Source organism: Bufo gargarizans, chromosome 5 (assembly GCF_014858855.1).
Source record: "Bufo gargarizans isolate SCDJY-AF-19 chromosome 5, ASM1485885v1, whole genome shotgun sequence".
Lineage (NCBI taxonomy): Eukaryota > Metazoa > Chordata > Amphibia > Anura > Bufonidae > Bufo > Bufo gargarizans.
Window position 1 is genome coordinate 274,252,884 of NC_058084.1, and position 72,089 is coordinate 274,324,972.

The window sequence follows — 72,089 nt, forward strand, 5'->3', positions numbered from 1 at the left end:
AGAGACAAAAATTGTCCAGGTACAATGCTTACGTTCATTTTCTATCAACCACCTATTGTTATTTATGTGTTCAGTTATGCAAATAAGTATTTATATCCATTTACAACTGATAACTAAGTTCAGTGGTGTCGAACAGATGGGACGAATGCTAGAGGTGGCACTCAGAGCCCTCTCTGTGGGCCGCATACCCTTGAAAAGGTCTAAGGCGTACTAATCGGCTTTAGACATTTCCTACCATACAGCTTCGCAGGCACACTATTAACAGCACAGTCAGCATATTGAATGTAGGCAGCTGTTACAGCAAAATGATAATTGTGTGGAAGACAGACTATACTGGCATTCTGGTACAATGGTAACGTTGGAAATTTGCAATAAATAATTTAGTTTGTTTTCTCTTCTGCCTAAAAGTTCTCCAGCACGGATTTAGTTAATGCTGGGACACGTAGCGGATTATCCCTTTAAAATATATACATACTCACAGCGAGATACAGATATATGATGTAAACCCTTAGTCAATGTCAAAACAGTTGACTTGGTCCACCTTATTTTAATAACCCTGCAACAGTACCTTGCAAACCAATACCTCCCGCTACCTCATCCTAGATAATAACATACTCAACTGTAAACCATCTGAAAGACTTCATTCATAGTTACATCTAACACCAAATCATGTGAAATCAAACATAGGGGTAATCATTATGCCATCCAGATCCCACCATAGATTAATTTGTGTAACATTACCTTTTTTCTTTTTTGCTTTGCATGTTTATCTTGGTATTTTTGAAAAATTTGGTCATTACAGGGGTGCCTCTTCCAAAAGTGCGCGCTAAGCGCTCTAACAAGAAGGTGGTGGTGGAAGAGAAGGCGATGACGGAGGATGAGGAGCAGGAAGAGGAGCAGGCAGGACCATCAGGGCATCAGGCCCATAGCCCACCGGAGGCAGATGATGTCCAGGAGGATGAGGAGGAGGAGGTTGGGAGGAAGAAGACGAGGTGGTGACCACCCCCCATGTGGAGACATTTAAAAAATGTCTCCACACACATACAGGTGTCAGTTTAGTCTTCACCACAGGCAGATTTGATTCAAGAAAACAATTATAAACAAGTTCAACCTCTAATTGTTATTCAGACTTCAGATATTACATAACCTAAAGTCCCCCACTTTGCGTTTGCTCCAAGCAGTGTAACAAATATTAGTATATCACCACTCTTTAGGGTCTGTCAAAGACCATGCTCATTTCTCTGCAGGTTCAGTTTTCACATCTCTCGTCCACACTTGAAAAGAACAGCATTTTCAATCCAAACTTTATTTAAAAGGCTTGATGGAGTGCAGGAGTGACCTGTGCCTCTATATCTGTCTGGGCACTCAGTCCAAAAACACAGACCCTAATTAATTTCACGCAAAGTTTTTTTTTTTCTTTTACAGCTAGCTGATGTTACTGGTGTACTGATTTCCGCAAAGTATCTGAATGAGGCATACTGTTTAATATTAGATGTAACAAGCATCCAAAATATAAAATTTTAGACTAAAAAATAAAATGCACAAAACCATATATATTTTTTTTTTTTTAAATTAATTTTTTATTATTTTCAACATATAAAAATACAAACGAACATGAACAAGATAATTGATCATGCAGCAAAAAAATATGCTCGCACATTTAGTACACAGTTCTCATTTCATATACAAAGCATCTGTGACCCCACCCTATCCCTCCCCCCCTCCCCCCCACCCGTGGTTGTCTTGGTGGTTTCTATAGAGAGTTTGAGTTCGTGATCTCATATCGGGGATTTGGGTTTTCCAGATTTAAACTCTTCCTACCTTTCAAACTATTAAGTTTCCTATTTCGTTTTCTTGCAGGCATATTCGTATCTCTGCACCCTCTCACATAACTTCTTCCACTCTTCAATATTTGGTGGTCTATCCGCCCCCCACTCTCTGGCCACCACAACCCGCGCCAGCATTAGACCCTTTTCCCATTTACTTTCACTTTTTCTATCCAAACCAATTTCCTTAATGTAGCCCAGCACCGCCGTTGAGATCTCCAGTGGCACACTACACCCGGTTACTCCAGTAAGCTCCTGGAATACCCGGGTCCAATAAACCTGCATTCGAGGACAGTGCCAGATCACATGAATGAAATCTGCATTGTACATTCTACACTTCCAACATCTGGAATCGTTGGTTTTATACATCCTGCTCACCACCCAGGGAGTTATATAGGTTCGATGGAGAATGAAAAACTGTATCAGCCGAAAATTACTCGATATAGTGCACCTCTTTATACTTTTATAAATAACACCCCAATCTAAAGTATTAGACTCCACTTCCTGTGCCCATTTACTCTCACTTTTAAATTTGATCACCCCACCTAACCCCTTCTTGATTTTTTTATATATCTGTGAAATTGATATTTTAGTCCCATTACGATAATAACAGAATTCTACAAATTCTGAATATTTTGTGATTAAATATTCTTTATTTTTAGTTGACTCAAATGCATGTTTTAATCGGTAATATCTAAATCGTGTAAGGGTGTCTACCTCTATACTAAGCCCAATTTCTTCTAGTGTCTTCATCTTTCCTTCCACCTCAATCTGTGAAATAAACTTTATACCATTTCTTTCCCAAAATAAATAATCATCTAACCTCTGAAACTCACCTAAATGTATATTTCCCCATATAGGGGTAATCCTTGATGAGTAGTTTATACCCAATAATTTCTTAACTTTAACCCATATTAAATATATCATATTGCTAATTGGGCACCTCCTGCCCTTTATTTTTAACATCCCTGTCTCTAAGACACTAACCATGTTATAATGTGTACCTTCCCGCTTATCCAGCAGAAAACGTCGCAGTCTGTCATCTTCCGTCATTAACCATTGCAGCTGGGATGCGTAGTAATAGCCACGAAAACAGGGAACGGACAGACCACCATCTTCTTCATCTAACCATAAATATTTTTGTTTCAGCCTTACCCTTTTTCTCCCCCATATGAGATCATTTATCAATCCCTCCAGTACATTAAAAAAATGATCGTCTATCCATATCGGACAAGAGGAGAGAACATATAGAATCTGCGGTAACACAACCATCTTAACAATAGCAATTCGATCTGCCTGACGAATCAATAACCTTTGCCATGTGCTTATTTTATTTTTAACCTTTTTAATCAGTGGGGTGATATTAAATTCTATATATTCCTGAATCCTGGAACTGATTTTTATTCCGAAATAATCAAATGTTTCTGTGGGTTTCAAAGTTTTGATATTTATATCCTTCCGCGTTATTTCATATCCGATTGGGAGCAGAACAGACTTTGTCCAGTTGACCCTAAAGCCAGAAATCTGTCCAAACTGTTCTACTATCCCCATCAGATATGGGACTATCGACACGTCTCCTTCCAGAAAAAACAGAATGTCGTCCGCATATAAACATATTTTGTCTGATGCACCCCTTCCCCCAAACCCCCTGATTTTGTCATCTGCTCTTATCTTACACGCCAATGGTTCAACAAATAAGGCAAACAGCAGTGGGGAAAGTGGGCACCCCTGTCTAGTTCCCCTCTGTAGCATTACCGAGTCGGATATCTGACCGTTAATTTTAACCCTCACTTTCGAATGACGATAAAGCACCTGTACCCAGCTAATAAATTTTTCCCCTAAGTTCAGTTTGTGCATTATCTTCCAGAGATAGGCCCACTCCACCCTGTCAAACGCTTTTTCCGCGTCCAAGGACAGGATGGAATGGGCACCCTCCCCGCTCATCTGGATGTTCAACAGGGTCCGGCGAATATTAGTTTGGGCCTGACGTTTTGGAACAAACCCTGATTGATCTGGGTGTATTATTTTTTCTATAACTCTTTTCAAACGATTTGCCAATAATTTGGCACATATTTTAAAATCAGTGTTGAGAAGAGAGATGGGGCGATACGACTCCACCTTGCTCTCATCCTTCCCCTTCTTCCCTATCAGGGTTATTACAGCCTCCGATAGAGAGGCCGGGAGTTCACCCCTATCCATTGATTCATTGAGAACCTGCAGGAAGACTGGGAGGATAACCTTTCCATATCTTCTATATATCTCAAAGGGGAGGCCATCCAACCCGGGACTAGAATTCCCCTGTATAGATTTCAAAGTTTCCCATAATTCCTCCAATTTAATAGGGCCATTCAACAATTCCCTCTCCTCCCCGGAGAGTCTAGGGAGCGACACTCCCTCCAGAAACAGTTCAATATCTCCGGACCCCCCCACTCCCTCCGAGGAGTAGAGGTCCTTGTAGTAATTAACAAATTCCTTCTCCATTTCTCCCAGATTGGATGTCATCCCCCCATCTCTCCTCTCAACACTCTTGATTCTACAGCCCCCCTTTTGATTCTGTATAAGTGAGGACAACAGTCTCCCAGATTTCCCCGACTCCCTGAAATATCGTGCCCCCTCAAAAAACACTTTTTGTTGTGCCTTATCCATCAGATAGTCTTTTAATAAAGTCTTAGCCTCTTCTAACTGGCCCACCATTTCGGGGAGGTTTTTTACCTGGAGAGTCTCCTCTATTTCCTTTATAGTCTCTTCCAACTCTTTCTCCTTTTTAGCAAATTCCCTTTTTAACCCCTTTATTTTGCCAACAAGGATGCCCCGTAGGTATGCTTTAAATGCATCCCATACATACCCTATTTGTGTAGATCCCAAGTTAATTTTCCAATACTCCGAAATGTCTTCCATAATACTTTCATCCTTGTCTAGTAGATTCAGCCAGTGCGGATTTAACCGAAACTCTCGACTTTTTAACCCTGCATTCGTTTTCAATGCCAGGCTAATTGGCGAGTGATCAGAGATACTATTAGCCTCATACCTCATTCTTGCTATCTGCTATACCAGTTCCGGACTGGCTAATGACATGTCTATTCTTGACATTATTTTACTCCCGCGGCTGAAACATGAATACACTCGCTTGTCTTCGTATAGATACCTCCACACATCTATTAATAACAATTCCTGGGATATTCTTTTAAGGAGTGTTGGTTGACTTGTGTCATATTTATCATTTGGGAGCACTGAATATCTATCCAACCTACTGTTCATGACATTGTTAAAATCTCCCATAATAAGTATGGGGCATTTACCTCGAGAGTCAGCAAATTCCACCAAACGGTGAATTACGCATGGGGAGAAAGGCGGTGGTATATACACAAAGGCCAAAATACAGACTATCCCATTCCATTGACAATGTAAAAAAACATATTTACCCCTATCGTCTATCTTCTGATCAAGTGGGAGGAAGTCTACTTTATGATGGATATATACACTAACTCCACATGAGTAGGTAGAGAAACATGAATGATACTGGTACTTCGCCCATTTCTTCATAAATAAATTTGTCTTATCCTTTGTATTGTGTGTCTCCAATAATCCCACGATTGCCGGGAGATGTCTAGTGACCAAGTCAAAAACCATAACCCTCTTAATCCTGTCTCCCAGACCTCGTACATTCCATGTCACAATCCTACTCATGTGTACCTCCCACCTGTGATATCATATTTTCCCCCTCTCTCCCCACTAGACCCGCCAAGACAACCAGCCCACGCTTCACCCACCCACCTCCCCCTCCCATACTCCCCCCCCCTCTACCCCCAACTGATCGGCGAGATCGAAGATCCCCCCCACCTCTTACACTATACCCCTTCCCTCCCCCCTCACCTCCCCCCCCCTCGCGTGTTTCACCTTAATTCATAATCCTATTCCCTTGGCATCCAACCATTCCACCGCTTCCTCTGGGGAGCCAAAAAAGCTAACTTGTTCGCGATATATTACACGCAGCTTAGTAGGATATATCAATGAGTATTGTATCTGTGCAGCTGCTAACCTTTTTTTTACTTCTTTAAACTCACGTCTTTTTGCCTGTGTTGCCCTAGAGTAATCTGGGTAAAGCTCTATATTTGTTCCATTATACTCTATAGTTTGCATTTTCCTTTTAGTCCTCATTATTGCATCTCTATCCTTGGAACATAGGATTCTGGCTAGAATTGCCCTAGGCGGGCTCCCTTTCGGAGGCGGTTTCCCTGGTATCCTATGTGCTCTCTCCACTAGGAACCATGGAGAGAAAATCTCTTTATCAAAACTATCTCGCAGCCACTGCTGAATAAATCCCGTTGTATCCTCTCCTTCCACACCCTCTGGGAATCCCACTAATCTGATATTCGTTCTGCGTGACATATCCTCCATTACAGTAATTCTATCTACCAAGATTTTCTTTTCCCAGTCTATACCTTCAACTCTTTTCTTTATTCCTTCCATATCCTTTTTCATTCCACCTGAGGAAATCTGAAGCTCTTTCACCTTTTCCCTGACTTTGTTCATCTCTTCTTTAATAAGGGAGAGGTCCACCTGTGCTGATGCGATCTTTAAGGTCAGTTCCTCTAGACTGTGATTGGACTGTTTTACTGCCCCCAATATTTCAACCAGTTTCCTATCCACTGAGTTTATTCTTTCTTCCATCCCCTCTCCGCTATCTGTCCCCCTATCCACCCCCATGCCTTTATCCGAGATCTGTACGTCACCAACTTCTCTCTGACTTTCCTTGTTTCCCCGAAGCGTACCTCTACTCTTTGGGGGGGATTTGAGGAATTTTTCTAAACCTGTCATCGTATTATTTCCCTTTCCTCCTCCCGGCGAGGATGTACCCACTGATTTTCTATTATATGTTTTGGGTGGCATAATTACAACACAGTACCCCAGAGCTATACCCAGAACCTGAAACAACAAACAGAATAAACAAAAAAATGGACAATCAAAGAGTGCCGTGGGTTCACCCCCCCAAAAAAGAAAAAAAAATAAATAAATAAGTAAGAGGGAAAACCCAGTTAGTTCTCTCTCCTTTTTCCTTCCAATCCAGATGACACTTCTCCGTTATCAGTCCAACTCATCAACCGAACCAAAAATGTCCATTCCTATTTAACCTCCTTCCCAACTCTGATAGTGCAAAAAGCGCTCTCACTCCCGCGGTGAGAGGAAGGGCAAAAAAAAAGAGTAGATCAAACTTATAAGCCAAGATGCAACTGCTGAGTCCCGAAGTACAGTCCGAAATCCTCCCAGTACAGTACAGAGTCCCACTCAATGGTGCTGTGGATGAGATTGAGTACAAACAAATGACACAGCCCCCAGCCCGTTTTCGGTCGAATATACTACTTCTTTAGCTTCTTTAACCGCGGTACTCAGTTCTTCAGATATGCATACCCCACCGTTTTTGTGTGGACTTAAGGGCTGCACCACTTTACGGCTAATGAAGAACCTCACAGGTTCACCTTGTACTCCTGCAATGCTGCGGTGCTGCTTAACCACTTAACCCCTTCTTCTCCAACTCAGATCCGCAGCGGTATACCACCAGGGGTTACCCTCTAGCACTGCAACTCTGACCCCCCTGCAGGTACCCCATACAACTCAATGACTTCGGCACCTATATGGCCAGTTCTCCACATACACAGCCGTAGATCACCAACATAACACTTGATACGAGCCTGTAAAGCCTGTAGAGAGGCGCCTCCGACCGTCTCACGTCCAGATCCTCGCTCCAGCAGGGGGGGGGGGGGGGGGAAGCAGCACCGGTCTTCTCATTTCATTTCATGGGAAGCGGGGAGATCACTGCATATCGCCGCTCACGCTGCTCACTGCATGTCGCCGCTCACGTCCTGTCCGACCGCGGCTGTATCAGGCATCTCACCACCAGGCATGGCTCCAGGGCGCCCTCTGGGAGAACACCACGGTAAGGCTCTGCTCCGCTCCTGCTCGGACGCTCAGACGCCGCTACCCATCACACACGAGGGGGGAGGGAGGAGGGGAGGGAGCGCAGCACGTCCTCACGTCATGCCGCTACGGAGTCTGATTTAGTCTATGCACAAAACCATATTAATATTTAACTAAAAAATGGTGTAAAAACTATGAAACTGTCAACGAACGTACAACACACAACAGTAATATAAAACATGAACACTATAGTAATTAATCTACACAAAAAGCATCAACTTAACTACTAAGTCCATAACCCTAAAGTCTAAAAAACTATTATTAATCCTAACTAAACCAATATATAATGGATTAACATAGTATATAAGGCCGAAAAGACATCTGTCCATTCAGTTCGGGCTGTCATCCTGCAAGTTGATCCAGAGGAAGGCAAAAAAAAAAACTGAGGTAGAAGCCAATTTTCACCACTTTAGGGGAATAAAAAATTATTTCCCAACTCCAATCGGGCAATAGCAATAATTCCCTGGATCAACGACCCCTCTCTAGTAGCTATAGCCTGTGATATTATTACACTCCAGAAATACATCCAGGCCCCTCTTGAATTATTTTATTGTACTCACCATCACCACCTCCTCAGGCAGAGGGTTCCATAATCTCACTGCTCTTACCGTAAAGAATCCTTTTCTATGTTTGTGTACAAACCTTCTTTCCTCCAGACGCAGAGGATGCCCCCTCGTCACAGTCAGTCCTGGGGATAAACACATGATGGGATAGATCTCTGTACTGACCCCTGATATATTTATACATCATAATTAGATCTCCCCTCAGTCGTCTTTTTTCTAAAGTGAATAACCCTAATTTTGATAATCTTTCAGGGTACTGTAGTTGCCCCATTCCAGTTATTACTTTAGTTGCCCTCCTCTGGGCCCTCTCCAGCTCTGTATGTCTGCCTTGTTCACTGGAGCCCAGAACTGGACACAGTACTCCATGTGTGGTCTGATTGGCGATTTGTAAAATGGTAGGACTATGTTCTCATCACGGGCATCTATGCCCCTTTTGATGCAACCCATTATCTTATTGGCCTTGGCAGCAGCTGCCGGACACTAGTTTATGCAGCTTAGTTTGCTGTTTATTAAAATTCCCAGATCCTTTTCCATGTCAGTGTTACTGAGTGTTTTACCATCTAGTATGTACGGGTGACTTACATTATTCCTTCCTATGTGTATAACCTTACATTTGTCAGTGTTAAACCTCATCTGCCACTTATCTGCCCAAGCCTCCAATCTATCCAGATCCCTCTGTAGTAGTATACTGTCCTCTGTAGTGTGTGTGTGTGTGTGTGTATGTATGTGTATGTATATGTATGTATGTATATGTATGTGTATATATATATATATATATATATATACTGTCCTCTTCAGTGTAAATTACTTTACACAGTTTATTTTCATCTGCAAAAATTGATTACTGTGCAAGCCTTCTACAAGATCATTAATAAATATATTGAAGAGAATAGGGCCCAATACTGATCCCTGAGGTACCCCACTAGTGACAGTGACCGAATCTGAGTGTGTACCGTTAATAACCACCCTCTGTTTTCTATTATTCAGCCAGTTACTTACCCACATACAGACGTTTTCTCCCAATCCGAGCATTCTCATTTTATATACTAACCTTCAAATTCTTTGGAGAAATTCAGATATACAACATCCATTGATTCGCCGCTGTCAAGTCTAGAACTTGCCTCCTCATACAAAACTGATTACATTAGTTTGACATGACCGATCCCTCATGAAGCCATGCTGATATGGCGCTATTTGCTTATTTCCGTTGAGATGCTCTAAGATAGGATCTCTCAGAAAACCTTCAAACAGTTTACCCACAACAGATGTTAAACTTACCGGCCTATAGTTTCCAGGCTCTGTTTTTGGACCCTTTTTTAATATTGGCACCACATTTGCTATGTGCCAATCCTGTGGGACATTCCCTGTCAGTATAGAGTCTGCAAATATCAGAAATAAGGGTCTGGCTATGACATTACTTTGTTCCCTTAGGATACGGGGGTGTATGCCAACCGGTCCTGGAGATTTGTCTATTTTAATCTTTTTATTATTATTATTATTATTATTTATTATTTAAGCGCCATTCATTCCATAGCGCTGTACATATGATAAGGGGTGCACATACATAATACAGACAATTGCACTAATCATAAACAAAATGAGTTACAAACTGGTACAGAAGGAGAGAGGGCCCTGCCCGTGAGGGCTTACAATCTACATGGTATGGGAGAAGGACACAGTAGGTGCGGGTTAAGTTGGTCATGGCAGTATAGAGGCAGCAGGGTCACTGGTTGTAGGCTTGTCTGAAGAGGTGGGTTTTCAGGTTTCTTTTGAAGGATTCCACTGTAGGTGAGAGTCTGATATGTTGGGGTAGCGAGTTCCAGAGTATGGGGGATGCACGGGAGAAATCCTGGAGTCGATTGTGGGAAGAGGCAATAAGAGGAGAGGAGAGAAGGAGGTCTTGTGAGGATCGGAGAGTGCGTGTGGGGGTGTATTGGGAAATTAGCTCAGAGATGTAGGGAGGGGACAGGTTATGGACGGCCTTGTATGTATTTGTAAGTACTTTGAAGTGAATTCGTTGGGCAATGGGGAGCCAGTGAAGGGATTGGCAAAGGGGAGAGGCAGAGGAATAATAGGGTGAGAGGTGGATTAGTCGGGCAGCAGAGTTGAGGATAGATTGGAGGGGTGCGAGAGTGCTAGAAGGAAGGCCACAGAGGAGAATGTTGCAGTAGTCTAGGCGGGAGATAATGAGGGCATGTACAAGTATTTTCGCAGATTCAAAGTTAAGGAAAGCGCGGATGCGGGAGATGTTTTTGAGTTGGAGACGGCAGGTGGTGGAAAGGGCTTGGATGTGCGGTCGGAAGGAAAGGGCAGAATCCAAGATCACTCCAAGGCAGCGGGCTTTGTTGACTGGGGATAATGTGCAGCCATTGATCGTGATAGATAGGTCTGTTGGGGGGGTTGAACAAGATGGGGGAAAGATTATGAATTCTGTCTTATCCATGTTAAGTTTAAGAAAGCGAGAGGCGAAGAAGAATGATATAGAAGATAGACATTGTGGGATTCTAGATAGTAAGGTGGTGATGTCTGGACCAGAGAGGTAGATTAGTGTGTCATCAGCGTAGGAGTGATACTGAAAGCCATAGGACTCTATGAGCTGTCCCAGGCCAAAAGTGTAGATAGAGAAGAGCAGGGGTCCTAGGACAGAGCCTTGCGGGACACCAACAGAGAGGGAATGAGACGAGGAGGTGGTGCGGGAGTGGGAGACGCTGAATGTCCGGTCTGTGAGGTATGATGTGATCCAGGAGAGGGCCAGGTCAGTGATGCCAAGAGATGAGAGAGTTTGCAACAGAAGGGAGTGGTCAACAGTGTCGAAGGCAGAGGACAGGTCAAGGAGAAGGAGGACAGACTATTGTTTCTTGGTTTTGGCTGTGAGTAGGTCATTGGTGACTTTGGTAAGGGCAGTCTCGGTCGAGTGGTGGAGTCGGAAGCCAGATTGTAGGCGGTCAAAGAGGGAGCAGGAGGAGAGGTGGGAGGACAGTTCTGAATGGACATGTTGTTCAAGTAGCTTTGAGGCATACGGAAGAAGTGATATGGGGCGATAACTGGACAAGGAAGATGGATCAAGTGAAGGTTTTTTGAGGATGGGTGTAATGGTAGCATGTTTAAAAGCAGAGGGGAAGACACCAGAGTTTTGTGATAGGTTGAAGAGATGAGTTAGGGCTGGGATAAACACTGCAGTGAGGTTAGGGATGAGGTGGGATGGGATTGGGTCAAGTGCACAGGTGGTCAGATGAGATTTGGAGAGTAGAGTGGAGAGTTTACCTTCTGTAATGGTAGAGAAGTGGGTTTTGGGAGAAGAGGACCGAGCAGTTGTGTAGAGGTTCTGTGGGGACTGTGTAGTAAAGCTTTCTCTGATGTGGACTATCTTTTGTTTGAAATATTTGGCAAAGTCCTCAGCTGAGAAGAGAGGAGAGGGTGGGGGCGCTGGGAGACGGAGAAGGGAATTAAAAGTGCTAAAAAGTTGTTTAGGGCTGTGGGACAGGGAAGATATAAGAGATGAGAAGTAAGCCTGTTTTGCATCAGCGAGTGAGGATTTGAATATGAGGAGGGTTTGCTTGTATGCGGTGAAATGATCTTTAGAATGGGATTTCTTCCATTGCCGCTCAGCAGCCCTGGAAGCTTGTCTGAGTTTTTTGGTCAGGTTGGTGTGCCAGGGTTGTCTGTTGATTTTCCGGATTTTGTTGTGTGTGAGGGGGGCAACAGTGTCCAGAGCTGTACTTAATGTGGTGTTATATAGGGTGGTAGCAGCTTCTGGGTCTTGGAGGCAACAGATGGTAGAGAGTGGGAGAAGAGAGTCAGAAAGCAAGCAAAAGTCAAGCTGTTTGAGGTTCCTGCGGGGGTGTGCTAGTGTGTGGACTGGGGGAGCTGCAGAAGAGACCAATGAAGAGAAGGTGAGTAGATTGTGGTCGGATAGGGGGAGAGGCAAATTAGAAAGGTTAGATAGGGAGCAGAGGCGGGAAAAGATCAGATCCAGAGTGTGACCATCTCCTGTGGGTGGGAGCTGAAGACCACTGATAAGCCGAAGGAGGAAGAGAGCGACAGGAGTTTAGAGGCGGCCGAGTGGCATGTGTCAATAGGGATGTTGAAGTCACCCATGATGATAGTGGGGATGTCGGCAGAAAGAAAGTGTAGTAGCCAGGTGTTAAAGTGGTCAAGAAATATGGTGGCTGGGCCTGGGGGGCGGTAAATGACTGCTACTTGAAGGTTGGAGGGAGAGTAGATGCGAACAGAGTGTACTTCAAATGAAGTGAGCGTAATGGAGGGTGGCAGTGGAGTTGGGCTGTAGGAGCAGGTGTCTGATAGGAGAAGACCAACTCCTCCACCATGTTTGCAGCCAGGGCGGGGGGTGTGAGTGAATTGAAATCCACTATAAGAGAGTGCAGCAGGGGAGGTGGTGTCTGAGGGTGTCAGCCATGTCTCTGTGAGACCCAGAAAGGAAAGGTTTTGAGAGATGAACAGTTCATGGATGTATGACAGTTTGTTACAGACGGAGCGCGCGTTCCTCTTGCAGGAGCATTATGGAACTAAAGGCACAGGGGTCAGAGGAATGGTTATTAGGTTTAAGGGGTTGTAGAAATTTGTAGACGGAGATTTGTAGTGGGACATGGAGGTGATAATGGGGATTTGCTGAGGGGGTCCTGGATTTGGAGAGATATCACCAGCAGTAAGGAGAAGCAGAGAAAGTGTTAATAGATGAGAATAGGAGATGGAATGAGGTGTCTGTGTGTGTTTGGGAAGGAAGTGTTTTATGTTGGCAAACAGGTTTGTGCAAGCGGTCAGATGAGAAGGTAAGATGGACGAAGAGATGAATAGTTCCTTGCTGGGTGAATGGATGTGGGGGTATTTCAGGAGGTTATGGACAAGTAGGAGGAGTACGAGGAAAAATTTAAACATTGTTTGCATTGACTATGTCTGTTAATACCTGTGGTCCCCTTCTGGTCCAATTCTGGTATAATTCAGTCTGTGCACTTAAAGAGTTGCACTTGAGAGATGTTGCATGTGGAAAGACCAAGGTCTGAAAAGACCTAAGACCTTAGATCTTTTTAAGTCGCTGATGTACTTCTTCCTGGGTCAGACAGGACTTTATCTGCTTTATACACCAAACAATGATTGTCTTTTAAAGTAGATTTAAAATTTATATTTCCTTTACTTTTACAGCAATAAACAACTTAATTAAAGAGATGAAAAATGTGCAGCTGGAGCAGTGTGAAAGGATGAAAAAGTTGAGGGCGCAGCAGATGAGGGATGAGCTGACCCTAGCAGAGGAGGCCAACCAAAAGGCCCTGGATGGACTGCTCCAAAAGCTCCAAAAAATAAAAAAAATTGCCTTTAATTTTTTTCATTAGTTTTTTGGGGCTTCAGTTATTTATGTTCTTAATATATTTTTTTTATTTAAAGATTGTTTTATAAAACTTTATTCTATAAAATTTGTTGTGTTTTGTTTTATTGTAACCAATGTGGTTACAGTACGGACAATTTAGTCTGGGCCAAAGTAATAATTCATTATCATTACATACAGCAGCCGCCGTTACATGGAAACAGGGTAATAGACATGGCGCCGCTTATGGTCGCACCACTTATTCACTATGACTATTTTCTTGTGCCGGTGGTCATGTGTGTGCTACAATTCAAGCCAAATACTGTGGACTGTGGCGCTCTTAGCAGCGCGCGTGACGGGACCAGGTCCAATCATCGACCTTGTACAACATGCATGCATGTAATCCAAAACTATTAAAATACAAGTATTTGTACTTAATGTGATCATGTCATCAAAAAAATAAATTATGGCTATAAATGGAAAAAAAAATATTTTAGGTTACCGTTATAACATTACATTGTATTTAAATTGCATGTGTGTGAGGTATGAGCAATGGGGTATTGGCCAATGGTCATCTAAGGAGAGGTGTACCTGTGTAGTGAGGTGACAGTACGGTATGGGGTGTAGAGCTGGTTCTTCTCTATGTGGTGCACCCTGGGTTATGGTAAATGAACCAGCGAATACTGAAATACTGGAGGTCAATCATTACTTCTCATAAACTGTGTCTGAGTGAGGAGGTGGGGGGGATGTGATGGAGGGGGGTTTAAGGGAGAGGGGGGTTGGTGTGGGTTTAAGAGCGTGGGATATACAGTGTGTAGCACGTAAATAGAGGTGCGATGTGCATATGAGAGACATTTGTCTGCTATCCATACATACATGTTACAGACATTGTAGTGTGATGTAACCACTTCAATTTGTGCCATAATCATTTACCGCTTCACACCCAATGACGTAGCTATACTTCATCCAGCAGAATAATTAAACATAGATCAATCCTTATGCGGGCGCCGTTGCCACCTGCTTTGTGTGGCTGCATAAACCCACGGCTAATGTCTGTGACCGTCAGTAATACCGATGGTGGACATTTAACCCATAAGATGTAGTGGTCACTTGTTAACTATAACAATACAAGCAATACGAATATTTTAGCAATAGTGTTGAATTCGAAATGCAACAAATTTTTATTGCATTGCAATTCCAGCTTTGGAGATTTTGCTATAGGTGGTATTGGTAGAATTAACTAATAAAACAAATATAGTACTGTATGTCAGAATAGTGCATCATAAAAGTTGGATTCACAATTTGGTTAATAATAATAGCAAATATTATCACATTGTGATGAAAAATTAGCACTGCTAGATTCAATGTGCGTGGGGCGTCATCCATGTGCGTGGGGCGCCCTGACGTCACACTGGAGCGCCCCGGGAGCCGCACGGACGGTAAGTATGCTGCGGATCCGGCCTTGCGGCAAGTCTTCAGGATTTTTGGCCGGAGCAAAAAGCGCAGCATGCTGCGGTATTTTCTCCAGCCAAAAAACGTTCCGTTTAAACTGAAGACATCCTGATGCATCCTGAACGGATTTCACTCCATTCAGAATGCATTAGGATAAAACTGATCAGGATTCTTCCGGCATAGAGACCCGACGACGGAACTCTATGCCGGAAGAAAAGAACGCAGGTGTGAAAGAGCCCTAATTCTAGACCCATTCCATTAGAGACCCAGCAGCAGCATCAAGTTGAAATCGCAATGCGATTAATATAACTCGAAATAATCGCATGGCGATTTCAACTTAGTACTGCTATATTTAATATTCGTTCATTTTAGCCTAATATGGAATATAGCAGTGCTAAGTTGAAATCGCAATTCGATTTAATTCAAGTTATAATAATCGATTTGCGATTTCAACTTGGACCTGGTTAACTATGGTTGGCTTGGTAGAATTAGCGAATATGACAAATGTATTCGTCATATTGCACAAAACGAAGATAACAAAGTATTCTGCATCTTCGTTTTAGCTACCTATTCATCAACTTCGCTAATTCTAGCAATCATATAGGAAAGTTTACTATAGAGACAGCTAAGTTTAATTCACTATGCGATTATATTACTTTGCTTTTTTTTTATTTATAAATAGAATAATTATAATACCTGATAATTATTATAATTCTATTTTTTTTAAAAAAAGCAAAGTAATATAATCGCATAGTGAATTAAACTTGGCTGTCTCTATAGTAAACTTTCCTATGATTGCTAGAATTAGCGAAGTTGATGAATAGGTAGCTAAAATGAAGATGGAGAATACTTTGTTATCTTCATTTTGTGGAATATGATGACTACATTCGTCATATTCGCTAATTCTACCGAGCCAACCATAGTAAACTAGGTCCAAGTTGAAATAGATTATTATAAATCGAATTGCGATTTCAACGTAATTCTCAAATCCGACAGTACATTCTAGCATATGGAGACGTTCCCATGGTGATGGGGACGCTCCATGAGCACGGAAGTCGGCAGAAGCGGCAACGGGCACTGACTGGAGCAGCCAGGAAGCCAGGAATCCTAAGGACAGGTAAGAACAACTTTAGGGAAGTGGGAAAGAAACAAATATAATAATAATTAAAAAAAACAATGAATATTCAAAAAATCTAATTTATAGCACTATATTAAAAATATTAGCCAAGTGCCGATATTCGCTGAAGATATTCGATATTCGCGCTCAACACTACTTGAGACCGGGACTTCTACTTGTCTCCTCCTGGACTGCAATGGCATCAGGATTATTGTTGTTCTATCCTACGGTTCCACTCCATGCCCCTTTTCTCACTTCCTTGTATTATGAAACACTAGTTCTGAATTTGTAGTCCCTTCACTAGTAGCTGCTGTTTTCCCGACGCTCAACATCTACTGGGGACTCGGCGTGAAGGACTGTCATGTTTGCCCCTATGTTTGGGCTTTTTACGCTGGGTTGGACGACTCCGTTTGAGTCCACACCCCACCCTACTGCACCCACCTATTTTTCTCAGGCCTACTTAGGCTTAGTTCTATATTGTTTTGTATGTTTTCAGCTTAATGATTTTTTTCCTTTTTTTTGGTCTTTGTTCATATCAGGGGAATTGCTCATATTGCTTTGTTGTATAGGTGGCGGCTTGAGGTGGCACTCCTGAGGCGGCTCGCACGGGCAAACTCTGCTCTTTCTACATACTTCTTGTCATCCTACCATGTGTCAGTTACTATCACACAACGTAAGAGGACTTAACTCCCCCAGAAAGCGTAAGTCTGCTTTTTCCACATATATCAAGCATACACTCGATGTGATCTGCCTTCAGGAGTCCCACTTCACACCCACTTCCCACCCTAAATACTTCCATCCACAATATACTATACGCCTTTCTATTCCTCCACTTATGTTTCTAAAAGCAGAGGGGCTATCGTGCTACTGCGTAACTCCTTCCCCTTTACACCCTTACGCTCCATAATAGACCCAAACGGGAGATATGTAATTATCATGGGCACTTACAGAGAAGAAACCCTATGTATTGTAAAAGTGTACGCTCCCACAGAGGATCCTATTGCTTTTTTTGTATCTATGCACTCTATTATTGCACCCCTCACCTTTCACAAACTATTGTGGTGACTTTAATTTTGTACCCAACCAAGTACTTGACCGTTCCACCCCCCCGGCTCAAACACGTCCATCGACCCACAACGTCAAAATTAAACAAGTGATGGAATCCCTGTCTTTGGCTGACACCTGGAGAGAGCACAACGGCCCCCAGAGGGGATATACTTATTATTCCCCTTCCCATTAATTATACACCCGAATTGATCTAATCTTAGCTTCCTCCTCTTGCCTTCCCTCTCTAGCTTACTCCAGACATGTTGTGTCCCCTTTATCGGACCATGACATGGTCATAGCTGATTTTGTACTAGTCAATAGCTCCAATTTCCCTTTCACTCGGCGCCTGAACGAATCATTGCTGACCCTGCCGGTTGTGTTTACTAAGTTACTAGACGAACTTAAACATTTTTTCTTGATAAATAACACTCCGGACATTGATCCTATGACCCTGTGGCTGTCTCACAAGGTTTTCATGCGGGGGAAAACTCATTCAGGTTGCCTCAAGACTCAAAAAAGATACATCTTTAGCCCAGGTTACGCTAGAGTCTAAATTGGCTAATTTGGTGAGAGCCCATCAGCAATCCCCGACCCTATATTTATTGAAAGAAATAAAAGACACTAAATCTCAATTGAATGCACTACTCTCACACAATACAGAAAAGGCCCTCCGCTGGATATCCTCTTATTATTACAAGTACGCCAATAAGCCAGATAAGATGCTGGCTCGCCAACTCAAGGCCACGCAGAGAATTAATCAAGTCTACCAAATCCGTACGCGATCCGGTAGAACCACCACTCACCCAGACATCATATATAACACGTTTCAATCCTTCTACAAACATTTATACTCTGTACAAAATGACGACCCTAACCTCAAGACAGTTGACTTCCTCTCCTCTACTCCCCTCCCAAGGGTCTCCTCTGCAGCACTAGAGGAGCTCAATAGTCCTATCACGACGGAAGAGGTGACTTACTCAATCAAAACCCTGAAACTGGGAAAGGCCCCAGGCCCCGATAGCTATACAGCACTTTACTTTAAGAAATTTGCCGATCAGCTAACCCTCTTCATTACCCAATGCTGTAATCATTTGCTACAGGGCTCCACACCCCCACCCGAGTTTCTACTGGCCAAAATCACGGTGATCCCCAAACCGCATAAAGATCCTCTCCTGCCCTCCAACTATAGAACCATCTCACTCCTGAATCTAGATAATAAGCTATTCACCTCTATCCTAGCGCGTAGACTTAATAGAATTCTCCCCGACCCGATACACAAAGATCAGGTTGGCTTTATTCCCAGCAGGGAAGCCCCGGATAACATAAGGAGGGACTTGGGCCTAGTTCATGAGGCGAACAGGACTGCAACTCCAGTAGCCTTATTAGCGCTGGATTTAGAGTAGGCCTTCAACACTGTATCCTGGGCCTATCTCTGGCGGACTCTCTCTCATTTCAACATTAGAGGCCCTTTTCTTTCCACTATTCAAGCTCTGTACTCTTCGCCTCAAGCTAGCCTCAAATTACCTTCCTCGTATCCTTCCTCTATACCAATTTTCAGAGGAACATGCCAAGGTTGCCCTCTCTCCCCGGCCCTTTTTGCCTTAGCTATGGAACCATTAGCGATTAAGATTAGATCCCACCCAGACATAAGTGGGATCTCGGCTGGGGGTGTGGAATATAAATTTAGCCTTTTTGCTGACGACCTTTTGCTAACACTCACCAACCCCATCATATCATTCCCCTCCCTTTTGTCCCTTCGTAAGTCCTTCTCAGCTGCGTCAGGCCTACAGATTAACCAATCCAAATCTGAGCTTTTGTTGAGTAATGTCCCTTCTCGCGTCTGTGAGACCCTTCGGGACAGATTCCCATTCCAACACAATCCACACTTCCTACCATACCTGGGTATATCACTAACTAAGACTCTCAGTTCCCTATATAAAAATAATTATCCCCCCATGTTCACTCAGATACGGAAAGATCTGCAGGCTTGGGAATCCCTCCCGGTGTCCTGGGTGGGTAAGATTCACATAGTGAGAATGGTGGTTCTTCCGCGGCTCCTATACCTCTTCCGCACTCTACCGATCCCGGTCCCAGCATCTGACCTAAGGGCTCTCCAGGTTGATATCCTTAAATTTATTTGGGCTCATAAACGATCTCTCATTTCTAAACTTGTAATGTGTCGCCACAAAGCACATGGTGGACTTTCAGTGCCGGACTTAGCACAATATTCCAAGGCAGCCAGATTGGCCCAACTGTTTCTGACGCATCTCTCTGCACAAGCGCAACCTATATGGGTTACCCTTGAACAATCCTTGTTGACACCGTACTTCTGGAGAGCCCTTATCTGGACCACCTCCTTGTTACCCTCTTCACTCCGTGCCAAATCCCTGCTATACTATTACACTTTACTCCTATGGAGATCCATTGGGTTCAAGCGCTCTCTCCAATCTAAACCACCCCCCCCTTAGAATATCTCCTGGGTAATCCGGCTTTCCCCCTGGGACTTAAACCTGGGGCCTTTTCGTGGTGGGTTGAAAAAAAAATTGTGCTCTCTCCGGGCCTTCCTAGTACGGGGTAAAATCCTATCTATGCAAGATAACAGTTTAATGTTAGAGTTTTCTCCTTTCTCCACTCCCTAAAAAATGGTTCCCATAAAATTGACTATAGCCTTTCAAAAGGGGTAACGTCTTTCTCTCTCTATATAAACAGGGTCTACTGTCCCGAATCTATACTATCTTTGCTGCCCGTTACCCCTGAGCAAGCCAGTGTTACTGGCGAAACATGTCGGGGGGCAGATTTAAGTTTTAAATAGCAGCCATGTCTCCCATTGTTGGAGAGTGTTAGCAGGCCGATCGATGTACTGTAACCTGTCTGGCATCACCAGCAGGTTGTTCACTCAGTAGGACAGTAGTGTCACCAGTCCCGTTAGTACCATAGGTACGCTCCTGGCACCACAAGCAGGCTGTACCATTCAAGAGGAAAATATCATTGTTAACCCCGAATGTACCACCACACCTAGGTGGTTAATAGTGAAGCCATTGTCTGTATTTAAGTACTAGTGCCAAATAGCACTTCCAGTTGAGTAGAGGGGTGATGAAACAAATCCCCCCCCTCCCTTACAAATAAAGGGCAATAATTTGGACAGTCAGATTGGTCACTAGAACCTGCGGACGTGGCAATACACCCTGGCATTAATAAACAGGGGTGGGTCTAACATTTTCTCGATCTACATAGTGGGATTGAGGCATCAATCTCCCACTATTGATTTTGGACTGACAGTCCAGTAGAATTTAATTGGTACAATATATGCGGGCCGTGGTGGCACTATTTTCTTCTGTTCTTCACATATATTGGAGTAAGCGATTATATGTATCGCCTCCAACCGGCCATATCCATCATCTCTCACAGTGGGCTGTATGACTGTGTTTTTAACACTTTAGTAGGCTATTCTGTTTGTGTGTCTGTGTCCTATCGCATGTGAATCACATACACTAGTGACACTTTTTAATGAATGAAACAATAAAAGTGAAGTATTAAATTTGTACTTGGGCCAAGATAGGTTGCCATTGCCCGTGTAGGCATTTGTAAATAAATAATCTATACTATCCTCACTACACCCCCAGAGGAATCTAAGCTTTGTTACATGTTGGAGTGGGAGACTGATCAGAGGAATCCATTGTATCTAGATGGTACCAACGCTCCCAGACACTCTCAAGGGGGTCATGCAGGGCCGGATTAACGTAGGGGCTGATGGAGCTGCAGCTCCAGGCCCCTACCATAAAATAGGCCCATCCGTGCCAGGCAAAAGGCCGTCGGGAGCGGCCTTTTGCCAATTTGTACACATCGCATCCGCATGGTGCAGGAGGGATAATCGCGGGCGCACTGAGTTCATATCCGGCGGGCCGCGTCATTACAGGAACAGCACCAGCTGCTCTCACGTCCTGCCACTGCCACCGGATATACGTCACAGCCGGATATCCGGAGGCAGGACGTCAGAGCAGCTGGTGCGGTTCCTATAAATAATGCCCGCCAGATATGAACTCAGTAGTGTGCCCGCGATTATTCCTCCTGCACCACAGTTTCGACCAGGCCAGCACAGGACGGCGACGGCCCACAGCCACAGGCGCTGGGTCACAGGCAGCCCACACCACACGGAGAGTCGGACTCGGAGACAGCAGGCAGCAGCAGGAGCTTCTGGAGGCAGGCTGCAGCAGGTATGAGATGCCCTGCCTTCCAACGATGAGTGTATCAGGGCAATCATAGTGCTGTTATGATTTATGGACACAGCTCTCAGCAGGCTCAGAAACAGCCTGTGGACTGTGACTCTCAAGAAGCACAGCCAGATAGAAGGCTGGCTAAGCATGCTGAGAGCTGTGTCCATAAATCATAACAGCACTATGAAAATTACTGACTGGCTAAAAGGCTACTTTCACACTAGCGTTCAGAGCGGATCCATTCTGCACGGATCCGCTCATATAATGCAAACGGCGGCTCCGTTCAGAACGGATCCGTCTGCATTATATTGTCAAAAAAATGTCTGTGAAAGTAGCCTGAACGGATCCGTCCAGACTTTTACATTGAAAGTCAATGGGGGACGGATCCGTTTGAAGATTGAGCCATATTGTGTCATCTTCAAACGGATCCGTCCCCATTGACTTACATTGTAAGTCTGAACGGATCTGCTTGCCTCTGCACGGCCAGGCGACACCCGAACGCTGCAAGCAGCGTTCAGGTGTCCGCCTGCTGAGCGGAGCGGAGGCTGAACGCCGCCAGACTGATGCATTCTGAGCGGATCCGCGTCCACTCAGAATGCATTAGGGCTGGACGGAAGCGTTCGGGTTCGCTTGTGAGCCCCTTCAAACGGAGCTCACAAGCGGACACCCGAACGCTAGTGTGAAAGTAGCCTAAGTCAATGGGGACGGATCAGTTTGAATATGACACAATATGGCTCAATCTTCAAACGGATCCGTCCCCCATTGACTTTCAATGTAAAAGACGGATCCGTTCAGGCTAATTTCACAGACATTTTTTTTTGACAATATAATGCAGATGGATCCGTTCTGAACGGAGCCACCGTCTGCATTATATGAGTGGAAAGTAGCTAGTGTGAAAGTAGCCTTACATTGTAAGTCTGGACGGATCCGTTTGCCTCTGCACGGCCAGGCGGACACCCGAACGTTGCAAGCAGCATTCAGGTGTCCGCCTGCTGAGCGGAGCCTGAACGCTGCCAGACTGATGCATTCTGAGCGGATCCGCGTCCACTCAGAATGCATTAGGGCTGGACGGAAGCGTTCGGGTCCGCTTGTGAGAACCTTCAAACGGAGCTCACAAGCGGAATGCCGAACGCTAATGTGAAAGTAGCCTAAGCATGCTGAGACTGAGCTCAGTCTAAATAACAACACATAAAGAAATTACTGTTTCTAGCTGCTAGTCCACAGTCCACAGCAGCTAGAAACAGTAATTTCTTTAAAGGGATTCTGTCACCAGGTTTCACCCCTCAGCTAAAAATATGCTGATGTTCAGGGCGTCTTCATGATTCCTAATGTGGGCTTATAAATGTAATCTGTGGGCTTATTTAGCTAAAAAAAAACTGCTTTTACTAACCTGTCAGTCAAACAAATAAGGTGCCCAAGGGGATATTAATGGATGCAAGGTGCAGTCTGCACCCGCCGCCATTCGTGCCCAGCGCCGCCTTTCCGGACTTCTGCGCCGCCTCCTAATCCTCTGTGCCGCCTCTCTCCCTCCCTCCCTCCCCCTTCTTCTGCTGTAAGATTTTGCGCACAGGGCTCTGCCTGATGCGCCGTGCGGACTTCTCCATTTGGCTTCTTACAGCGAAGTGCTCATGCGCCGGCACTTCGCTCAACCCCTGTATGCGCGAGATCTTACAGCAGGAGGGGGAGGGCGGGAGGCGGCGCAGAAGTCTGGAAAGGCGGCGCTGGGCACGAACGGCGGCGGGTGCAGACGGCACCTTGCATCCATTAACATCCCCTCGGGCACCTTATTTGTTTGACTGACAGGTTAGTAAAAGCTGTTTTTTAGCTAAATAAGCCCACATTTGACATTTATAAGCCCACATTAGGAATCGTGAAGACGCCCTGAACATCAGCATATTTTTAGCTGACAGGGGTGAAACCTGGTGACGGTATCCCTTTAATGTGTTATGTTATTTATGATTTTATATATTATATATATATTTCCATAAAAAGGCCCAGCAAAATCCTCAGCACCAGGCCCATGATGCTCTTAATCCGGCCCTGGGGTCATGGCAAACCACCCTGGTGGAGACCTCAATTAAGATCCTTCACAGGACTTATCTGGTGCCAGCCAAATTATATCACTTCTACCCAGAGGTCCCTTCTACTTGTCCACCAGGTATGAAGCACCGTACCCTCCTCTCCACAACCCCGGAAACATGTCCCATAGCCTCCAGGTTGTGGGGTCGCATTAGCGATTTGCTCTCATCACTGTTGGGACAAGCCGTCACAATTACCAAACGCTAAATTTAAATTGACCCAGTTTATTTTGCTTGCTGCCAGGGTATATATTGCTTCCCAGTGGCGTTCCCTATCATTGAATTACCAGGCGGTGCTTGATAGGATCAACAAGATTTATCAATTTGAGCGGAGGTCAGCTATCCGTGCAGATACATTTACCTTATTTGAAGGAGTCTGGGAGCCTTGGTCGTCCCCCCCATTCTACTAATCTTTCTCTCTACCCAGAACTTTGATAGGATTCAGTATGTTTAATATGCAACTAGGGGGTTGATGGGATTGCGGGTCTTCTCCTCGCCGTATACCACCTAAGATTAAGCCTAATAGATACATCACTGCATGATTACTACCCCTGACTTTATGTTATTCTTTTCTTATTATTTTTGTGTATTTTATTTCTGTCTCTATGTCTCTTATTTTAATTGTTTGGATAGATCATTTGACTGGACAATTTGTCCTTTATTTTGTGCACAATGTGCTTCATACTTTACTATTGTGTAAAACTTCAATAAATACTTTTGAAACATAAACTGTCACATCCATCATATTTTGTACTTTAGTGGTACAGGAATAAAACTGGAGAAAGAATGTGGCTGGGTTGGGCAAGAATATGCTTCATGCAAGTTTTTGAGCATATAATATTTTACTGCCAAGAATCAAAGAGAAAAAAAACCTCCTTTATGCCACCATATCAGCATAGAAGAATACAGAGGTACAGCAGAGGTCACATGCACCTTGATGTCAGCCCTATTATGGCTCTAAAAGGCGTATACACAAGCCTCGATTGCAAGACTAATAAAAAAAATGTTATCCAATATTAATTGAATGCTTCTATTATTTTAGCATTTATTTCACTTAAACATATTCTAATAACTTGATTTAGATATTTGGTGTTAATATTTCACTGGAGGGAGTCAAACAAGTGAGTAACAAGAAATGCAAGGGTAAGGTATATACATGTATTATGGATGCAAAAATGAATTTAAATAAGGTAGTTATTACTAGGGTAGACACTTTTAATGAGGGAACTCAATGAAAGATAACACTATAATAACTGATGTAATAGACGGGGAGGTAAAAATGAACCCTACTCTCTGAACTTGATAAAATAAGCAATTACTCTTGTTATCTGAAATGCACTGTCAGTGGGAAAGTTGTATATGCCACTACTGTATCTAACAAAGGCGTGTAGCTCTAAGCATCAAAGGTTTAGGACTTATTACCTTTCCAGGATGTGCATGCATAATAAAACTCTTCAACAAACGAAAAGGAAATGTCTTTGGCAAAAAAAATAAAAAAAATAATGGTGATAAATTATGTCTAAATGATTGATTCAAGAAAAGTCTCCATCACACATAGCAACATGTGCCCGTCTCTTCTGATATGCCCTTGGAGATTTTAATACTAAACGTATGTGCATATTTTTCATGGCCACTGATATTTGAATTGCAGCCTGCTCCCATGCAGAACATGAAACACTTCAAACTGCATAATGCTGACTAAATTAGAAATTCTCCAGTGGCCTCAGGTTGCAAGGGCAATAATAATGAGTGTGCTTAAGTGGTTTGTGTAGCTTTTTTACCATTTAATGTTAATGCCCATTTTTGTCTGATGGATTGTCTCATGCAATCATGAAAGTAATGTGCCGTTTTAAAAGTGGAAATGGTGTATCATTTTGTTTGAATAGAAAATATTAGGTATGAGTCAGGAAGACAGTTATATAGGACTACGATTCGAGAATAGGCAGATTTCTCTGGAAACAGAGAAGGCTCAAATCACATGTATTGTCAATGGGAATTTGAGCATTCATTAATGCCCCATTGTGTATGTATGTGTGTGTGTGTGTGTGTGTGTGTGTATATATATATATATATATATATACACACACACACAAGTAAGGACTGTACTGAACATGTTGCCATGTGTGCAGATTCATAATGGAAACTATAATGTAAAATCTAGAGCAGGTAAAGGAGAACTAAAGATGATAAATCTGTTCTTTTTCACCACACTGTCTTTTCTACAAGTGTACAAAACAGTCCTAGATATTTAGTCCACTATTATAAAACAAAACATATAAAAGAGGAATACTATTAGTATTCAGACTACAGTGTTCAAAGTTCTAGTAGTATCATGTTTAACATACCACCCACATTTTTGAATAGTCACATTTTTGTTAAAGATCCAATCACTGTCTGAGGTGGGTCATTGCTGCAGCTGGTGATTGTCTGATCGCAGCCATTTCAGCGATCAGCAGCAGGAAGTGAGGTGCAGCAGCAGCTGGGACCTGCCACTGTTGGATCTGCAGCAGCTGGGGATCGGTGAGGTGAGTATAAATTCTTTTATTTTTTTACAGCATGTGTAGGCCCTGTAGCATATACAGTTGAATCATTCTGTATGCATCCATATATCCGTTCTGTTGCACCCTCAAAAACATAGAACATGTCTGGTTCTTGTTAGTTTTACAGACAATGACAGGATTATTCTATAGAGGGTAGGACATTCCACTCCACACACACGGCTGGTATCCGAGGTTTGCAATCCGCAGGCCACAAAACAGGCTATAGGTCATGTTCATGAGCCCTAAAAGTAATTTTTTCCAATCCCCTCTCTGTACTGTTTTTTTAACCCTCTCTATGACAATCACCCTAACACTGGTATTGCCTTTATGAACCTCCTTATAAAGTAGTGAAGTTCCAGAAAGGTTAGGTTTGAATAAAGCATTGCCTGAACGCGCAACAGTGATATCCCTGATGCATTTTTTTTTTTTAAGAGCGTGTGGTGCATACTGAGAATTGCACTCATGAACATGTACACATGAACATATAAATTAGATGACAACTATTGCAATTAACAAGTGATTTAATCACATCTAAGAATATAATAATGAACAGTAAAAAAAACCTGAAAGTAGAAGATTTCAGCATATGAGGCCATACTACCCAGTTAAAAATGGGTTAACACTGGGTAATATGTTATCTTCCATGTGTTTTTTTTTTGTTTTTTTTAACAATAAGTGTTATAAAGAGACATGGATACAAAATCAAGGTAATTTGAAGTATTAACCAAGATGCAATTTATGCCCTTATTTGCCCAAATCTTCTACTTTCTCCTCTTTTTTTTTTTTTTTTTTTTTTTTTTCTCCTCTACTCGGCCACTCTGGCCAGAGTAGCAATCTGTATGCTTGCTTGCCTATATAATGACAGCTGTATCATTCACAGGATGACCATGCTTTTTAGACCCTCTATATCAAAGCAAAATGGAGGCATGAGGAGGCAAAAAATGTTATTACCAGGAAACACTGTGTACACTGCTTTTACACAGTACGCAGCTTTTGGCCAGCAGACGACTGCTTCCAGTGTGACCTACTAGAAGGCTCCTCTCTGCCCCATGCAGAATCACCCACCTTCCGGTGTCTCTGATACCACAAGCAGTAGAAGCAGCAGCAGCTAGCTCAGTATCATCAACATGATGGAGAAAACTTTCCATGTGTCGTGCCAGGATGAAGCAAATCAGTAAACGGAGACTTACAGTCTCAACACCCAGGTTTGGAGCTAGTCTTAGCTGGTTTACTGGCTAGGGCAGCGCTAAAGCTCGCCCATTAGTGCCAGTGACGTCAACGGTTCTCCAGAAAAAGCCCTCAGCGCAGGGCAAAGAAGAGCATTGGAGCATGAAATGCTCAGATGCTCATGTCAGAGGGGCTGCCTGGGTGAAAATGGGGATATGTCTGGGTTCAGCTCTGAACCTGGACAACCACTTTAAGCACTGGGCCTATTTTTGTTTCATTAGCATTTTCATTTTTTCCTCGTCACATTCCAATAGCCATGACTTTTTTTATTTTCTGCTAATATAGCCATATGAGGGACTATTTTTGGAGAATAAGTTTTTTAATGGCATAATTAAAAAAAATCATTGTGAAAAAAGTCCCACAATTCTGACAGGGTTTTTGGGGTTTTGATATTACAGCATTCACTGTGCGCTTAAAATGACATGATGTCCTTATTCTGTAGATTAGTACAATTAAGGTGATACCAAATTTGTATTTATTTTACTGCTTTTAAATACAATCCATAATTATTATTTTTTTTAATATTTCTGTCTACCAAGAGGCATGAGGGCCTGCTTTTTTGCAGGATTTTTTATTAGTACCATTTTTGGAGTAGATACAACTTTTTGATCACTGTTATTCAATTTTGTGGGGGAGACAAGGTGACTAAATTGCATCTTTTTATTTTTTTCCCGTTACAGCATACACAGCACATTGAAAATATTTTTAAATTTCATTATTTGGAGGCGGTTATACCTGTTATGTTTATTTTTCTATTGTTTATTTGTAATGGTAAAATTGGGAAACGGGATGTGATTTAAATATAACTTTTAGCCATCTTGGGGGCCTAGATGTCATGGTCTTACCTCCTTGCTGTTCTCCTTCGTTTGACATGTGCTGGCGGCCATCTTGGTTTCTGGGTTTCTTGTAGCCTCCCACCCTGCGGCTCCTCCTTCCCACTGGGAGGAGCTGGATGCCTAGCTCATATATATATAGGAGGTCTGTGGCTTCAGTTCCCTGCTTGGTCCTCCTGTGCTCACATGCTTCTAAGACTGCTGCTGCTTCTGGTTCCTGATCCTGGCTTCGTCTGACTACCCTGCTGATTCCTGATCCTGGCTTCGTCTGACTACCCTGTTGGTTCCTGATCCTGGCTTCATCTGACTACCCTTCTGGTTCCTGATCTCTGGTTTCGCAAGACCCTGCTTCGGTTTAGCCATCCGTTTGGACTTTTGCCTTACAGCTTTATTTTCAATAAAGCCTTCTTATTTCCACTCATCTCTTGTTGTACGTCTGGTTCATGGTTCCATGACATTAGGACCAAGCCATGAATTCTGACGGTACAGGGCCACCCTCGCTACCTACGCTGGTTGCCAGACTTGATCAGCAGGATCACCTGTTGGGTCGGTTCGCTGTGGCGTTGCAAACCCTGCTTGAACGCACAGCTCATTTAGCTTCCGTTGCCGATGGGTCGGTTGTCGCTCCTGGGCCCGCTCCTACTGCCGCTCCGGTTGTTGCGCCAGAGTCTACCCCGACACCTGTTGCTGCGCCTGCGGTGTTTCGGGGTATGACCGGTTCTGCCCCCCTTCCACAGCGCTTTGGGGGAGAGCCAACTCAGTGCCGAGGTTTCCTTAACCAGGTGGGCATTTACTTCGAGTTGCTGCCACATGCCTTTCCTACTGAGAGATCAAAGGTGGGCTTCTTGATCTCGCTGCTCTCGGACAAGGCCTTGGCCAGCCCTTTATGGGAGAACAACAATCCGGTGGTTGCCGAGTTTTCCGGTTTTGTTGCTTCTCTTCGGAAGGTATTCGATGTGCTGGCTCGTGCTGCCTCTGCTGCGAAGCTCCTTATGTCCATCAGACAGGGTTCACGATCCGTAGCTGAATACGCCATTGAGTTTCGTACCCTGGCAGCAGAGGTGGGCTGGAATAATGAGGCTCTGGTCGCTGCTTTCTCTCATGGTCTCTCGGATGCCTTGAAGGATGAGGTTGCAGCTAAGGACCTACCTGTGGAGCTCGAGTCTCTTATTTCTTTCCTGATTTTGATTGACACCAGACTCAGGGAGAGACCTTCCTTTCAGGAGAGCCTGCGGAGGCCTTCTAACAGATTGGCGCCTACGTTTGCTGTCCCACCCGTGCCTCCCTCTCCTCCCACGCCTCCTGGGGATGACTTGTCTGGGGGTGAACCCATGCGGCTGGGGTTTGCTCGCCTGTCCGAGGGGGAGAGGGTACTCCGGAGACGCGAGGGCCGATGCATGTACTGTGGTCTCGGTGGGCATTTTCGGTTGGCATGCCCGAACCGTCCGGGAAAACGCTCGCACCTGAGATCCTGTCGGGGGCAGATCTTGGGTGGAGTCTCCTCGTCCCCGGTTTCCCGTGATGACAAACCACTGATTACTGTTGTCCTCTCCTGGGTCGGGGGCTCGGTGACGACCCAGGCGTTGGTGGACTCTGGTGCTGGTGGTTTGTTCATTGATAGTGTGTTCGCTGCCGCCAATTCCATTCCTCTGCAGCCTCGAGGTTCCCCACTGGCTCTTGAGGCGATAGACGGCAGACCCCTTCTGCCGCCACACGTGACTCATGAGACCCTTCCAGTGGGGATGGCCATTGGTGCCGTTCACAGAGAGTCGGTCTGTCTCCAGGTTATTTCGTCTCCACACTACTCGGTGGTCTTGGGGTACCCCTGGCTCCAGAAGCATAATCCGACTTTCGATTGGAAATCGGCCGAGATCCTCTCGTGGTCACCGCAGTGTGGGGCTAGTTGCATCCATGGGCCTGTCAAGTTGCTGAGTACTTCCTCGGACTCTCTTGCCTCCTGAATACGAGGAGTACCGGGATGTATTCGATAAGGTGCGTGCGGTTGCCCTACCTCCGCACCGCCCATACGATTGTGCCATAGAGTTACAATCTGGTGCCGTTCCTCCTCGTGGCAAAGTCTATCCACTGTCGGTAGCGGAGAATGAGGCCATGGAGGAGTACGTGAGGGAGGCGCTTTCACGCGGACACATTCGCAAATCCTCGTCCCCGGCAGGGGCTGGATTTTTCTTTGTGAAAAAGAAGGGCGGTGAGTTGAGGCCTTGCATCGATTACAGGGGTCTCAATCGCATCACGATCAAGAACGCTTACCCGATACCCTTGATTTCCGAGCTGTTCGATCGCCTCAAAGGGGCCACGGTCTTTACCAAACTCGACCTGAGGGCGGCATATAACCTGGTAAGGATCAGGGCGGGCGATGAGTGGAAGACCGCGTTTAACACCAGGACCGGTCATTATGAATCCTTGGTTATGCCCTTTGGGTTGTGCAATGCGCCCGCAGTCTTCCAGGAATTCATCAACGATGTTTTCCGTGACCTGTTGCAGCAGTGTGTGGTGGTCTATTTGGATGACATCTTGGTATATTCTGAATCCATGGAGGCCCACATTCTGGATGTCAGACGAGTGTTGCAACGGTTACGAGAGAACAAGCTGTTCGGTAAGCTTGAGAAATGCGAATTTCACCGATCCCAGGTAACCTTCTTAGGTTACATCATTTCCGCTGAGGGGTTCTCCATGGATCCTGAGAAGGTTTCGGCTGTCTTACAGTGGCCCCAGCCCAGTGGTCTTCGTGCCCTGCAGCGCTTTTTGGGCTTCGCCAATTATTATCGGAAGTTCATCAGGGACTTTTCCATGCTAGCCAAGCCTCTCACGGATCTGACCAGGAAGGGCAGTAATCCCCAGGTCTGGCCGCCCGAGGCCATCCGAGCTTTTGAGGCTCTAAAGTCCGCCTTTGTGTCGGCTCCGATTCTGTCGCATCCCAACCCTGGGTTGCCGTTTGTCCTCGAGGTGGACGCGTCTGAGACGGGAGTAGGCGCCCTCCTGTCTCAGCGTAGAACACCAGAGGGTCCTCTGCTTCCTTGTGGGTTTTACTCCCGGAAACTGTCTTCCGCGGAGTGCAACTATCAGATTGGTGACAGGGAGTTATTGGCCATCGTGCAGGCCCTTAAAGAATGGAGGCACTTGCTCGAGGGCTCGGTGGTTCCGGTTCTCATCCTGACGGACCACAAGAATCTGACCTACCTCTCTGAGGCCAAGAGATTGACACCACGTCAGGCCAGATGGGCTCTGTTCTTGTCACGTTTTAATTACGTGGTCTCCTACCTACCCGGTTCCAAGAACATCAGAGCGGATGCCTTATCACGGCAGTACTCCGAGCTGTCCGGGGAGGAGTCGATTCCGACTTCGGTCATACCTCCGAATCAGATCCTGGCCGCCATTCGCACCAGCCTGACCTCTCCCCTGGGTGAGCAGATTTTGGCGGCTCAATCTGGTGCTCCCTCTGGGAGACCCAACGGCAGGTGTTTTGTGCCTGAGGAGTTGCGCACTCGGTTGTTGCGAACCTACCATAACTCCAAGGCCGCGGGGCATCCTGGAAAGAATCAGCTGTCCTGGGCTGTTTCACGTCTGTTCTGGTGGCCTTCTCTACGTTCCGACATCGCCGCATATGTAGCGGCATGCTCCGTTTGTGCCCAGAGTAAGTCCCCTCGGCACCTTCCGTTGGGCCTTTTGCAACCCATAGCCACCGGGGAGCGTCCATGGTCACACCTGGGGATGGATTTCATTGTGGACCTCCCTGCATCCCGAGGCCATACGGTCATTCTCATGATAGTGGATCGGTTTTCCAAAATGTGCCACTGTGTACCTCTCAAGAAGTTACCCTCTGCACAAGAGTTGGCCTCGATTTTTGCCAGGGAGGTCTTCCGGTTGCACGGTTTGCCCAAGGAGATTGTGTCGGATCGGGGGAGTCAGTTTGTGTCCAGGTTCTGGCGCGCCTTTTGCTCCCAGTTGGGGATTCATCTCTCTTTCTCATCGGCCTACCACCCTCAGTCCAATGGGGCCGCAGAACGATCCAATCAGGCCTTGGAGCAATTCCTTCGTTGCTATGTCTCCGATCACCAAGACAATTGGGTTGACCTCCTGCCTTGGGCTGAGTTTGCCAGGAACACGGCGGTGAACTCTTCCTCTGGGACGTCTCCCTTCATGGCCAATTATGGGTTCCAACCTGCCGTGTTACCGGAGGTATTCTCTCCCCAGGATATTCCGGCTGTGGAGGATCACCTTTCCGTCCTACGTGCTTCTTGGGTACAGATCCAGAGGTCCCTTGAGGTCTCTGCGCAGCGCCAGAGACTCCAGGCTGATCGCAGACGAGCGCCCGCTCCTTCCTACCAGGTCGGAGACCGCGTATGGTTGTCCACCCGCAACCTCAACCTTCGAGTGCCCACTCCCAAGCTGGCGCCTCGCTTTGTTGGTCCCTTCCGAGTGCTTCGCAGGGTAAACCCGGTAGCCTATGCCCTTGCGCTTCCTCCTGGCATGCGGATCTCCAACGTGTTTCATGTCTCCCTCTTGAAGCCACTGGTGTGTAATCGTTTCACTTCCTCGATTCCTCGGCCTCGTCCGGTCCAAGTGGGCAATCGTGAGGAGTATGAGGTGAGCAATATCCTGGACTCACGCCTGGTCCGCGGTCGGGTGCAGTTTTTGGTCCATTGGCGTGGTTATGGTCCAGAGGAGCGTTCCTGGGTTCCCTCCGCAGATGTCCATGCTCCTGCCTTGCTCCGAGCCTTCCACGCACGCTTCCCTCAGAAACCGTTCCTTACTCCGCGGAGGAGGGGCCCTTGAGGGGGAGGTACTGTCATGGTCTTACCTCCTTGCTGTTCTCCTTCGTTTGACATGTGCTGGTGGCCATCTTGGTTTCTGGGTTTCTTGTAGCCTCCCACCCTGCGGCGCCTCCTTCCCACTGGGAGGAGCTGGATGCCTAGCTCATATATATAGGAGGTCTGTGGCTTCAGTTCCCTGCTTGGTCCTCCTGTGCTCACATGCTTCTAAGACTGCTGCTGCTTCTGGTTCCTGATCCTGGCTTCGTCTGACTACCCTGCTGATTCCTGATCCTGGCTTCGTCTGACTACCCTGTTGGTTCCTGATCCTGGCTTCATCTGACTACCCTTCTGGTTCCTGATCTCTGGTTTCGCAAGACCCTGCTTCGGTTTAGCCATCCGTTTGGACTTTTGCCTTACAGCTTTATTTTCAATAAAGCCTTCTTATTTCCACTCATCTCTTGTTGTACGTCTGGTTCATGGTTCCATGACACTATAACCTTCTGTTCTCTTGTCTCATAGATCATAATAGAGAAATATTCTGATGCTCTGCCTGCTAAGCTGTGCCTTATGCATGGCTTTACAGGCAGTTTACCATGACAGGCCTGGGAACATTCTGCAGGTCCCAGGCTGTCATGGTATCCGATTGGAGCCCTGCGATTTCACTGCAGAGGCTTCAATCAGAAGACAGATGCGACAATCTATATTGACCATGGCATCTGAATGGTAAAATGACCAGGTTCAGTGTCATCATCGTTCCCGGTCTTTGTGGTCAGGTGCCTACTGAATTATACAGCTGGCACCTGCAACTTATGGCGTAGAGGTAGGTCAGTGTAGTTGAAAGGGTGAAACATGCTGTTTCTTAACACTGTCAAACATATATTTAACAATAGCTATATATGTCAGTATCACAGTGGCATTATTGGCTATTGCTGTCATGTTTAAGAGCTTGGAGGGGGGGGAAAAAAGAACAAAAAATCATAAAACGTCATAGGAGACTAAAGAGTGTTATAGGGAAATTTTGGGGAAAAATGAAGCAACTTCCATTTGCAATTAATTGATTAGGGTCTGAACTGAAATTTTTAAAAAATTTGTCGAAACATATGGAGCAAATTTTTTACGGAGTCTACCCTCAACTTTTCTCATCCTAAAATGGTAAAAATCACACTGTTCGTCACATACACTGTTAAATACTAGTACTTCTTTAACACTCCCTGGCATTCCCTGTATAGCTATAAGCCAGTCCAGTATCCGCCTGATGTCACTCTCCTCAATGCTTTAAATCCCACGCATGTGTACATCACCACCGGATCTGATCATGCGTCCTACAATACCCACTGTGGACAGCGGCATTGAAGACAATACTGTACAAGCAATGCTTAATGACGTGAATTTGTGGTTCTGGAAGAGGAAGGGCTAGCTAGAGTGGCTAGCAGCAAAAATAGCTGAACTGGAGCTGATGGAATCACTATCTGGAGCCTTTCTTTACCTGTTGACAGAAGTAGGTGTTAGCATCATATTGTACTGCTTCTTTATCTCACAAGAGATGACCACATTCACAGTAAATAGTCATTCAGTGTAAACTGCAACTCCCAATTACTATTGGCCTGTTGGAGTGTTCAGCTGCTCCTATACAGGTCCAGGTACGGTTACCTACATGATGAAAAGCCTCCCACTATATCTCACAAGAGGTGACCAAATTTACAGTGACAAGACAGTCAGACTAAACTGCACCTCAAACTGCTATTGACCTGTTAGAGTGCTCATGACACCCACATGACACAAAGCCTCCTATTATATCTCACAAGAAGTGACCACATGTACAGTGAACAGTCATTCAGAGTACACTACGCCCCTAAGTATTATTGACCTGTTGGAGTGCTCAGCTGCATCCATGCAGGTCCAGGTATGGTTGCCCACATGACAAAAAGTGTGGCATGTTAAAGTTTGGGCATAGTGATGGGCGAACATCTGACAGAAAAGAACAAGTGGTTATGTGGCTGGAGGTGTATTAGATGGTCAGTGGATAACAATTTTACTCTAGGCTAGTGGAGTATAGGCCCCAAATATTATGCATTCACTGGACAGAAATGAACAAGTAATTATGTGGCTGGAGGTATATTAGGCGATCAGTGGATAACAATTTTACTGTAGGCCAATGGATCACAGGCCCAAAAAATTATGCAGTATTTTGTGGAAGCCGGTGGATCGCAGGCTTTAATCAATATTTGGTGGAAGCCGGTATATCGCACCCCTCAATCAGTATTTTGTAGAAGCAGGTATATAGAATCCCTTAATCAGTGTTTGGTAGAAGCAGCTATTTCACACCCCTCAATCAGTATTTTGTGGAAACAAGTATAAAGAACCCCATAATAAATATTTGGTGGAAGCAGGTATATATCGCATCCCTCAATTAGTATTTAGCAAAAGCAGGTATATAGAACCCCTTAATCAGTATTTTGTAAAAGCAGGTATATTGCACCCCTCAATCAGTATTTTGTGGAAACAGGTATATAGAACACCTGAATCAATATTTGGTGTAAGCAGGTATACACAGTATCGCACCCCTCAATCAGTATTTTGTAGAAGCAGGTATATCGCACCCCTCAATCTGTATTTTGTGGGAACAGGTATATAGAACCCCTTAATCAATATTTGGAGTAAGCAGGTATATCGCATCCCTCAATCAGTATTTTGTGGAAGCCGGTGTATTGCAGGTCTCAATCAATATTTGGTGGAAGCAGGTATATCGCACCCCTTAATCAGTATTTTGTGGAAGCTGTTATATAGAACCCCTCAATCAGTATTTTGTGGAAACCGGTATATAGAGCCCCTGAATCAATATTAGGTGAAAGCAGTTATATCACACCCCTCAATCAATTTCTTTTGGGGTAGCAAGTTTATCACACCTGTTGCAAATAATAGTTCGAATAACACTCTTCCCTCTTTATACCTGCGGTATCGCAGCAAAACCGCACACAGCTGTTGCGCAATACAAATGCACTTTAATATACTTTCCATGTTAGAAAGTATATTATAGATATATCACACCCCTAAATCATTTTTTTTTGGGGGGGGGGGGGCAACAGGTATATCACGCCAGTTGCAATTAGTTATTACAATAGCGTTTGTCCCTCTATATAGCTGCGGTATCGCAGCAGAACTGCACACAACTACTGCACAATACAAATGCACTATAATATACTTTCTATGTTAGAAAGTATACTATAAGTATATCACACCCCTCAGTATATCACACCTATCGATAGCACACCTATACTAGTCCTTAAAAGGACTTTTGTGGCCCTATTAGCTAGCATTTGGTGTCCCTAACAGCCTGTCCCTGCTTCACAAAGCAACCGCTCTCTACACTGGCAAAACACAGAATGCAAAATGGCTGTCAGATCGGGTTCTGTTATAGTGTGGGGTGTGCGCATGCGCTGAAACGTCTCAATTGGCTGTCCTGTCCCACCTGATGGATGTGTCATGGGTCAAAGTTCAGCGCAATGCAATAGAATATGGCTCATGCGAACAACGCCATATGTTCGCATGTTCGGAGAATCGCAAACAAGCAAAATTTGCCTCGAAACGACTGCCGGGTGAACCACAATGCCATCTTTATTTGAGCACGCCAGGTCAAAATTCTGTAACTGTGAACCGTTAAAGTGTATCTGTCAACAGATTTGCACCTATGAAAACTGGCTGACCTGTAGCATGTGCACTTGGCAGCTAAAGGCATCTGTGTTGGTCCTATGTTCATATGTGAAAACTCACTGAATAATTAATTATATCACAGCTGGGTAAGTGTATAAGAGAGTGTTACTGAGCAGTATTTTTACTCTTAAAACATAAATTTTATTGATAATAAAAAAAATTATACAGTTGCAAGAAAATATATGCAAACCCTTTGGAATGATATGGATTTCTGAACAATTTGGTCATAAAATGTGATCTGATCTTCATCTAAGTCACAACAATAGACAATCACAGTCTGCTTAAGCTAATAACACACACACAGAATTAAATGTTACCATGTTTTTATTGAACACACCATGTAAACATTCACAGTGCAGGTGGAAAAAGTATGTGAACCCCTAGACTAATGACCTCTCCAAGAGCTAATTGGAGTGAGGTGTCAGCCAACTGGAGTCCAATCAATGAGATGAGATTGGAGGTGTTGGTTACAGCTGCCCTGCCCTATAAAGAACACACACCAGTTCTGGGTTTGCTTTTCACAAGAAGCATTGCCTGATGTGAATGATGCCGCGCACAAAAGAGCTCTCAGAAGACCTACGATTAAGAATTGTTGACTTGCATAAAGCTGGAAAGGGTTATAAAAGTATCTCTAAAAGCCTTGCTATTCATCAGTCCACGGTAAGACAAATTGTCTATAAATGGAGAAAGTTCAGCACTGCTGCTACTCTCCCTAGGAGTGGCCGTCCTGTAAAGGTGACTGCAAGAGCACAGCACAGACTGCTCAATGAGGTGAAGAAGAATCCTAGAGTGTCAGCTAAAGACTTACAAAAGTCTCTGGCATATGCTAACATCCCTGTTAGCGAATCTACGATACGTAAAACACTAAACAAGAATGGATTTAATGTGAGGATACCACAGAGTAAGCCACTGATGTCCCCAAAAAAAACATTGCTGCACATTTACAGTTTGCACAAGAGCACCTGGATGTTCCACAGCAGTACTGGCAAAATATTCTGTGGACAGATGAAACCAAAGTTGAGTGGTTTGGAAGCAACACACAACACTATGTGTGGAGAAAAAGAGGCACAGCACACCAACATCAAAACCTCATCCCAACTGTGAAGTATGTTGATGGGGGCATCATGGTTTGGGGCTGCATTGCTGTGTCAGGGCCTGGACGGATTGCTATCATCGAAGAAAAATGAATTCCCAAGTTTATCAAGACATTTTGCAGGAAAACTTAAGGCCATTTGTCCACCAGCTGAAGCTCAACAGAAGATGGATGTTGCAACAGGACAACGACCCAAAGCATAGAAGTAAATCAACAACAGAATGGCTTAAACAGAAGAAAATACGCCCTCTGGAGTTGCCTAGTGAGAATCCTGACCTCAACCCGATTAAGATGCTGTGGCATGACCTCAAGAAAGCGATTCACACCATACATCCTAAGAATATTGCTGAACTGAAACAGTTCTGTAAAGAGGAATGGTCAAGAATTACTCCTGACCGTTGTGCACATCTGATCTGCAACTACAGGAAACGTTTGATTTAATTTATTACTGCCAAAAGAGGTTCAACCAGTTATTAAATACAAGGGTTCACATACCTTTTCCACCTGCACTGTGAATGTTTACATGGTGTGTTCAATAAAAACATGGTAACATTTAATTATTTCTGTGTTATTAGTTTAAGCAGACTGTGATTGTCTATTGTTGTGACTTAGATGAAGATCAGATCACATTTTATGACCAATTTGTGAAGAAATCCATATCATTCCAAAGGGTTCACATACTTTTTCTTGCAACTGTAGAAAAGCAATGACCAATTTGGCTAGAAACAACAACATTGTTATTAAAAATGCAGATAAAGGGGGATGGATAGTCATTCTCAACTATCTCAACTATCATAAAGCCTTAAACATCCTCTCAGATTATATCTATTATAATAGACTAACAAATCCTAAAATAGAATTTAGTAAACAACTTCACAGCCTCATAAAATCTATGTAGATAATATAATAACAAAACAGGAGAAAAACTACCTACTGATCGAACACGCATCCATACCATATTTCTATTATCTACCAAAAATTCATAAATCTCTCACTAACCCGCCAGGTTGACCTATTATATCAGGGGTTTAATTCTATTACTTCCAACCTATCAGCTTATGTCAACAGCTTATTGCATAAATATGTAGCGAGCCCACCCTCCTACCTTTGGGACTCTGGCCAACTTATCACGCTCCTCAAAGTTTTTGGATGGGAAAAGTACATGGTATGGGTAACCTTGGATGTATCTTCTTTATACAGCAATATTATAGACGAGTTGGGTATTGATGCTGTTCAAGATTTTATTTCCATGGACCCATACATGCCCCCCAAACAAACAAGTTTTTTTTTTTTTACTCCATATCATTCATTTTATATCATAATTATTTTATCTATAATGACTGCTTCTATATCCAAAAACGGAAACTGCGATAGGGACTAAATTTGTGCCTTCTTACGCAAATTTGTTTATGGGAGCTTTTGAAGAATAATTTGGCCTATTAAATCACCCGAATATGAAACTTTACAAGTGTTATATAAATGATATCATCTTTATTTGGCAAGGCAGGAGAGATCTTTTAGATGATTTTGCATCAAATATCAATTATAATAATTGGAATCTGAGGTTTACCGCACAGATCGACCCCAAGACTGTGTTTTTTCTTGATCTACAACTAACCACTGAAAACAATCGGATCAAAACATGCACACATTTTAAGAGTGTCGATGCGAACAGCTTTTTACATTACAAGAGTTGTCACTATTATAAATGGAAACATAATATACCGTACGGCCAAATGTGATGAATAGGAAAAAAAATTCTGATAATGTCGTCTTGAAGAATCAGATAGCAATCCAGATTCCTGGAAAAAGGATATCTGGAGGGCCTCATTTCTGACTCAATCCATAAGATTGAAAAAGAGACCCAAACAAACTTGTTTGTTACCAAAACACCAAACAGGAAAACATCAACTACAGACCCATAAGAATAACAAACATATTTATAATTTCATAACTCGGTATACACCATCCCACAATGAAATCAAATCAATTTTGAAACATTGGTCACTCCTCCTAAAAGATCTAGTGATTAGCAACTCCATACCAAAATCATCCCATATGACATTTTGGAGGGCAAAAACCCTGAAACAAATTTTAGCACCCTCCTGCCCAAAACTCACTAAGCTAAATACTACAGGGAGTGCAGAATTATTAGGCAAGTTGTATTTTTGAGGATTAATTTTATTATTGAACAACAACCATGTTCTCAATAAACCCAAAAAACTCATTAATATCAAAGCTGAATATTTTTGGAAGTAGTTTTTAGTTTGTTTTTAGTTTTAGCTATTTTAGGGGGATATCTGTGTGTGCAGGTGACTATTACTGTACATAATTATTAGGCAACTTAACAAAAAACAAATATATACCCATTTCAATTATTTATTTTTACCAGTGAAACCAATATAACATCTCAACATTCACAAATATACATTTCTGACATTCAAAAACAAAACAAAAACAAATCAGTGACCAATATAGCCACCTTTCTTTGCAAGGACACTCAAAAGCCTGCCATCCATGGATTCTGTCCGTGTTTTGATCTGTTCACCATCAACATTGCGTGCAGCAGCAACCACAGCCTCCCAGACACTGTTCAGAGAGGTGTACTGTTTTCCCTCCTTGTAAATCTCACATTTGATGATGGACCACAGGTTCTCAATGGGGTTCAGATCAGGTGAACAAGGAGGCCATGTCATTAGATTTTCTTCTTTATACCCTTTCTTGCCAGCCACGTTGTGGAGTACTTGGACGCGTGTGATGGAGCATTGTCCTGCATGAAAATCATGTTTTTCTTACCTTGCAGACTTCTTCCTGTACCACTGCTTGAAGAAGGTGTCTTCCAGAAACTGGCAGTAGGACTGGGAGTTGAGCTTGACTCCATCCTCAACCCAAAAAGGCCCCACAAGCTCATCTTTGATGATACCAGCCCAAACCAGTACTTCACCTCCACCTTGCTGGCGTCTAAGTCGGACTGGAGCTCTCTGCCCTTTACCAATCCAGCCATCTGGCCCATCAAGACTCACTCTCATTTCATCAGTCCATAAAACCTTAGAAAAATCAGTCTTGAGATATTTCTTGGCCCAGTCTTGACGTTTCAGCTTGTGTGTCTTGTTCAGTGGTGGTCGTCTTTCAGCCTTTCTTACCTTGGCCATGTCTCTGAGTATTGCACACCTTGTGCTTTTGGGCACTCCAGTGATGTTGCAGCTCTGAAATATGGCCAAACTGGTGGCAAGTGGCATCTTGGCAGCTGCACGCTTGACTTTTCTCAGTTTATGTTATTTTGCACCTTGGTTTTTCCACACGCTTCTTGCGACCCTGTTGACTATTTTGAATGAAACGCTTGATTGTTCGATGATCACGCTTCAGAAGCTTTGCAATTTTAAGAGTGCTGCATCCCTCTGCAAGATATCTCACTATTTTTGACTTTTCTGAGCCTGTCAAGTCCTTCTTTTGACCCATTTTGCCAAAGGAAAGGAAGTTGCCTAATAATTATGCACACCTGATATAGGGTGTTGATGTCATTAGACCACACCCCTTCTCATTACAGAGATGCACATCACCTAATATGCTTAATTGGTAGTAGGCTTTCGAGCCTATACAGCTTGGAGTAAGACAACATGCATAAAGAGGATGATGTGGTCAAAATACTCATTTGCCTAATAATTCTGCACGTAGTGTAGTGTCCGAAAGCCCACAAATAACCAAGAAAAATCTAAGGGATCATACAATTAAAATGTTGTTCCACGATGAAAATATCCCCCTACTCAGTTATATGGATTGTAGTACCACAAATGTGGTATACATGCTACAATACGTCGGCCGGACCACCCAAAGTATCACGGTTTTCTTATCTGTCAGAAGGAAGGAAAAATGAGACACACAACGAATCCTATTATTGTAGCAGCTGTAAGGCCTGTATAGTCCCATCAGAATTGGCTTTTGATTTGGTAGCCAAAAGCAGGAGTAGGTACAAAACACAGAAGACATGCAAATTTTCTGTTCACGTGTCATCTCTACTTGTATAAGCGTTTAATAGAACAGGTACTGTAGACATCTATGGAATCAGCTGATGATGGTGTAAAAGGAGTGCGCTTCTACTTGGCGCTAACATCGATCTGTAAGGCTGAGTTCATACTTGAGTTATTTGGTCAGTTTTGGCCCCATGACTACCCAAATAAGTTAAGGGTGCAGTGATTTTAAGAGCGACGCCTGTCATCTGCATGTCATATAGACTCACCGTATTATTTCACTACCAAAACAGACTCCCTATGCCTGTTACTGTAAGGCACAGTGTTCTACACCACTATAAAGGCTCTGTGCAGCCAGGATATAGCCGTTTTAAATATATTCAGATTAAAAAAAAAAAATCGTCAAACCGGTGACTCGAATTTTTGAAAAATTTGCTCATCTCTAATTACTTGTCATTCAATTTTTTAAGAATTCATTTTTCCCTGATTTCTTACTACCAGGGAAAGCTTATAGTCGCTGCATTTTCAGTTTAGGATGGGAATTTCTACAATCTCCTATATAGTATGTGATACTTGCGAGCCTTGTGGGACCTATTGCGTGATATCTATTGATGAACAAATCAAAGTCAAACAAGTTGACTTTGATCCAAATTTCTGGAAATATTTGATTCGCCCCAAAGGCGAATTTCCTTGTGCTTTGTGGTAACAAATCAATTTCCCCTGAAATGACAGTAAAAACAATAAATATGCATACTCACCTCACCCATTTGTGCGCAAAGAGGCAATTGTGGCTATTTTAATTGAAAACACTGCACAAAATCTAGTATGCAGTGACGTATAACGCCACCACGCCAGGCAGCCGGATGGCATCATCACATCACCACTCGAGATCTCACACGGTAACTTTAATTAAGATGGCCGCAACAGCCTCTATGCGATTGAATGGATAAGGTGAGTATTTATTTAAATTTTTTTACCCTGATTAGCCGCTGAAAGGCCTAAATGGTAGCCTCAGATGCTGCGACCAGCGTTGAATGCGGCATTTCAGGATTTCAATAACGGGGCAGCATGATCGCCGTTACCCGTGATTGCATCAGCTACATATAAAGAAATGCACTTTGTGACAAATAAATTTGTCACAAAGCCATTTTCTTTGTAAATTTGGCAAAGCAGCTGAATTGAATTCCAACACACTGGTAAATTTAAATTCTGGTAAATCTGTCAATTTCCAAATTGTGCCAGTGCAGATGATGGAAAACATATTTGGATTTTCAAACCTTCAGGTACCGGCTCTGAATTTTTTAATTATAAAAATATTTTTCTATTATATTAATGGCCATTGCTGACACCACATATAGGTTTGTCGCTGTTAACATCCTTGTATATAGCAGAACTAATGACTCAATATTTTTGAAAATTTAAAATTCATTATATTCACAAGATTTTGGATGGCCATCGCCAAGACCATTGCCAGGTACAGATGGACCACCAATGCCATTTGTGATTGTAGGGGACGAGGCGTGTCAGATGTGTGAAAACCTTATAAAACCGTACTCAAGTTGTGGCCTGAACCACTGTAGGCATGTGTTCAATTACAGACTAACCAGAGCTCAGTGAATGGTCGAGTGTGCTTTTGGAATTTTAGTTGCCAAATGGAGAATTCTTACTCGAGCAATTCATTTAAAAGTTGATGTAAAAGCTTAAATTGTTTTGCACAACTATTTATTACTGGAGGAACCATTATTTCCAGACCCGCAAGAGGTTGAATGAAAATTGAACAGTTTACAAAATCTGGGACATAGGTCAACCGTTACAGTGTCTCGATTGAGGGACAATTTTGTACAATACTTCATTTCTGAAGCTATAAGAGTGAGCTGAAAAGAAAACATGGCTTGAAAGAGCGTGCATAAATGTTGTATTTATTACATATTTACAGTTTAGATAAATCTTTTTTTGTTTAAATATATATACTTTTTGAAGTAGCTATAAGTTTATTAAGGATGATTATATTAATAGCCTTGGATATTGCGGGGTTACATAAATAGGAATTGTGTAGTCAGAAGACCAAGTCATAATCAGGAGTGACAGTGCAGGACTGAAGGATGAGGCAGAGGCAAAGTCAAACAAGCAATGGTCAGGGCAGGCTGCACAGGTACAGGGCAGGCAATCCAGAGTCAGCAACTGGAGAGTCAAGACAGCAGTTAAGGATTAAACAGTTAGCGGAATCCAGAAACACCAACACAGCCAACAGCAACCTTTGCAGGACACAAGGACCTTTGATGCTCAGGTATCTGGGAAGGAGGCTGAACCACTTATATATAGGTAAAAGAAAGCTAGGATTGGTCAGCGTGTTCATATTTGCTAAACCCATAAATCACAGGAAGTGATGCACGCTGGCCCTTAAGAAAGTGTTATAGGTAACAGGCTGAAAAGCATGCTGTTCCCAGGGCTGGAAAGAAAACATAGAGCGGATTCCAGGAAGGAAAATGCCCAGGACTGTGGTGGTGAATGGGGAAACACTGCCAGCTGATCACCGTCGTACACAGAGCCTGGAACCGCGGCTGTAAGTAGGCGAACAATGGCGGTCAGCAACCACTGTCACAGATAGATAGATAGCTAGATAGATATACATGTAAATAGAGAGAGATTTTTTCAATAATAACATGAATATTAACACCTTAAAGGGCTATTTTTTTTCTCCCCACATTCCAATAACCATAACTTTTGAATTTTTTTGCGGGACAAGATGCATTTTTTTTATGGCACCAATTAATTTAACATGTCTATTATTGGAAAACGGGAAAAAAAAATCTTTGTGGGGTTAAGTTGTAACAAAACCACAATACCACCAAGGGCATGATTTCTTTATTCTGCGGCTAAATATGAATCCAGTGATACCAAAGTTTTTTTTACTACTTAAATTTTTTTTTTTTTTTAAAGAATCAAACTTTTTTTTGCATCACCATTTTGTGACAGCCTTAACTTTTTTATATTTCCATCCACAGAGCTATATGATGGCTTGTTTTTGTGGGATGCACTATAGTTTTTATTGGTACCATTTTTGTGGCATGTGTGACTTTTTTCTTCTTCATTTTTTTGGGGGGAAAAGGTGACTAAAAATGACAAATTGTGCTGTTTTGGGGCTAGAACCTGGGATCTTTTGATCCCTTGTCCTATTCACCTTAATAGGGATCTATTAGGGTGAATAGGATTTTTATACTTAGTGCACATAGCAGCAGGGAGCATACCATGGCAGCTATGGAAGGCTTCAGCAGCGTCCAGGCTGACATTGTAATCGGTCCGAGCCCTGCAATTTCACTGTGGTGGCTCCAATCGGAAGGCAGAGGGAGCTGCATGCCTCTGCCGAACTTCACAAGTGCAACAATCAACATTGATCTCGGCACCTGAGGTGTTAAATTATGGTGTTTAGTGGGATCCCCATTCCCTGTCATTGCGGCTGTGTGCCGGCTGTATGATACAGCCAGCACCTCCTGCATATGGAGCAAGGTCACTGCAGCAGCCCACTCCATACATTCCAGTACATCAGTGTTTGAAGGGGTCAATATCATTTTTTACCTTTGGGATGTCTCAGCTAGTTGTTTGTTCTAGCTTTGAAGCAACAAAATTGCCAAATGGGGAGCGGTATATTTATTGCTCATGTGATCATCATCTTGTCACTAGAGGCTGAAGTCTACAAGAAAATGGAATCCACATATGCGTATTAATAAAAACAGGTAATGCTGGATCTGGCAATACTGGATGCATTAAAATAAAACTGACATCCATAGACATTCATTAAAATTATTGGGACAACTTCTCTGTCAGCTACAGGCTCTATTGTAGGGGTGGGCTGCACCACAATGGGGTGGGTACAGCTGTTTGAGGGGGGAAGATGGCTAGAAGGTTGGAGGAGTGTTTAAACTAGGGATTGGGCGAAAATAATTGCATTATATTATTATTCCATTACTTAGCACATAGTGCTAAGTAATATAACTGGGTGTGGTGTGGAGGAAAGGACTAGAACAATTCATAAGGAAAGATGTAGGGTAAAAAATATACAAAAGCCTCTTAACTATGACATAATTGGAATAACTGAGACATGACTGGATGATATCTATGACTCTGCAGTTAAATTGCAGAGTTACAGTCTGTTTAGAAAGTACCGTAAAAAACAGAAAGAGAGAGGGGTTTGCAATTATGTAAAGTCCTGTCAAAAGCCCACTCTGGGAAGATAAATATAAAGGTAATGAACATGTGGAGTCACTGTGGGAATAAATACATGGTGGGACAACTAATAATAAAAAAAAAACTGATATGGGTTTGTCATAAGCCTCCTAATATTACAGTTCACAGAAAATCTACTAATAAAGGAAATAGGTGAGGCAGCAAATCATAATGAGGTCATTGTCATGGGGGACTTCAACTACCCAGATATTGACTGGGAAACTGAAACAGCCTTCTTATTAATAACCAAAGATGGCCATACTGAATGTAGTATTAACCAATAGACCTGACAGAACAACAGATGGGCAGGCTGAAGAACACCTAGGAAATAGTGGCCATAAAATAAAAGATTTCCAATTGTCGTTCAAAAGAGTGTTTTTTCAGGGAGGCAAAAAAAAACACGAAACTTCTGAAAAGCTAAATTTGACCAGCGTAGAGATATTATTAGTATTACTAACTGGGACAATGCCCTAAAAAATAAAAATAGAGCCACAAAATGGGATATCCTTAAAAGCACCCTAAACTCCCATTGAGAGTTAACTATAATGAAGTCCAGTGGAGATACAGCCTACCAGGCAAATATGCTGGGATTCGGCGAGAAAAAATAGTTGCACATATTATTTTTTGTCTGACTGATTCCTCACATTGTATCCAAAAGGCTGCATCACATATGTGAAAGTATCCTAAGCGGAAAGTTAAAGAAAGTGACCACCCAGTCAAGTTTCTGCATGCAGCTTTAAAAGCAAAAAACTGGAGTGAATTAAAAAAACAGAAGTTGTATCAGTCCTGTATACTTTCTATCATTTTATGATCCACTTCTGACTTTGGTTTTCAAAACTGTATGCAGAAAAGTGACCATGTAGCTGTACCCTAAGAGGGATCTCTGAAAAATAAGGTTGTGATGGTGAACTCACTAAAAGAGTTCAAGAGGGGCCTGGATAAATTACTTAAGTAGAAAAATATTACAATTTATAGTTACTAGAATTCTGAAGGGGGCTACTTTAATTGCCAGTCAGCCGGAATATGAGGAAAATGCAATTCTTGCCTTCCTCTGGATCAAATCTGCAGGGTAATAGACTGAACTGGATGGATATGTGTCTTTTTTAAGCCTTACACACTATGTTATGATGCTCATTTTTTAAGTATTGCCATTTGAACCTTAGAAATGGCTGGATCTTACATCAGAGTAAATGATACAGATGAAAAAAAAAGTTTTCAAAGATGACTTTCAGTAACTGTTTCTTTCTAAAGCAATCTGTGATTATATTAATTATACTCTGTTTCATCTAGGGATTTACAAACAACCCAGAGAATAAAGACATGTTTGTTTTTTGAAAATCAGACATATTCTCACAAAAAAGAATGGGGGATGCATGATTTAACACTTTGAATTTTGGCACAAGTGGGTCTTGTTAAGATGTGTTTCCAACAATATTAGACTTTAAAGGATGAAAGGCTATGAAAGACATAACTTGCTACCAAACTTATAAGAGGTTATTGATGTTTATCGTTCCCTGCTGTGAGCAACGCTGTGTAGTTTGTACAAATTACCTTACAAGGGTTCTCATTTGAACTCATTAAAAGTACCCATGCAGGTTGTTAATGAGTCATGGACTGAGAGTTAGATCAGTTTTCCATTATGAATGCATCTATTTCCCAAAGGATAAAAAAGAGGCAGAGACATTAGTTTATGAGATAGCAGACATAAAAATAATAGAAAGTTCTTGTCACCAACTTGTACAAAACCAAAGAGATGCAGTTTGTAAATGAACAATTCATATTCTTCTTTGTTACTGTGTTGTATTTCTCACACAAAAATTAAGTTGGCTAAATTGTATGCTATGATTTTCCTTATGGCATACAGCAGATTCTCCTCCTATAGGAATATGCTGTCATGGTAGGGAGCAGTGAACCCTAAACTATCTGTTCTACATTCCCTGCCTACTTTCGTCATCTGCTCTGAGTAGCAGCCTGCAACTGGTTGACAGTCCCTTCCTAAATAAGTGTAATGGCTTATATAGGAGGGAAAAAGGATGATAAAATAATAGACAAGTCACAGATCATCAACAGTAAAATATTACTGGGTGGAACAGCTTAAATGGGCCAACCAGGAGCGAGAAATCAAACTAGATCAGAAACCATGAATAAGAATCTGAAAACATGCCAAAGTCAGAAACAGAAAAGTAGACAAGACAAGTCTGCACACCCCTGTTAAAATGGCAGGTTTCTGTGATGTAAAAAAAAAAGAGACAAAGATAAATCATTTCAGAACTTTTTCCACCTTTAATGTGACCTATAAACTGTACAACTCAATTGAAAAAACAAACTAAAATCTTTTTAGGTAGAGGTAGAGGGAAGAAGAAATATAAAAATAATATGGTTGCATACACACTAATACTTTGTAGCACCTTTTGATTTTATTACAACACTCAGTCTATTTGGGTATGAGTCTATCAGCATGGCACATTTTGACTTGGCAAGATTTGCCCACTCTTCTTTGCAAAAACACTCCAAATCTGTCAGATTGCGAGGGCATCTCCTGTACACAGTCCTCTTCAGATCACTCCACAGATTTTCAATCAGATTCAGGTCTGGACTCTGGCTGGGCCATTCCAAAACGTTAATCTTTTTCTGGTGAATCCATTCCTTTGTTGATTTGGATGTATGCGTTGGGTTGTTGTCATGCTGAAAGATGAAGTTCCTCTTCATGTTCAGCTTTCTAGCAGAAGCCTGAAGGTTTTGTGCCAATATTGACTGGTATTTAGAACTGTTCATAATTCCCTCTAGCTTAACTAAGGCCCCAGTTCCATCTGAAGAAAAACAGCCCCAAAGCATGATGCTGCCACCACCATGCTTCACCGTGGGTATGGTGTTCTTTTGGTGATATGCAGTATTGTTTTTGCGCCAAACATATCTTTTGGAATTATGGCCAAAAAGTTCAACCTTGGTTTCATCAGACCATAACACCTTTTCCCACATGCTTTTGGGAGACTTCAGATGTGTTTTTGCAAAATGAAGCTTGGCTTGGATGTTCTTCTTTGTAAGAAAAGGCTTTCGTCTTGCCACTCTACCTCATAGCCCAGACATATGAAGAATACGGGAGATTGTTGTCACATATACCACACAGCCAGTACTTGCCAGATATTCCTGCAGCTCCTTTAATGTTGCTGTAGGCCTCTTGATAGCATCCCAGATCAGTTTTCTTCTCGTCTTTTCATACATTTTGGAGGGGAGTCCAGTTCTTGATAATGTCATTGTTGTGCCATATTTTCTCCACCTGTTTTCCATGGTATATCTAATTCCTTGGAAATTGTTTTGTACCCTTCTCCTGACTGATACCTTTTAACAATGAGATCCCTCTGAGGCTTTAGAAGCTCTCTGTGGACTATGGCTTTTGCTGTGGGACTTTCAGGAAACTAGAGCAGCTGAACTTTATTTGGGGTTAATCAGAGGCACTTTAAATGATGGCAGGTGTATGCTGACTCCTATTTAACATGATTTTGAATGTGATAGCTTAATTCTGAACACAGCTACATCCCGGTGGGCACACTTATGCAACCACACTATTATTATTTTTGTTTTGTTTTCTTCCCTCCATCTAAAAGATTTCAATTTGTTTTTCAGATGAGTGGTACAGTTTATAGGTAACATTAAAGGTGGAATAAGTTCTGAAATGATTTATCTTTGTCTCATTTTTGGTCCCATAGCTCAGACGTTGTAACAGTGGTGTGTAGACTTTTTATATCCACTGTAGTTAGTAAGATTGGAAAAAGATACAGGTACAAGTCTAACCTTGTACCATACATGTGAATAACCACTACCAGGTGACGTGAATAACATTGATTATCTCATGGCACATGTCAATTAGACACAAGTGATCAGTCAATTCATGAAGCTGAAGTGTTAGAAGCAAATTGAGAAGGTTAAAATTGTGATGGCTAGATGTCTAGGTTAGAGCATCTCCAAAATGGCAGGTATTATCAGACTTCAAAACAAATGTTTATTCTATTGATAATTAGTAAAGTGGTACCAAGTACACAGTTTATGTCCTCCCTTCACAAATGCTCAAATTAGGTATTTTTCTTTAAATTATTATAAATAATAGAGAATAATTTTAATATTATATTATATTTTAATCTGCAGCTGCTCAGATTGTGTTGTAGTGGCATCAGGGTTATTGCAGGCTGACAGTAGTGATAATCGAGCACCCTGATGCCCTATAGAAGTCAATGGGGGCATCAGGCATCACCCCACCTCCCCCCCCACGTCCAATCCTCGCTAATGTGATCTAATCTTACTGTCTCCTGAAGTCTGCGCAGCGGGCAGGCTGTATTAAGCCCGCCCACGTACTGATGATTCAGAGCAAGGAGTGGCAGGTGGCAGCAGTACGTGACAGGAAGCGGGACAAAACAGCTAGCAGGCAGGCGGCAGCAGTAGAGAAGAGGCAGAGCAGCAGCACATCAGGTCCAGCACCAGCGGTCCAGCGGCCAGACCAGCGCAGAGTGTGGTAATGATAGCTAGTAACTACTTTGTGAGGTACTAATGGAAAATGTCTACTCTGTGGGGCAATAAAGGGGCAAAACTAGTGTGTGGAGTGTGGACACTAATGGGGAATAATAACAACATTTTACTGTGTGGGGGCAATAAGGGAGCATAACTACTGTGAAGGGGAAATAATGGAGCATAACTACTGTTTGGGGGCACTAAGGGGCATACCTACTGAGTGAGTGTACGCGTCTTACAAGCCGCTGGTGAGGGAGGAGGGAGGGGTTGTTGGGAAGTTGCTCTGGGCATTCTTAAATTTGCTCTCCCTGGGGCCCATACATTTCTAGCCACTGTCTGCACCTCCCTGGCCACTCTCTGTACCCCTGGGCCCTGGCCCTTATCTGTGCCCCCTGCCTTTGTTAGCACCCCTTGCCCCTGTGTGCACCTCCCTGGCCCTTTCAGTGCAGCCCCTGGCCCTTATCTGTGCCCCCTGGCCCAGGCCTGTGCCCCCAGCCCTTGTCTGTGCCAAAGGAGTGGGGTTTACACAGGAGGAGGGAGGTGCTGTCATGGTCTTACCTCCTTGCTGTTCTCCTTCGTTTGACATGTGCTGGCGGCCATCTTGGTTTCTGGGTTTTCTTGCAGCCTCCCACCCTGCGGCTCCTCCTTCCCACTGGGAGGAGCTGGATGCCTAGCTCATATATATAGGAGGTCTGTGGCTTCAGTTCCTTGCTTGGTCCTCCTGTGCTCACATGCTTCTAAGACTGCTGCTGCTTCTGGTTCCTGATCCTGGCTTCGTCTGACTACCCTGCTGATTCCTGATCCTGGCTTCGTCTGACTACCCTGCTGATTCCTGATCCTGGCTTCATCTGACTACCCTTCTGGTTCCTGATCTCTGGTTTCGCAAGACCCTGCTTCGGTTTAGCCATCCGTTTGGACTTTTGCCTTACAGCTTTATTTTCAATAAAGCCTTCTTATTTCCACTCATCACTTGTTGTACGTCTGGTTCATGGTTCCATGACATTAGGACCAAGCCATGAATTCTGACGGTACAGGGCCATCCTTGCTACCTACGCTGGTTGCCAGACTTGATCAGCAGGATCACCTGTTGGGTCGGTTCGCTGTGGTGTTGCAAACCCTGCTTGAACGCACGGCTCATTTAGCTTCCGTTGCCGATGGGTCGGTTGTCGCTCCTGGGCCCGCTCCTACTGCCGCTCCGGTTGTTGCGCCAGAGTCTACCCCGACACCTGTTGCTGCGCCTGCGGTGTTTCGGGGTATGACCGGTTCTGCCCCCCTTCCACAGCGCTTTGGGGGAGAGCCAACTCAGTGCCGAGGTTTCCTTAACCAGGTGGGCATTTACTTCGAGTTGCTGCCACATGCCTTTCCTACTGAGAGATCAAAGGTGGGTTTCTTGATCTCGCCGCTCTCGGACAAGGCCTTGGCCTGGGCCAGCCCTTTATGGGAGAACAACAATCCGGTGGTTGCCGAGTTTTCCGGTTTTGTTGCTTCTCTTTGGAAGGTATTCGATGTGCTGGCTCGTGCTGCCTCTGCTGCGAAGCTCCTTATGTCCATCAGACAGGGTTCACGATCCGTAGCTGAATACGCCATTGAGTTTCGTACCCTGGCAGCAGAGGTGGGCTGGAATAATGAGGCTCTGGTCGCTGCTTTCTCTCATGGTCTCTCGGATGCCTTGAAGGATGAGGTTGCAGCTAAGGACCTACCAGTGGAGCTCGAGTCTCTTATTTCTTTCCTGATTTTGATTGACACCAGACTCAGGGAGAGACCTTCCTTTAAGGAGAGCCTGCGGAGGCCTTCTAACAGATTGGCGCCTACGTTTGCTGTCCCACCCGTGCCTCCCTCTCCTCCCACGCCTCCTGGGGATGACTTGTCTGGGGGTGAACCCATGCAGCTGGGGTTTGCTCGCCTGTCCGAGGGGGAGAGGGTACTCCGGAGACGCGAGGGCCGATGCATGTACTGTGGTCTCGGTGGGCATTTTCGGTTGGCATGCCCGAACCGTCCGGGAAACGCTCGCACCTGAGATCCTGTCGGGGGCAGATCTTGGGTGGAGTCTCCTCATCCCCGGTTTCCCGTGTTGACAAACCACTGATTACTGTTGTCCTCTCCTGGGTCGGGGGCTCGGTGACGACCCAGGCGTTGGTGGACTCTGGTGCTGGTGGTTTGTTCATTGATAGTGTGTTCGCTGCCGCCAATTCCATTCCTCTGCAGCCTCGAGGTTCCCCACTGGCTCTTGAGGCGATAGACGGCAGACCCCTTCTGCCGCCACACGTGACTCATGAGACCCTTCCAGTGGGGATGTCCATTGGTGCCGTTCACAGAGAGTCGGTCTGTCTCCAGGTTATTTCGTCTCCACACTACTCGGTGGTCTTGGGGTACCCCTGGCTCCAGAAGCATAATCCGACTTTCGATTGGAAATCGGCCGAGATCCTCTCGTGGTCACCGCAGTGTGGGGCTAGTTGCATCCATGGGCCTGTCAAGTTGCTGAGTACTTCCTCGGACTCTCTGTTGCCTCCTGAATACGAGGAGTACCGGGATGTATTCGATAAGGTGCGTGCGGTTGCCCTACCTCCGCACCGCCCATACGATTGTGCCATAGAGTTACAATCTGGTGCCGTTCCTCCTCGTGGCAAAGTCTATCCACTGTCGGTAGCGGAGAATGAGGCCATGGAGGAGTACGTGAGGGAGGCGCTTTCACGCGGACACATTCGCAAATCCTCGTCCCCGGCAGGGGCTGGATTTTTCTTTGTGAAAAAGAAGGGCGGTGAATTGAGGCCTTGCATCGATTACAGGGGTCTCAATCGCATCACGATCAAGAACGCTTACCCGATACCCTTGATTTCCGAGCTGTTCGATCGCCTCAGAGGGGCCACGGTCTTTACCAAACTCGACCTGAGGGCGGCATATAACCTGGTAAGGATCAAGGCGGGCGATGAGTGGAAGACCGCGTTTAACACCAGGACCGGTCAGTCATTATGAATCCTTGGTTATGCCCTTTGGGTTGTGCAATGCGCCCGCAGTCTTCCAGGAATTCATCAACGATGTTTTCCGTGACCTGTTGCAGCAGTGTGTGGTGGTCTATTTGGATGACATCTTGGTATATTCTGAATCCATGGAGGCCCACATTCTGGATGTCAGACGAGTGTTGCAACGGTTACGAGAGAACAAGCTGTTCGGTAAGCTTGAGAAATGCGAATTTCACCGATCCCAGGTAACCTTCTTAGGTTACATCATTTCCGCTGAGGGGTTCTCCATGGATCCTGAGAAGGTTTCGGCTGTCTTACAGTGGCCCCAGCCCAGTGGTCTTCGTGCCCTGCAGCGCTTTTTGGGCTTCGCCAATTATTATCGGAGGTTCATCAGGGACTTTTCCATGCTAGCCAAGCCTCTCACGGATCTGACCAGGAAGGGCAGTAATCCCCAGGTCTGGCCGCCCGAGGCCATCCGAGCTTTTGAGGCTCTAAAGTCCGCCTTTGTGTCGGCTCCGATTCTGTCGCATCCCAACCCTGGGTTGCCGTTTGTCCTCGAGGTGGACGCGTCTGAGACGGGAGTAGGCGCCCTCCTGTCTCAGCGTAGAACACCGGAGGGTCCTCTGCTTCCTTGTGGGTTTTACTCCCGGAAACTGTCTTCCGCGGAGTGCAACTATCAGATTGGTGACAGGGAGTTATTGGCCATCGTGCAGGCCCTTAAAGAATGGAGGCACTTGCTCGAGGGCTCGGTGGTTCCGGTTCTCATCCTGACGGACCACAAGAATCTGACCTACCTCTCTGAGGCCAAGAGATTGACACCACGTCAGGCCAGATGGGCTCTGTTCTTGTCACGTTTTAATTATGTGGTCTCCTACCTACCCGGTTCCAAGAACATCAGAGCGGATGCCTTATCACGGCAGTACTCCGAGCTGTCCGGGGAGGAGTCGATTCCGACTTCGGTCATACCTCCGAATCAGATCCTGGCCGCCATTCGCACCAGCCTGACCTCTCCCCTGGGTGAGCAGATTTTGGCGGCTCAATCTGGTGCTCCCTCTGGGAGACCCAACGGCAGGAGTTTTGTGCCTGAGGAGTTGCGCACTCGGTTGTTGCGAACCTACCATAACTCCAAGGCCGCGGGGCATCCTGGAAAGAATCAGTTGTCCTGGGCTGTTTCACGTCTGTTCTGGTGGCCTTCTCTACGTTCCGACATCGCCGCATATGTAGCGGCATGCTCCGTTTGTGCCCAGAGTAAGTCCCCTCGGCACCTTCCATTGGGCCTTTTGCAACCCATAGCCACCGGGGAGCGTCCATGGTCACACCTGGGGATGGATTTCATTGTGGACCTCCCTGCATCCCGAGGCCATACGGTCATTCTCATGATAGTGGATCGGTTTTCCAAAATGTGCCACTGTGTTCCTCTCAAGAAGTTACCCTCTGCACAAGAGTTGGCCTCGATTTTTGCCAGGGAGGTCTTCCGGTTGCACGGTTTGCCCAAGGAGATTGTGTCGGATCGGGGGAGTCAGTTTGTGTCCAGGTTCTGGCGCGTCTTTTGCTCCCAGTTGGGGATTCATCTCTCTTTCTCCTCGGCCTACCACCCTCAGTCCAATGGGGCCGCAGAACGATCCAATCAGGCCTTGGAGCAATTCCTTCGTTGCTATGTCTCCGATCACCAAGACAATTGGGTTGACCTCCTGCCTTGGGCTGAGTTTGCCAGGAACACGGCGGTGAACTCTTCCTCTGGGACGTCTCCCTTCATGGCCAATTATGGGTTCCAACCTGCCGTGTTACCGGAGGTATTCTCTCCCCAGGATATTCCGGCTGTGGAGGATCACCTTTCCGTCCTACGTGCTTCTTGGGTACAGATCCAGAGGTCCCTTGAGGTCTCTGCGCAGCGCCAGAGACTCCAGGCTGATCACAGACGAGCGCCCGCTCCTTCCTACCAGGTCGGAGACCGCGTATGGTTGTCCACCCGCAACCTCAACCTTCGAGTGCCCACTCCCAAGCTGGCGCCTCGCTTTGTTGGTCCCTTCCGAGTGCTTCGCAGGGTAAACCCGGTAGCCTATGCCCTTGCGCTTCCTCCTGGCATGCGGATCTCCAACGTGTTTCATGTCTCCCTGTTGAAGCCACTGGTGTGTAATCGTTTCACTTCCTCGATTCCTCGGCCTCGTCCGGTCCAAGTGGGCAATCGTGAGGAGTATGAGGTGAGCAATATCCTGGACTCACGCCTGGTCCGCGGCCGGGTGCAGTTTTTGGTCCATTGGCGTGGTTATGGTCCAGAGGAGCGTTCCTGGGTTCCCTCCGCAGATGTCCATGCTCCTGCCTTGCTCCGAGCCTTCCACGCACGCTTCCCTCAGAAACCGTTCCTTACTCCGCGGAGGAGGGGCCCTTGAGGGGGAAGTACTGTCATGGTCTTACCTCCTTGCTGTTCTCCTTCGTTTGACATGTGCTGGCGGCCATCTTGGTTTCTGGGTTTTCTTGCAGCCTCCCACCCTGCGGCTCCTCCTTCCCACTGGGAGGAGCTGGATGCCTAGCTCATATATATAGGAGGTCTGTGGCTTCAGTTCCTTGCTTGGTCCTCCTGTGCTCACATGCTTCTAAGACTGCTGCTGCTTCTGGTTCCTGATCCTGGCTTCGTCTGACTACCCTGCTGATTCCTGATCCTGGCTTCGTCTGACTACCCTGCTGATTCCTGATCCTGGCTTCATCTGACTACCCTTCTGGTTCCTGATCTCTGGTTTCGCAAGACCCTGCTTCGGTTTAGCCATCCGTTTGGACTTTTGCCTTACAGCTTTATTTTCAATAAAGCCTTCTTATTTCCACTCATCACTTGTTGTACGTCTGGTTCATGGTTCCATGACAGGTGCGAAGAGCGCTGGAGGGGCCTTTACAAAAATTTGCTGTGGGGCCCAGCCACTTCTAGTTACGCCCCTGGGATGTTGAGCTGACTGTGTAAAAAATTGTAGGTTAGGGCCTGCTGCCGCTTTGCTAACGCTAGATAAATTCTAAGCTGATTGCACGTCCCTGTGATGTTGACAATCTATTCGGATGTCTGCTCTATCAACTTTTGATGTTCTTTTTTGCACCTACCATGGTGACCACGGGTAATGGGGAATCAGGGTTAGCTTCTGGAGAGGATGGCCACGGCTACCACTTCCAAGAAAGGCAGGCTGGGGCACGCAAATTTCCCAGTACTGACTCAGGGAGGTAGTGACGATAAATAACAGTACAGGACTCTTAAGAGAGCCTGTCATTGGAACGAGTAAAAAAAAATTACAGGGAATGTCATAGGTATTTAGGATGAGGAAACGTTATACAGGAGAGGTAAAGTATGATTAATGGCCTGCTGGTGACCCACTAAAATATTAGTGGTGAGGGTCTTCAGCTGAGCTGACCATCTAAAACATTATGGATGAGGGCCTGCTGGTGAGCTGACCATCTAAAATATTATGGGTGAGGGCCTGCTGGTGAGCTGACCATCTAAAATATTATGGGTGAGGGCCTGCTGGTGAGCTGACCATCTAAAACATTATGGGTGAGGGCCTGCTGGTGAGCTGACCATCTTAAACATTATGGGTGAGGGCCTGCTGGTGAACTGACCATCTAAAACATTATGGGTAGGGCCTGCTGGTGAGCTTATCATCTAAAACATTATGGGTGAGGGCCTGCTGGTGAACTGACCTTCTAAAACATTATGGGTGAGGGCCTGCTGGTGAGCTGACCGTCCCAAAAATTCTATGAGAAGGCATATACGTGATGGACGAGGAGGAGGAGGATGATGAGAAAAGGAAGATTCAACCATATACCCTTTTTTGTGGCAGAAGGGGTGCATAGGAATACAGAGTATTCAGTACATTCTAAACAACACATTTAAAGTGCCTTTATGTTCAGTCGTGGCTTTCCTCTGGTGGAGTGGAGAAGTCAGGGGCAATCCCCTGAGAGTCAACCTGTCAGCATTTTCAGTTGACAGCCGGATACGCTTATCTGTTATAATGCCACCAGCAGCACTAAATACCCGCTCAGACAAAACTCTAGCGGCAGGGCAGGCCAGCATCTCCAAGGTGTAGAGCGCCAGTTTGTGCCACGTGTCCATCTTGAACACCCAGTAGTTTTAAGGCACTGAGGGATCACTGAGGACGCTGACACGGTCTGCTACGTACTCCTTTACCATCTTCCAAAACTTTTCTCTCCTTGTGACACCAGGACGTGCATCATGTTGACGGTGCTGGCGGGGTTTCATAAAACTGTCCCAGGCCTTGGAGAGTGTTGCCCTGCCTTCGCTGGAAGTGCTGTGTGTTCCCCTTGTCTCCCCACCTCGGTTGCCCAAGGAAGTACGGACTCTGCTGCCAGCGCTGTCAGATGGAAATTTTTGCAGCAATCTGTCAACAAGGCACTTCTGGTATAGCACAATTTTGCTCGTCCTCTCCACCGGAGGAATAAAAGATGAGAAGTTCTCTTTGGAACGGGGGTCCAGAAGGGTGAACACCCAGTAATCCCTGTTATCTAAAATGCGTATAACACGGGGGTCACGGGAAAGGCAGCCTAACATGAAGTCAGCCATGTGTGCCAGAGTACCAGTGGGTCAGACTTCGCTGTCGTCATCAGGAGGATGACTGTCCATCTGCTCATCTTCTTCCGCCTCTTCTGTCCACTCACGCTGAACAGATGGAATTTAAGTTCCATGGCTACTACCCTGTGTAGTGGAGGCAACCGCCCCCTGCTCCTCCTCCTCCTCCTCCAATACACGCTGAGAAGACAAACTGAGGGTGTTCTGGATATCAGCCAGAGTCATGTCTTATTGCCCCATTTCCAACTCTTCCCCACGAACAGCGTTGGCCTTAATTGTGAGCAGCGAGCGTTTGAGTAGACACAGAAGTGGGATGGTTACACTAACAATAGCGTTATCGCCACTCACCATCTGTGTTGATTCCTCAAAGTTTCTTAACACCTCACAGAGGTCAGACATCCATGCCCACTCCTCGCTTGTGAAGAGCGGAAGCTGACTGGAAAGGAGACGACCGTGTTGAAGCTGGTATTCCATTACTGCCCTTTGCTGCTCACAAAGCATGGCCAACATGTGTAAAGTGGAGTTCCAGCGCATGCTCACGTCGCAAAACAGCCGGTGAGCTGGCAATTTCAAGCGCTGCTACAGCGTCAACAGACCGGCTGAAGCTGTTGATGACTTGCGGAAATGTGCACACACGCGGCGCACCTTCGCCAGTAGCTCGGGCAAATTGGGGTAGGTTTTCAGAAACCGCTGAACCACTAAGTTAAAGATGTGGGCTAGGCATGGGATGTGTGTGAGCTTGCTGAGCTCCAAAGCCGGCACCAAGTTACGCCCATTATCACACACAACTATGCCTGGTTGCAGGTTGAGTGGCAAGAGCCACAGCTCAGTCTGGTCTCTTATCTCCTGCCACAGTTCTGCGGTGGTGTGCTGTTTATCCCCTAAGAATATCATCTTCAGCACGGCCTGTTTACGCATCCCCACAGCAGTGCTACACTGCTTCCAGCTACCAGCTGATGGCTGACTGGTGCTGCATGCGGAGAATTCGGAGGTGGAAGTGGAAGAGGAGGCGGAGGAGCCACTTACATAGGTGCTGGCGGTAACCCTGATGGAAGTAGGGCCCGCAATCCTGGGCATAGGTAGCACCTGTGCCATCCTAGGGTACAAGTCGATCCCAGCCTCCACTACGTTCACCCAGTGTGCCGACAGGGAAATGTAGCGTGCCTGGCCACAAGCACTTGTCCATGTGTCAGTCGTTAGGTGGACCTTAGCAGTAACTGCGTTGGTCAGGGCACGGGTGATGTTAGCAGACACATGCTGGTGTAAGGGCACACCGGGAAAAATAGTGGCGGCTGGGGACTGAGTACCAAGGGACGGCCGCCAACATCAGGACGCGAAAGGCCTCGGTGTCCACAAGCCTAAATGGCAACATTTCAACCGCCATGGCCTGTGGGTGGGTGGCTGGGTATTTGTGCTTGCGTTCAAATGACTGGGGTAAAGACATTTGGACGCTGCACTGGGACAGGGAAGTGGATGAGGTTGCTGTTGGTGCTTGCGACGGTACAGGTGCAGCGCGGGAGGCATCCGGGCCTGCGCCTTCGACAGGCGATTGGTCATCACCTAACATAGGGGAAGAGGAGGCAGTGGTGTGAACCGCGGACACAGATTGTGATGGGGGTAAAAATAGCTCCTCGGAGTACCAGATCACTTGTTTGGCCAGACTCTACATGGTAGGAGGAAGGATGATCAGGGTGAGGATTGTGTTGTTGACCAGACTGTTAGCTACTGAGACTGGAATTGGTGGAAGACAGGGTGGTGCTTAACCCAGTGGAAGCATTATCTGCTGCAATCCAACTGACCACCTGGTCGCACTGGTCTGACTTCAAGAGTCTTGTCTTGCGATGCCCTGCAAACTCGGACATGAAGCTAGGTATCGTGGGTGACTGTTTTCCTTGTGCTCTGGCAGCAGGCACAGTTGCAACGCGCCCTGAGCCACGGCCTCTTCGTGAACCATCAGAATCACGTCCACTTCCCCGTCCCTTAATACTCGCCTTCTTCATATTGACACTGGATGTCACTGATATTTGGATTAAATATAGGCCTCACACATTGTCTAGAAATAAGTGTATATTTGCTTCTCACTGGTCACAGCAAGCAGAGTTTGAACAATACAGAAACTGACTGTAACTGCTATTTTGATTAATTATAGGCCTCACACACCGTCTAGGAAAAAGTGTAGATTTGCTTCTCACTGGTCACAGCAAGCAGAGTTTGTATAATACAGAAACTGACTGTAACTGCAATTTAGATTAAATATAGGCATCACACACGGCCTAGATATCAGTGCTGATTTGCTTCTCACTGGTCACAGTGTAACATCCCGGAGTTATGTTACCAAACTCTTTTTCCCTGCTACCACATGTCAAGTGTAATTATATTATAAAAAGTTTGGTTCAGACCTGAATCGATTTTGTCTGAAGCAAAGTAGCTCCAATTGGCCTAGAAATTGGTGGTCTCCTCAGATTCAGAAATTTAGGAAAAGATGTTATCGCTGTTTGTTAGTTTTTAACAAATTTTTGCTTCCCCTCCCCCTCTCTAAGCTTGTTAATGAAATAACAGCAATAATAAATCAGAGTGACACTGTCATACACAGCTTTGGGTAAACGCATGTTTGACGGCATTAACGATCAGCATGTTCAAAAACACACTGCGCCATCATATGTGTTATGCTTTTTCATCTTTCAAAGCTTTCAAAAATTGTCCTTGATCGGGGCACGAAGAGTACAAAAACGTATGCCTTGACAGAGTCAGAATGCCTACCCATATGACACGCACTAGTGCTAATTGTCAGAAGAAAAAGTGGCTTATTCTAAATGAGCCTTAATGTGGCCTCAATAGTAGCAGCAGAAAGAATAGCTTGGAACATACAAGGCAGTAGATCAGCTGTCTATGGATAGCAATAGTAGTACTAGTGGTTGTAGTAGTGATGGACAGTGATGACCAGTTTGCATTGTTCGCCAACGAACACATGCGGGCTGCCATTTTGACTCACAAGTCCGGCGATGCACAGGTAAGCCAGCACAGCACCTCCAAGGGGTAAAGGGCAAGCTGAGGCCATGTACCCAATTTGGAGACCTAGAAGTTGCAGGGGCTGACCCCTGTCAGTCAGTTTGTGTAGGTGAGTGCAAACTTACTGCCCCACCATGTCGCACATCCCCGTGATGTTCACGATCCAATTTGATATCTGCTCTATCAACTTTCAATGTACTTTTCTGCGCCTACGATGGTGATCACGGGTGGCGGGGAATCAGGGTTCCACGCCGGAGAGGGAGCATGAGTAAGAGAGACCACATCCAAGGGAGGATGATTTTTTTCAAATTTAAAATTATAGAGTTGAAATATTGGAGAAATTATTAAAGCATAAAAGTGTGAGAACTTTTTAAAGTTTAAGCATTGAATGAAAGGATGTGGCACACATTAATTACTGAAGAATTTATAAAATTTTATTCCCTGTCACCTATGCAGAGCAGGGGGGGGGGGTTTATTCACGTTTAAAATTGTATAATGTCAACCCAAGAATGTAACAGAAAAATTAGTGAAATTTATTTACCTGTCTACTTGGTAGAGCAGGGGTCTATGACAGAAAAACATTGTTTATTGTCACCCGAAAATGTTAAAGAAAAATTATAGAAATGTATTAAGCTGTCAACTAGATAGAGGAGGGATATATTACACCCAAAAATGGGTGAATTTCACGGATATATTACACCCAAAAATGGGTGAATTTCACCCAAAAATTGCAACAGACAACTTTTTATTTTTTTTAACCTGTCTACTCTGTATAGCAGATGTACATCAGACCCAAAAATCTGTGAATTTCACCAGAAAATGTAACTGACAATTTATTTATATTTTAACCTGTCTACTAGGTATAGCAGTGTTACATCACACCCAAACATTGTTGAATTTCAAATGAAAATGTAACTGACAATTTCTGTTTTGTTTAACCTGACTACTAGGTATAGCAGTGGTACTATACACCCAAAAATTGGTGAATTTCACCCGAAAATGTAAATGACAATTTATTTGTATTTTTTTACTGGTCTTCTAGGTATAGCAGTGGTATTATACACAAAAAATTTATGAATTTCACCCAGAAATGTAAATGACAAAGTAGTGAAATGACAAAATAAAATACATACAAATAAAAAAATGATTTATGAGGTGGAGTTCCATATGGAGTAGGAGTTTGAGGAGGTGGTGTAGGTGGAAGCGGCGGTGGAAGAGGACGAGGTAGCCAGCTCAGGTTTTTGGTTTTAACCCCCCTAGCTTAAACACCCTTAATGAACAGACCACTTTTTACAATTCTGCACTACACTACTTTCACAGTTTATTGCTCGGTCATGCAACTTACCACCCAAAGGAATTTTACCTCCTTTTCTTCTCAGTAATAAAAATTTTTTCTTTGCCTTCCTCTGGATCAACTTGCAGGATAACAGGCCGAACTGGATGGACAAATGTCTTTTTTCGGCCTTGTGTACTATGTTACTACTATGTTACTATGTTACTAATAGAGCTTTCATTTGGTGGTATTTCATTACTGCTGCCATTTTTATTTTTTGTTATTAATCGAAATATTTGCAAAAAAATGACATTTTTCACTTTCAGTTGTAATTTTTTTTTTAAACGACATCTATACATACACTTTTCTCTAAATTTATTGTTCTACATGTCTTTTATAAAAAAAAAAAATGTTTAGGTAAAAAAAAATGGTTTGGGTAAAAGTTATAGCGTTTACAAACTATGGTACAAAAATGTTAATTTCCGCTTTTTGAAGCAGCTCTGACTTTCTGAGCACCTGTCATGTTTCCTGAGGTTCTACAATGCCCAAAAACCCCACAAATAACCCCATTTCGGAAAGTAGACACCCTAAGGTATTCACTGATGGGCATAGTGAGTTCATAGAACTTTTTTTTTTTGTCACAAGTTAGCGGAAAATGATGATTTGTTTTACAAAGTCTCATATTCCACTAACTTGTGACAAAAAATAAAAACTTCCATGAACTCACTATGCCCACCATGAAATACATTGCGGTGTCTTCTTTCCAAAATGGGTTCACTTGTGGGGTAGTTATACTGCCCTGGCATTTTAGGGTCCCTAATGTGTGGGAAGTAGCTTGAAATCAAAATGTGTAAAAAAAAAATGGCCTGTGAAATCCTAAAGGTGCTCTTTGGAATGTGGGCCCCTTTGCCCACCTAGGCTGCAAAAAAGTGTCACACATCTGGTATCGCTGTACTCAGAAGAAGTAGGGCAATGTGTTTTGGTGTGTCTTTTTACATATACCCATGCTGGGTGAGAGAAATATCTCGGCAAAAGACAACTTTTCCCATTTTTTTATACAAAGTTGGCATTTGACCAAGATATTTATCTCACCCAGCATGGGTATATGTAAAATGACACTACAAAACACATTCCCCAACTTCTCCTGAGTACGGCGATACCACGTGTGACACTTTTTTGCAGCCTAGGTGGGCAAAGGGGCCCACATTCCAAAGAGCACCTTTAGGATTTCACAGGCCATTTTTTACAGATTTTGATTTCAAACTACTTCTCACGCTTTAGGGCCCCTAAAATGCCAGGGCAGTATAAATACCCCACTTGTGACCCCATTTTGGAAAGAAGACACCCCAAGGTATTCAATGAGGGGCAGTATAACTACCCCACAAGCGACCCCATTTTGGAAAGAAGACACCCCAAGGTATTTCGTGATGGGCATAGTGAGTTCCTGGAAGTTTTTATTTTTTGTCACAAGTTAGTGGAATATGAGAATTTGTAAGAAAAAAAAAATCATCATTTTCCGCTAACTTGTGACAAAAAATAAAAAATTTGTTTTGGGGTATCTTTTTACATATACCCATGCTGGGTAAGAGAAATATCTCTGCATTTGACCAAGATATTTATTTCACCCAGCATGGGTATATGTAAAATGACACCCCAAAACACATTCTCCAACTTCTCCTGAGTACGGCGATACCACATGTGTGACACTTTTTTGCAGCCTAGATGGGGCCCAAATTCCTTTTAGGAGGGCATTTGGATCCCAGACTTCTTCTCACGCTTTAGGACCCCTAAAATGCCAGGGCAGTATAAATACCCCACATGTGACCCCATTTAGGAAAGAACACACCCCAAGGTATTCAATGAGGGGCATAGCGAGTTCATAGAACATTTTTTTTTTGGGCACAAGTTAGCGGAAATATTTCTTTTGTTTTTTCTCCCAAAGTCTCCCTTTCCGCTAACTTGGGACAAAAATTTCGATCTTTCATGGACTCAATATGCCCCTCAGCGAATACTTTGGGGTGTCTTCTTTCCAAAATGGGGTCATTTGTGGGATGTTTGTACTGCCCTGGCAGGAGGTGCTGTTGTCGCTAAAGTGCAGGAAACGCAGGATGGTCTCAAATCGTGTCCTGGACATGGCAGCAGAGAACATGGGCATGTGATGAATTGGGTTCGTGGACCAATATGACCGCAATTCATGCTTTTTGGTTAAGCCCGTGTTGAGGAGAAGGCCCAGAAATTTTTTTAATTCGGAAACTTGGAAGGGTTTCCACCGGAAAGACTGGGCATAATAGCTTCCCGGTTTGGCGGCTCTAAATTTTAGTGGCATATCGGTTTGTTTCTGCCACAACTAAGTCCAAGAGCTCCGCAGTCAAGAACAGCTAAAAAAAATCCCAGTGCCGAACTGATCTGAGCTGTCTCAACCCGAACTCCAGACTGGGCGGTGAAAGGGGGAACTACTGGTGCAGCTGAAGTTGGGGGCTGCCAATCAGGGTTTGCCAACACCTCAGGGACTCTAGGGGCTCTACGGGCCGGTCTGTGCGGTGGCTGAGACGGGGGAACTAATGCACGTCCCACTGTACCAGCTTCAACTGCCCTTCTGGTGCTCGCCACTTCACCATGTTGTACGGCAGTGCTGGTACTAGGTCCAGGATAGGCTGCGCTGTTGGTGTATGCCTCACTACGTAATCCGACAGTGCCAGCCCCACTCTGCTGCCCTTGAAGCGGATCCTGCACAACCTGTGGTCTAGCAACACGGGGCCAGGTACGCCTGGTGGTATCAGGGACCTCAACCTCCTCGTCCGAACTTTGGGTCAGACTGCCACTGCTTTCTACAGGTTCATATTCTGATCCGCTGGATTCGTCAGATGAGGGTTCCCATTTCTCATCCGACTGGGTCAGAAGCCTGTAGGCCTCTTCAGAAGAATACCCCTTGTTTGCCATTTGGTCAACTAAATTTAGAGGGTATTCCCTGAGACTACCCAAGAAAAAAAGCAGGCTAGCGAAGTACCGGAGGCTGCTGCGATTGATAAAAAATATCAAAACTAATTTTTTTTATCGCGGCGGGGCGGGCATGGGTGAACGCACGTGTGGGCGAACGATCAGCCCTGATCGGGCAAACAATGCATTTTGGGTGGAGGGCGAACTAAGGTGACACTAATACTATAATAGATCTGACTGTGATCAGTTCTGATCACTTACAGTCACTATAAAAGTACAAATGCTGATTAGCGATACGCTAATCAGCGAATCAGTGACTGCGGTGCGGTGGGCTGGGCGCTAATCGATCGCTAACTACCTAACCAAGGGGCCTAAACTATTCTATCAGTCAATGCCAGTGAAAAAAAAAAGTGACAGTTTACACTGATCACTTTTTTCCCTTTCACTAGGTGATTGACAGGGGCGATCAAGGGGTTAATTGGGGTGATGGAGGGTGATCTGGGGGCTAAGTGTGGTGTTTGGTGTACTCACTGTGAACTGTGCTCCTCTGCTGGAACCAACCAACGAAAAGGACCAGCAGAGGAGAAAAGAAGCCATTTAACACCTTATATTTATAAATATAAAGTGTTAACTGGCTTCTGATTAGATTTTTTTTTTAAATCATCAGCCTGCCAGCAACGATCATTGGCTGGCAGGCTGATCACGAAATTATGCTTTAACTTTTGCCGGCCCGCGATGCGCATGCGCGGGCCGGCTTTGCCCGAAATCTTGTGTCTCGTGAGATGACGCACTGGCGCGTCCACCCGGATTAACAGGGCCGCTCCAAAGACGCAATCGTGCGTACGGCGGTCCTGTAGGGGTTAATTTTATTTTTTAAAATTAGGGTACACTCTAAAAGAGTGTGAAATATCCAAAATACAAGAATGAGCAATTGCGCTGCAGTATAAGAAATGGCTGGTTAGTGTTTACATGTCTATTCTGCACAAGGTACAGACAAGTCCTGAGGGATCCATGCCTGATTCATTTTAATAAACGTGAGCTTGTCCACATTGGCTGTGGACAGGTGGCTGCACTTGTCTGTGATGACGCCCCTGCCATGCTAAACACACGTTCAGATAATACACTGGCTGCAGGGCAGGCCAGCACCTCCAAGGCGTAAAGGGCAAGCTCAGGCCATGTGCCCAATTTGGAGACCCAGAAGTTGAAGCGGGCAGACCCATCATTCAGTACATGTAGGCGTGTGCTCACATACTACTCCACCATGTTGGTGAAATGCTACCTCCTGCTAAGTTGTTTCATATCAGCTGGTGGTGCTGGTTGTTGTGACGTGCTGACAAAGCTTTTCCACATCTTGGCCATGCTAACCCTGCCTTCCTCTGTGCCCTCGCTGTTAGGTGGGAATGCCACCAGCAGAGTGTCTACCAGCGTGTGCTTGTACACGCGCATCTAACGATCACGTTAGAGATCCAGTGAGAGAATTAAGGATGGTACGTTGTCCTTGTAACGGGAATCCAGCAGCGTGGCCACCCAGTAATCAGCTCAAGTTAGAATGTGGGAAGCTCGGCGGTCGTTGCGGAGACACTGCATCATGCAATCGCTCATATGTGCAAAGCTGCCCAGAGGCAACGATAAGCTATCCTCTGTGGGAGGTGTATCGTCTGTGTTCTCTGTATCCTCCCAGCCATGTAGCACTGATGGCCATGAGCTGGTCTGGGTGCCACACTGCTGTGAACATGGTTCCTTCTCCTCCATCTCCTCCTCCTTATCCTCCACCTCCTCATCCTCCAGAACTCTGCCCTGGCTGGACAATTGTGTACCTGGCTTTTGTAGGTGCAGGAACCCACCCTCGGAGCCACTTGCGAATGACTGGCCGGAAACCTTATGAAATGATCCCTCTTCCTCCTCCTCCTACTGTGCCACATCCTCTTGCATCATCACCAGGAGCATTTTTTCAAGGAGGCATAGAAGTGGGATAGTAACGCTGAGAACGGCGTTATCGGCACTGGCCATGTTAGTGGAGTACTCAAAACAGCGCAACAAGGAACACAGGTCTCGCATGCGAGTGCAAAACATTTTAATGTGTTTTGCAGGCGTGTGAGAAAAATTGGCATGCTTAGTACCCAGACCCGAACCCGGACTTCTTCACAGAAGTTCGGGTTTGGGTTAGGTGTTGTGTAGATTGAATTATTTTCTCTTATAACATGGTTATAAGGGAAAATAATAGCATTCTTAATACAGAATGCTTAGTAAAATAGGGCTGAAGGGGTTAAAAAATAATAATAATAATTTAACGCACCTTAATCCACTTGTTCGCGCGGCCTGGCTTCTCTTCTTTCTTCTGGACCTGGGTAAAGGACCATTGATGACATCACTGCGCTCATCACATGGTCCATCACATGATCGATCACCATGGTGATGGATAATGTGACGGCCCATATGATGAGCGCAGTGACATCACCACAGGTCCTTTTCCTACTGCACAGCAAAGATGAAGACAGAAGAGAAGCCGGGCTGCGCGAACAAGTGGATTAAGGCGAGTTAAATTATTTTTTATATATTTTAACCCTTTCAGCCCTATTTTACTAAGCATTCTGTATTAAGAATGCTATTATTTTCCCTTATAACCATGTTATAAGAGAAAATAATTAAGATCGGGTCCCCATCCCGATCGTCTCCTAGCAAACGTGCGTGAAAATCGCACCGCATCCGCACTAGCTTGCAGATGCTTGAGATTTTTACGCAGCCCTATTCACTTCAATGGGGCCTGCGTTGCATGAAAAACTCCCAAAGTAGAGCATGCTGCGATTTGCACGCAACGCACAAGTGATGCTTGAAAATCAACGCTCATGTGCACAGCCCCATAGAAATGAATGGGTCCAGATTCAGTGCTGGTGCAATGCGTTCACCTCACGCATTGCACCCGCGCGGAAATCTCGCCCGCGTGAAAGAGGCCTTAGTGTCATCTGCAAAAATGAATATTTTACTGTGCAAGCCTTCTACCAGATCATTAATAAATATATTGAAGAGAATATGGCCCAATACTGACCCCTGAGGTACCCCACTAGTGACAGTGACCCAATCTGAGTGTGTACCATTAATAACCACCCTCTGTTTTCTATCATTGAGCCAGTTACTTACCCACATACAGACGTTTTCTCACAGTCTGAGCATTCTCATTTTATATACTAACCTTTTATGTGGTACAGTGTCAAATGCTTTGGAGAAGTCCAGATATACAACATCCATTGATTTGCCGCTGTCAAGTCTAGAACTTACCTCCTCATAGAAACGGATTAAATTAGTTTGACATGACCGATCCCTCATAAAGCCATGCTGATATGATGTTATTTGCTTGTTTTCATTGAGATCCTCCAAGATAGCATCTCTTTGAAAACCTTCAAACAGTTTACCCACAACAGATGTTAAACTTACTGTCTATAGTTTCCGGGGTCTGTTTTTGCATTCTTTTTGAACATTTGCTATGCGCCAATCCTGTGGAACACTCCCTGTCAGTATAGAGTTTGTAAATATCAAAAATACGTGTCTGCCTATGACATTACCTAAATCTCTTAGAATACGGGGTATATGCCATCTGGCCCTGGCGATTTGTCTATTTTAATCTGTTTAAGTCGCTGTTGTACTTCTTCCTGGGTCCTAGATGTTAAGATGGGAGGTCTCGGCTTGCTGATTTCCCCCAGCCTGGTGTAGCACATGAAAAAACTCATGTATTAACAGCCCTGACACCACTAATATCAGCTTCTTTCTCTTTTTTGTATATAAATGGCTAAAAAACCCATTTAGTAGTTCTGACTTTTCCTTATCTACAGTGACCATTACCCATTTACCATTATTTAGTGGACCTTTTTTAGCATCTATATTTAGATTTTTTTGGGGGATTTGGTTTGCTCTCTTTGGCTACCTGCCATTCATTTTTGCAGATTTTATCTTTTTTTACAGATTATATTAAGCCCTTTGTAAATTTCAAAGGCTACAGCTGCCCCACTGTATGTTTTTAACTGTGCTTTTTGTCATTTATTGTCCTTTCTACAGTAGCTGTAAGCCAAGTGGGGTTTAATTTTAGCCGTTCATACTTGCTACTTACAGGAATACATTTTACAGTCTAATTACCCACTGTGGATTTAAAGCTCTCCCATTTATCCTCTGTACTATTATGACAATAGATACACCCAGTATAAGCCCTTTAAAGCTGACCTCAACTCAGGGACTTTGGCCTTTTAAAAATTCAGTGTTTTTGCCCTCGCAGCCACAGTTTGTTTTTTAAAGTTCAGGGGGAATATAATTATATTATGGTCACCAAATGTTTCCCTATCAGTAACATGTCTGACAAGTTCTGCATTGTCAGCAATTAACAGATGCAACAGAACATTGCCTGTAGTGGGATCTTCTACAAGATGCCCCATAAAGTAGTCCTGCAGAAAGTAGAGTAATTGCAGTTGAGGCAGAACTATTTCCCCAGTCAATATCAGGGAAGTTAAAATTTTACATAATGACCACTGTATCAACCTGTATTTGGTTATACAGCTGAACTTTTATCTCCTGCATGATTTTAGGGGTCTATAAATTATACCAAGTATCATTATTATTTTTTGTTTATTTCCCTTTGTACGGTAATTCCACACATAAGGGTTCAACATCCTCACTATTCTCACCCACATTTACCTCTTTCACACTTACCATCATATCACTCGTCACATACAGGGACACATCACCATTAGGGATGAGCGAACTCGAACTGTATAGTTCGGGTTCGTACCGAATTTTGGGGTGTCCGTGACACGGACCCGAACCCGGACATTTTCGTAAAAGTCCGGGTTCGGGTTCGGTGTTCGTCGCTTTCTTCGCGCTTTTGTGACGCTTTCTTGGCGCTTTTTGAAAGGCTGCAAAGCAGCCAATCAACAAGCGTCATACTACTTGCCCCAAGAGGCCATCACAGCCATGCCTACTATTGGCATGGCTGTGATTGGCCAGAGCACCATGTGACCCAGCCTCTATTTAAGCTGGAGTCACATAGCGCCGCCCGTCACTCTGCTCTGATTAGCGTAGGGAGAGGTTGCGGCTGCGACAGTAGGGCGAGATTAGGCAGATTAACTCCTCCAAAGGACTTGATTAACTGATCGATCTGCAGCTGTGGATCATTGAGCTGCTGATCCTCAATTGCTCACTGTTTTTAGGCTGCCCAGACCGTTTGTCAGTCACATTTTTCTGGGGTGATCGGCGGCCATTTTGTGTCTTGTGGTGCGCCAGCACAAGCTGCGACCAAGTGCATTTAACCCTCAATGGTGTGGTTGTTTTTTGGCTAAAGCCTACATCAGGGTGAAGCTGTCACACCAAGTGCATTTAACCAGCAATAGTCTGTTTATTTTTTGGCCATATACTACATCAGGGGCAAGCTGCGCCTGTCACCAAGTGCATTTAACCCTCAATGGTGCGTTTGTTTTTTGGCTAAAGCCTACATCAGGGTGAAGCTGTCACACCAAGTGCATTTAACCAGCAATAGTCTGTTTATTTTTTGGCCATATACTACATCAGGGGCAAGCTGCGCCCGTCACCAAGTGCATTTAACCCTCAGTAGTGTGGTTGGTCAAGCTATCACACCAAGTGCATTTAACCAGCAATAGTCTGTTCATTTTTTGGCCATATACTAAATCAGGGGCAAGCTGCGCCCGTCACCAAGTGCATTTAACCAGCAATAGTCTGTTCATTTTTTGGCCATATACTACATCAGGGGCAAGCTGCGCCCGTCACCAAGTGCATTTAACCCTCAGTAGTGTGGTTGGTCAAGCTGTGACACCAAGTGCATTTAACCAGCAATAGTCTGTTCATTTTTTGGCCATATACTACATCAGGGGCAAGCTGCGCCCATCACCAAGTGCATTTAACCAGCAATAGTGTGGTTATTTTTTGGCCATATCCCAGTCTAATTCTGTCACTAAATCCATACCGGTCACCCAGCGCCTAAATACTAGGCCTCAAATTTATATCCCGCTAAATCTCTCGTTACCGCTGTCCTGTTGTGGCTGGGAAAGTTATTTAGTGTCCGTCAAAGCACATTTTTTGTTCTGGGTTGAAATACAATTCCCAATTTAGCAATTAAAAATTTAGTGGTTTCTGCTGTATCAGAGCTATTTGAAATCTATCCCTAAAAGGGTATATAATATTCAAGGTGCACATAGGGTCATTCAGAATAACTTCACACACCCGCTACTGTGCATTTCCAAGTCTAATTCTGTCACTAAACCCATACCTGTCACCCAGCGCCTAAATACTAGGCCTCAAATTCATATCCAGCTAAATCTGTCGTTAGTGCTGTAGCTGGGCGAGTTATTTAGTGTCCGTTCAAGCACATTTCTTGTTCTGGGTTGAAATACAATTCCCAATTTAGCAATTTCATAATTTAGTGGTTTCTGCTATATCAGAGCTATTTGAAATCTATCCCTAAAAGGGTAGATCATATTGAAGGTGCACATAGGGACATTCAGAATAACTTCACACACCCGCTACTGTGCATTTCCAAGTCTAATTCTGTCACTAAACCCATACCTGTCACCCAGCGCCTAAATACTAGGCCTCAAATTTATATCCAGCTAAATCTGTCCTTAGTGCTGTAGCTGGGCGAGTTATTTAGTGTCCGTTCAAGCACATTTCTTGTTCTGGGTTGAAATACAATTCCCAATTTAGCAATTTCATAATTTAGTGGTTTCTGCTATATCAGAGCTATTTGAAATCTATCCCTAAAAGGGTAGATCATATTGAAGGTGCACATAGGGACATTCAGAATAACTTCACACACCCGCTACTGTGCATTTCCAAGTCTAATTCTGTCACTAAACCCATACCTGTCACCCAGCGCCTAAATACTAG